The sequence below is a fragment of the Populus alba genome, chromosome 1, assembly GCF_005239225.2.
Source record: "Populus alba chromosome 1, ASM523922v2, whole genome shotgun sequence".
Lineage (NCBI taxonomy): Eukaryota > Viridiplantae > Streptophyta > Magnoliopsida > Malpighiales > Salicaceae > Populus > Populus alba.
In genome coordinates, this window is record NC_133284.1 from 22999647 (window position 1) to 23071735 (window position 72089).

The window sequence follows — 72089 nt, forward strand, 5'->3', positions numbered from 1 at the left end:
TATTATTATTAAGTATTTGCATTCCCTTAAATGTTTTGTACTGCTGCAGGGATGTCACACCAACGAGATGTCTAGGAAACCCGATACACGGGAACCTACTTTTGCAAGGAATTATGTAGATGCATTCTAAATCACAATGTATTTTGTATGGATCAATGTACTGAATGTATAACTTTTATTAGATCCTTTTTGTTTAAAATTGTGATGGCTATTAGTAGGATAGGAATGCAAACTCATGTCTATGTATATATTTTTAATATAAACTTCAAATCATGCAACCTTAATATTACGTGTTTGTGTAAGATTCACTTTTAAATGAAATGTTGATTGCATGGATTGTATTTTGATGATGTGAGGATTCAGGTTCACTGATTACCGGCACCATGTGTATTAAGTATATATATATATAAAAATTTACTTTTGTTTTGGGCTTGGAAAGCCGGGTTATGATTCCTCTGTTAGTGGTGTCATACCAATAACATTTGAATAAAAATACTTTATTCTACTCGCTATGATATTACAATTCGACAACTTTTTTCCAATTTACCATAGTAGTCAACTTCAAACTCATTATAAGTCAATCCCTTAACACAAACACCGTTGTTGTATGTCTTTCTTTCATGCCCGTATAGTTAAGTATGAAACACACATCCATTGACAAAATACTCGTTCTAGCACTTAACTTTTCTTTCAGGGCCTAGGCTTAGTGAAGACAATGAAATAGTAGCACTCATTTCCATTTGATAAACCTTATATATTATGTACAACAATGAACAATAAGCGAGAATTTTGTAATGACATACAGTAACTTTGTAAGAGATAATGAGTTTGTGATAGTACTTACATGTGTTTTAAACCAAGTCGTAAATTGTTCATCTTGTAATTGAAAGATTTGAGATTCGGTTAGTTGTGAGTTATTGGACAGTAAATATTATCGATGTGTTCACAATGTTTTCAAAATTATATGAGTTTATGATATTACAATATATGAATAGTATATTTTTAACAAAGTTTAAGTAGTACATATACTTACTAAATAGAAGGTCTCAGCTCATCACAGTTAAATAGAACATAATTGTGTGTTTGTCTAAACTCTATTTCAGACAAATATCTTTCCCTTACAGTATTTTTAGGTGTGGGACATCCAGAATTGGAGAATATTGACAAGTTTCCACTGGAAGACACTTCACCACCATCATCATGCTGTGGAACGTGATTGATTCTTGTTCTAAAAAAAGGTTCGAAATAGTACAAGATAAATGTTGAGATCTCCTCAACAATATAGGCCTCACATATCGAAGCCTTGACATGCACCTATTCTTAACCTTTTTCTTAAGATTTAACAAGTACCTGCATGGAATTAATCAAATATTTTCAATTAAGAAAAACAATGAAAATAATTTTATATATGAATTACATTGCAACTATAATATCTAACACATTTGAATGGATACATCCATCCAACGTTGTTAAAATCGCGATTTTAACACGGCACGGAAAGCTGTTTACAAACTCGGATCGTAAAAACGGATCGTAAAATCGTAAAATCGTAAAGAATTTTAAAATACATAAAAAAAAATTCATGCTTTAAATAAAAATTCATACATAACAATTCATCTAATTAATTCAGTTCTATAATACTGAAATGGCATTAAATTCAGTCAAATTCAACAATTTTCAGTCTAATTTTCACCTTATTAATTCAATCCAATTAATTCTGAAACCAGAAAACTGAACCAGAAAGGAGAGTAAAAAGACCCTCTGCACTTTGTTGCGCAAACACAGCACAACATCAAGCGAAGTTGTTCCTTATTACTTCTGCTGATGAAGAAGGCACATAGCAAGATTGTTTTAACTTGCCGTCTCTCATCATGATGGATTGATATCAAAATCCAGATAACAAAACTAAAGGCTGATTGATTGATGGGTTTTGATCTTCAAAGAAAGTTAAGGCTTCTACACAATCTATAGCATCATAATCAGAATTAAAATTTAGTGACAACTACAGAAATGGGAAATCAAACAAATTATACTTAGCCGCTTAAGCTTCCATGAGCAGTGAAGACTTGTAGCCCTTGGAAGAATGGCGTGCTCTGCTGCTTTTCGCTGTCGTGTTGCTGTTCTCTTGGTCGTGGACCCAAACAAGGGCTCAACCAGGCCATTGCCGCGAGGGAAAGCAAATCGTGCCCACGAAGCTTTTGCTCTTCTCCTCACTGTCTGATCATCTTGGGGTTTTTTGTTTTTACTCTAATCAATGGGAGCCCGAATCGCCGATGCTCCAAATTCTCTCTCTGCTGGTTCCACTCTCATCTTAAACCTTCAGTCCTCGAATCCTCCGATCTCGGTAAATTCATCAAGCCCCTCTTTTCCTGCTAGTCTCTCTCAGTCTTTTTCTTTCTTTCTTTTTTGGGTGTAAAATGAGGGGTAATAGTCCGTGACCGTGCAAGAATAATCCAATAGGCATCTGACAGCTGTCCAAGAGAGGGGATTTTGTTTCGGGGCTTTATTTTGTCAAAATCGTAAAATCGGTCCTGAAATCGCGATTTTGCGCGATTTCATCCGATTTTTGCGATTTTACTCGATTTCAACCCGATTTTACCCATTTTCGATTTTTTCAAGCGATTCAACCCGTAATGCATGTTTTGACTCGTAAAATCGTACGATTTTACGAGTCAAAACGCGATTTTAACAACCTTGCATCCATCTATACTGGATCGGTCCTCCAATTTTTGCCTCAAATTGTAAATGTATGGGTAGACGCTCCATTGAATCAAAAAATAATGAAGGGAATATCATCTCAAGTTTGCATATTGTCTCAACGATATTTGTTTCAAGCCTTTCAATGTGATTAACATTCAACTTATTGTAGCATATATCTCTAAAGAAATGAATGATCTACGTGAGTGCATCCCATATCTCTTTTGACAACAAATCATGATAAGTTAATGGAATGAGTATTTACATAAACACGGTGTAGTCATGACTCTTTATTCCATACAATCTGCATTCCTCCATAGTAACCAACTTTGATATGTTCGAGGCATGTCCATCGGGAAAATGCAAACTCTTAAGCCATTTGTAGACTAGTAGTTGTGTATTTTTCTCTAACACGAAGCTTGCTCTAGGTTTTGCGACCCGTGACCCATCAAAAACCAACTCCATATTTTTATGGTTACAGAACAATACTATATCCAATCTAGCATTGATGTTGTCCTTTGTCTTCCACTTCACATCCATGATGGTATTGAAAATGTTCTCAAACACGTTCTTTTCTATATGCATGACGTCAAGTTATGGCGGAGGAGATTGGTCTTCCAATAAAGAAGCTCCCAAAAAATAATTTGATTTACCCAATTATGGGTCAAACCAAAATCATGAAACTTTTGCTTACCTGATTGAAAACCAAACACAATGTCACCATACTCTGATACAACATAATGCAATTCTTCACTAGAAAGACGCAAGGGTGCAACATCCTTTTCAACTCTGCCAATAAAAAATCCTTTCTATTCTTTCTATACCTATGATTCATTGGCAAGAAATGATAGTGACAATAAAAAAAAGAAGCTTTACCTTTATTTTTTAGTGTGAATGCCTTGTTGCTTTCCATGCAGTATGAACATGCTAGTTTTTCATGTGTGCTCCAACCAGAAACCGTTCTATAAGCTAGAAAATCATTGATAGTCCATATCAAAGCCGCCCTTATAACAAAATTTTGTTTCCTTCATATATCATAAGTCAAAGCTCCGGAGGACCACAATTGCGTCAACTCATCAATCCACAATCGAAGACAAACATCTATACTATAGCCCGAGTTACTCGGACCAGGTATGACCATAGATAAAAAAAAATGAACTCCAACCTTATACATATCCATGGTGGCAAGTTATAAACCAGGAGTATAATCGACCAATAAGAATAAGGATTAGCAAATGACCTGAATGGGTTGAATCCGTTTGTACACAACCCAAGGCGCACGTTCCTTGATTCAACTAAAAAGTGAGGATACACGCTGTTAAAATGTTTCCATGCTTCGCCATCAAAAGGATGCACCATCACTCTATCAACCACATCATGTGATTGGTGCCATGTCATGTGCTCAACAGTCTTTGGTGACATGAATAACCTCTGCAGTCTAGGTGCTATTGGAAAGTATCTAAGTTTTATATATTCCACGAGAGTCTTTCCCCTACCAGTTTTGAATTATAACACAAATCAGTCCCTGCTACAGTACCTATATTGGAAAAGAGATGCATATTTATGGTTACAAATAGTAAGGCAATTACCAGCACACTTCTCTAGCTATTTAGTTGATAATTTTCATAATGCTACATTAAAGTGATCAAAATTGAAAAGAATATGGCAATTAGTGTTGGTTCTTACCTTAAACTCTTTAAAGAGTTTATCCCTGCATATTGAATCTACTTTTTCCCAAGAGTGCCATGCTCCTTTAAAGTTGGACCTCAAAATATCTCTGATTGCATGTCTACACAATGCGTTATTAAACCTAAAAAATATAATAACAAACTTTTATTAAACAAATAATTACACAATAATAAGTAATGTTTTTCATACCTGAAAATATAACCTTAATAAGTTAGTTTTTAAAAGTTTTAAGTTACTCTATTGTTCCATACAAACAAAGGTTTTTTTTTTTCCTTGTAATTGGATATATTGGCGTGTTAAAACCCTTTCTTTTAACATTTTGATCATAATTGTATGGAGAAGAGGTTGAATCGTGGTTTGATGGAACGCCATCTTGATCCTCATCACATACACCTCTCTCATTTCTACCAGCTCTCATATCACATACACCTCTCTCATTACTACCGTCTCCCTCATTTTCATCTCTAATGTTCGCATCATCATCATCATCACCATCACCATCAACTCTCTCATAACTTCTATATGAATTAGTCCTCTATAAACAAGTTGGTTATCTCGAGAGAAACCTCATTGAGTTTGAAGCAAATCTTGGAAGCGAAAGCCCTCACAATATTGATATGCTTTAACCCTCCATGATCATGTTGAAGAGGATGTGTACTCCTCAAAGTAGGTATATAATACTCATTTGAGTTCTATACATAGGTTGATGAAATGTGGATCCTTTGTTATTACACCTTGATAGAGTTTGAAATGATTTGGATAAAGTGGACCTATGGAGTTTGAAATGATTTGGATGAAGTGGACCTGTCAATCTTAGAATCTAATATGGATCCTTGTCGAGGCATGCTAAAAACCAGAAAAAATATATGCATTATCATATGATAAAGTTCTTCATAACCAAAAATCTTAGTTTAGTGCCATGAGAATGTGTTAATGGAGTTTGTGTGCAACTAGAATGAAAACAAAGTAAGAGAATAAAAGTGAGAGTAATTGCTTCCAATAAGGTCAATAGCTACAGCATAACAATAAATTAGCTCATAGTTAAAGTATTAGGAAAAAATAAATTTCACAGATATTTTCTCAAAAGTGCCATAACTAGAATGAAAACAAACTGTTAAATCTATTTTTTTTTCCCATTCAAATACAAGTCTTTCAATTACTGGTGATCAATTTTTTTAAACTGACTTTATCAAAAAATTCCCCAAGTCCAATTCTGAGATGTATTTTTGTAAGTGTAGCTTAATTACAAACAATATCCAGTTTATGATTTTCAAAATTTAGCAATTCAAATTGAATGGTTGAAGGACATCCTTATGACACTTCGATTGGGGATAGTGTAATGAACAATTTGACAATTGCTAATTAGAACAAGAACCTGTTTGTGCTTCTACATTTTTTAGCATTTTTTTGTTTACTTGCATTAGAAATCCATGGAACTATTCCTTTTTTAGTAGTTTTGAAAGTGGTGAATCCAAAAACAAGAAACAAACCTCATCATATATAAATCCTCTTTCAAAATCAGTATGAATTGTCCACTTAATAGCCATCACTTCCAAAAATATTATACTTTAAATAAAGTAATTATTATAACAAAAAAAAAATATAAATAACATCAAGACCTTAAACAATGTATTTGATTCACTAGGTTGAAAAACAAAACTTACATAGTATGGAGGAAATTATACATAATAGCAATGGAATTTTCACAAGTGATGAAGCATCTAAAGCAAAAGAAACTGATCCCATCATAGCAATGGTATTTTCACAGACATCAATACATAATTCTAATATTTGCAATGTACCAAAAAAGATATTAACAAAAGAAACTGATCCCATCATAGCAATGGTATTTTCGTATTCTAATATTCGAATAATTTTGCTAAGCACATTTATCAGACACATGCCTGATTTCATCAATTGACATACCTCTGTAGATTTTGCTGAACATGCTTTCTTTATTGACGTGAACTCCTTTTATAGGGTAACTTACAAGTTGCATGTAATGTAAATACAATGACTAGAAGTTTGCTTCAGCTGGAGTTGTATGTTGACAAGGAGTCTTCAGAGGATAGGTATACAACATGCGTGGGTGTATTTATATGCAACGGATGATTATCTTTTGTGTTGTGGATAATCCTTAACACGCTCCCTCAAGATAGGCGGGCTAATGATTAAGCCTATCTTGTTAACCATCGCTTGAAACTTGATACGTGGTAGAGGTTTAGTGAGGAAGTTGTCATAACCCAATTCTGGGTTATTCCCCCAAAATAAATTCACCCAAAATAAAAAAAATAATAAAGGCTGGCAACATGGAGAAGGTATGCGGGGAAATCAAATTGCAATTTTTGGAGAAGATTCAAGATCTATTGGCGCCCCATTGTGCCCAAAATTGGAGAAAAAGAATGCAAATTCAAGGTTAAATTAAATGATTATTGGACGAATTTGCATAAAAATTAAGTCCAAGGACATAATTAAATTTTTAATAGGTCAATTTGATTTAATCATGGGCCAAATTGAATTTTAATTATGTTTAAGAATTAATTTGGGTCCAATTGAAGGATTTAATTAAGTGCAAGAACTGAATTATACTTTAAATGGGTCAAATTAATTTTATTTGGGGCTTAATTAGTGAAAAATTAAGTCTAAGGACGTAATTAAATTTTTAATAGGTCAATTTGATTTAATCATGGGCCAAATTGAATTTTAATTATGTTTAAGAATTAATTTGGGTCCAATTGAAGGATTTAATTAAGTGCAAGGACTTAATTATACTTTAAATGGGTCAAATTAATTTTATTTGGGGCTTAATTGGTGAAAAATTAAGTTTGAGAGCTTAATTTGGGCTTTATTGAAAAGATTGGAATTTAAGAGACCAAATTTAATTTTTACCAAGTTAATTGATTGAAATCAGGGGTCAAATTGCAAGAAAATTGATGTTTTGGGGTCAATTAGGGGTTAATTGGCAAAATCCAAAGACAAGGACCAATTTGCAAAAGGCGCCAAACTATAGGGGTCTAATTGACAAAATTCGGGGGTCAAATTGAAAGAAATTGAAAGCTGGAGGGCTAAATTGAAAATCGGCAAAAATCCCTATTTTTTATCCCAAACGGCGCTGTTTTTGTGTTGGGGGGAAGGGACTAGGCGACGCGTTGCCTGGTTACTGTTCATCTTCTTCCTCACAAAGCTGCCCGAGTAGCAGCTTTCCAGGCACATTTTCTCACTCGTGTGGCCCCCAAATCCGACAAAGCGTAAACCAAGATGTCCACCTGAAACCCCTTTATCTCGTAGAGTGGTCTGGTCGGGTCGAAAAGCTTGGAAACAACTCCGTTTATTGGCCCAAAGTGGCACCCTCGGGCGGTCTACAGCCTTGGATTGCCAAATTTGGTAGTTCGAGGTGCACACTTTGAAACAACGGCTTGGATTCCTCGAGTCAAATCAAGGGCTGAGATTTTCCCCCCGTTAAATACCAGATTACCCTCTTTCGATCCCTATAAATAGGAGCTAATTTCATGCTCAGAAAAAGGAGAAAATTGAGCTCAAAGTTGGCAAAAAATCAGCTTTTCCTGCTCGGTTTTCCTGCAACCAGTTCTCTTTTTTTTCTCTCCGCCGTGGCCTCTAGCCGCCACCACTAACCTCGCCACCATCCTTCCCCTGAAACACCGCATCCCATCCATCACCCAGCAACCTCACCGAAGCCTGCAACACCTCTCTCTCTCCCCCTCTCTTCTCTGCAAAACGTTTCTCTCCCTACCACCGCAACCCCAACAGCTCCAACCGTGAGCTTTCCCTCTCCTCTGCAGGGCCTGTTTCCTTCTTCTTCCAGCCGGGACAAGTGCACGCCGCCGGCCTTGCCGCCTCCAGTCACACCGCGCACCACCAGCCAGGCTGCCGACTCTCTCCACGATAGGTAATTCTCTCCTCCCTGCTCCATCCTTTTCTTCTTCGTTCGTTCTTTGTAGCTGCTGCATGCAGAATTTATCTCTGCATGCAGTGGCTAATTATGGCTAAGGTTGCCCACCCATAATCCTCCTAGTCAGTATTATGTAAACAGTTCAAATAATTGCACCCGTTTTTTCCGTTTCCCTACGTATGATGATTGCATTTGTTTCAGTATCATGAAGCTTTGATGGGTTTTTGCAAAAAAAAAAAATTCAAAAAAAGAAAAATAATAAAAAAAATAAATTTCTTTCTTTAAAATATTTTTCTACCAAGTTTGCTTAATATTGGGTTGTATACTTACATTGTGAGATACAAGTCCAGTATTAAAATACCCGGTTTTTTTTGAAATATTAAAAAAAAAATTTCCAAAAGAAAAAAGTATTTTATTGCATACGGCCAAGTCCTAAAAATTTTCCAAGCATGTTTTTTTTTTCAAAAAAAATTGCATCGTTCTCACGTTTTGAAAATCCAAAAAAATGGATATCATAACTAGTTTATGATTATCCATTAGGGTTTGGCCAAAATATCAAAAACCTTTTTTCAATTTTTTTTTTCTAGGATCCAGATGTAGACTTTAATATTTGAAAGGTGTAAAATTACATGATAAAGTACACCCTCAAGCATTAAAGATACAAGGGTAAATAAATGTCATTCAGACTTTAGAATGGTTAGGATTTAACCCAATAAGGTAGAGACTCCCTCACGAAGGGAGATCTGCCTTGAACCTTAGAAAAGACCAGCGAATAGAAACTCGACCTAGAAAAGCAATCAAACAATAATGCAGCTTACCTTAGGTAGGGTGCACTGGGGGTGATGCGTCTTCCCCTTGCATAACTAGTCCCTTACTCAGACTCTCGTAGACCATAGGTTCCTAGTGACCATAATACTAGGTGGCGACTCCAATGAACCAAGCAAAAAAATGAAAAATAAACAAAAAAAATCGCCAACCGATGTCGCGCGGAATTTTTTAACGTGCGACAGAATGGCGACTCCGCTGGGGACGCCTTGTTTGTTCGGACTAAGCTTTGTTTGTTTGATTATCTATTTTGGTCTGTTCAACTTTACTGCTTCAAGACTCTTATTTCTTGTTCATGCATAAATGTTAATGCATTCATGCATTTTTTGCCAAAAAAGACCCAATTCTAGGATAGGAGGGGAGTAGCGGTCTGCCCCATGACTTTCAGTCGGGGTTCAGATTCGTGAAACATCCAACTATGAACTGAGTGTTTACTTGGTGATGGCAATCACATAGTGCCCCAACCATCCCTTGTAAACCCCTATACTGCCTTCACGTGAGGTGGTCACTGGGTAGTTCATAGACTTTTTGAGACCAGTTAGAAAACATATCCCTCATATAATAACCTAGAATTTGTCTGAACTTTACAGGATTTTTTGAGCCAAGACCATGACTTCCCTTACCTTTTCGGAATATGGGGAAAGATCTGAGATGATGTAAGTAGTCGAAGGGGATTGCCCAAGAACCAAGGTTGAGGAATTACCACATATAACCAAAGTGCACTATTTTGTAGACACCATAAAGAAGTTGGCCCCTTTTCTGAGTTATCTTGATGAGAATCTGTTTGAGAAGAAGTACAGAAGAATTGCTCATCTAATAAGAATGCTTGTTCAGATTTTAGCAGTCAAAGCCTTGATGCATTTTTGGGATCCAAGCTACAGATGTTTCACCTTCGGGGATATTGATATGACTCCTACTCTTGAAGAGTATGCTCAGATCTTAAGTTTTTCGAATGACCCCTACAAAGTGTACTTCAGACAAAGGATTGAGAATACAGATACAGCAGTTGCCAAACTTCTACATTTGGATCAAGTTGATCGGTATAAGATACCCAATGGAGGTTTCAAGTGGAAGATGATCGAGAATAAATTGAAGATAGATAAAGAAGAAGGGAAATTAGGTGAAGAAAGATATCAGATAATTGCTTTTGCCATATTTAGGTTGGTTTTTTTTCCTTCAGAAGCTGCCGGAATTATTAGCATTGAAACTGCTAACGCCTTTCTTGAATTTGAAGAGGTAAAGCATAACCCTGCTTTAGCTATCTTAGCTGAAACCTTCCTATCTCTAAACCATTACAGATTACATGGGAAAGGGGCGATGCGATGCTGTATCCCTCTCTTATTTATGTGGATAGTAAGCCATTTGCAAGCATCAAAAGAAGTCTTCAATAATTTTTGGTGGTTTAACATGAGGCCTCTTGAGCTGATGCTGACTGAAGAATGGAATGGTTTGGATGAAAAGGCGTGGGTAGAGAAATACCGAGAACTTCCCCAAACTAATTTCAGATGGATAGCTCCTTGGGTAAGTGGTTCCTCTTACCTCATGAGTTGTGGTGACAAGGCATGGGTTCCATTGATTGTCTTAACTGGATATATCAATTACTCACCCTCATTAGTGGTCAGACAGTTTGGAGGAATACAACACGTGCCAAGAACTCGGGCAGTAGCTGAATACACCGGTCTGTTTAAAGAAGCCAGCTCTTTGGAAATGTTAGATGCCATCAGAAATGACTGGAAGCAACCTGTTTTGGTCTACAAGGAAGAGCATCAAAAAGAGTTCTCGGTCAGCCCTACATATTCAACGTGGAGGAGTGGCAGTTCATCTAAGATACTTCAAGAGGTAAAAAAGAAAAAGAAGAGCTCAAGATAGCTCGTCCGTGACATCGGAGCTAAGAAGAAAAAGGGTCAACAATGAGGAAGATCTCCAAGAAGAGCTGGATAAGCTGAGGATTGGGCTCGGTAATAGCAAAAATCATCAAAAATTCCTGGAAGACCAACTCTTGAAAGAAGAAGAGATGAAGGCCTCTCTGGATCAACAATTAAAGAAGAGCCAACATGAAGCAAATGAGCAATTGAAGAAGGGGAAAGCCAAGAATGACGAGTTGGTAAAAAAGAAGCTAATGGTGGAGCATGAATTGGTACGTCTAAAAAAGACCTCAGAAAGTAGAAAGTCTGCCGATAAAGAAACAATAGCTTCTCTGAAGAAAGAAAGGGACCAGTATAAATTAAAATAGGAGGCTGAAAAAGAAAAGAACAGGTTAGCTGATCTCGCCATTGAAGAAGAAAAAAGGTTAAGGACTCGATATCAGATGCAAGCCAAAGATGAGAGAGAAGCAATGAGGGTAGCCGAGTCAGAGATGAAGGGATACCTGAACAAGATAAATGGTATGAGAAACCGAGTGTCTGTGATACAAACCGAGCTTGAGTCCCAAGAGGAAGAAGCAAAGGAAATGCAAGAGCAATTTGAGGAATGGGAAGACTATATCAGTAATTTTGATGCACAACTAAACACTAAGGTAGCTGAGCTTGATATAGAGAAGGAAGAGTTGTAAAGGGCAAGAAATCAGATTCAGCAATTGGAAAAGATGGTTCAAATTTTGGAGACAAACAATGAATCATTAGCTGCCAGCAATGGAACATTGCTCCAAGATAACACCGTGTTCCATTACAAGAGTGAACAAACTGACAGGCTAATTGACATGGTGGCTAGGAAGGCAAATGAGCTACGAGTGAAGGCTGCCAGGATTGCTAACAACCGCTATAGATACGAGGAATATTTGAATGAAGTTTCCTTTTTCATCAAGAATGTGATCAATAGAGGAATATCATTTGAATGAAGACATTTTATATGAACCACTTTGTATTATGTCTACTTTCGGACTTTCATGATATGTACGGAATTTAATCAATCAAAGGAATTGGGCAAAACCACTTTGTGTATATCAGACTTCGGATGTTACCTGTATTTGGCAAAGGAAGTCATGGATTGGCTCTTTAAATCCATATACGTGCATTTGCATCCATGTTTATACATTCATTCATTGATAATCCTTTCACAAGGCTGAAATATATCATTTGCAGTCCCCTTTTGAGCCTAATAAATTTTTCTTGAAAAATAACCTTGGCTAGGATCACACCGTACACTGGGGGGCAAGTGCAAAAAAATCCATAATGATTGAAAGTGCCCAAATAACTCTTAGGGGCATGAAAAAGTCTTCAACAATGAAAGTGCCCAAACAATACTGGGGAGCATAAAAGAAAATTCTCAATCATCAAAGGTGCCCAATCAAAGCTAGGGGGCATGAAGAAAAATCCAAAGGATCTAAAATTTTGAGCAAAAAAAAAAAAAAAAAGGGCAAATGCAATGATGCTCAAAATCAAATGATGAAAACAAAAACAAAGAGAAAGAGCCCAAGCCCAACACTAGGGGGCACCGTGGACCAATTTACAAATCAATTCCAAGGTCCAGAAATGTATGAACAAAAGAGTTTGAGATATAAGCACCAGTGATCCTTAGTCTTAAAGTCCCTTAAACACCTTTTGAGCTTACAAATACCCTTTTCTTCATAGCCAATAGCCCAAGCCTACCTTACGTGCCTAATCAAGCCCTTTTTGATCAAAGGCAAGCAATCTGGATCGATAGGCAGTGCTTTCTCATGCGAAATAAAATCATTATTCATGCAAATAAAATGAATGCTTTGAAAACGGTTCCCAATAACCCTTAAATTGAAATTTAAACCTTTTGTGACCAACCTGATGTCACTTCCTATTCTTCACATTTTCGTCAAAAGCAAAACAAAAAGTTTTCATCACTTCTGAACACCTCTCCACAGGAATCACTTGAATCTCTTCAGATTAAGTTTGCTTTGAATCAATGTCAAAATGATTTTTGTGTCAAGAATAGCTTTGAAATTCCAAATTTTTTGCATGAAAACAACTCCTTATCAAAAACCAAACCTACCTTCACATAGCCCCATCCTCAAACCTGATCCGAATACTTGGGGGCATGATCAAGCTAGAGGGCAATTCACCAAAACACATAGGGGTGGCTCCATGATTCCCCTTCTAAGAAAATGGAAAATGTTGGGTTGAGATGGAAATCTGTTCAGATAAAGGTTTGAGGGCAAAGTTGTTAAAATCACGATTTTAACACGAAACGGAAAGCTGTTCACAAACTCGGATCGTAAAATCGTAAAAAAATCGTAAGGAATTTTAAAATACATTAAAAAAAATTCATGTTTCAAATAAAAATTTATACATAGTTCAAGCACCTTAAAAACATGTTTCAAATAAAACTTTATACATAGGGTCGTTTAAGATACTTAAAAAGTATTTTTTTTTTATTAGTTTATATCTATATATATATATCTGACGAGTAGAACTTTGAACTTGAAGTTCTTGCTACCTTTTTGAATTCAGAATTTGTTATTCTCGGAGGAGGGGAATGCAATCATGCATGCGAATTTCAGGGGGGAGGTTTTAGTTCAAATTGTGTTTGTAAGCCTGAGACATGGAGCTCGTTTTTCTGAGTTGGTGAAGGTTGGCAAATCAAAATAATAATAAAATATTAATTTAATTTAAAAAAAATGAAAAGAACAGGTGAATTGCAATGCCAAAAGATGTCGTAGAAAGGGATTGGAGAACATTTTGTTGTTATTTTTTTAGGTTTTAAATGATAACAAGCAGCACTATTATGGAAGTTCCTGCCATCCTGTTACAGTAGTTGTCGCATCAGCCACACTTTTGCCATTTGTCCAGGAGAGTTTTGCCTCTCCCTAGGTGAAAAGAGAGAGCTTTAAAAAGAAAAAAAGGAGAAGAAACACTTGGAGGATGCCCATTGCAGGAAGCAGACAGCATAAGGGACATAGGGCCCCACGCTTTTGAAGAGAAAAGGTGCCCACCCCAAGACCAAACCACGTGTGTTCCCTTCTTTCTTTCAAAATCGCAAAATCGATCCTGAAATCGTGATTTTGCGCGATTTCATCCGATTTTTGCGATTTTACCTGATTTTATCCATTTTCGATTTTTTCAAGCGATTCAACTCGTAATGCATGTTTTGACTCTTAAAATCATATGATTTTACGAGTCAAAACGCGATTTTAACAACCATGTTTGAGGGATGAGATGTGTGTTGATATCATATCCTACTCGAGTAAGCAAGAGTGAAAAGAGTCATTAAAGCTTACTATCAGACACTCCAACTTTTGAGAAAAAGAAAGACACCATGAAGAAGAGGGGACCTATATTTATCAGGTAAGTATACATGCGTATTGATCATGATGCATCCTTGACATATCAGTGTCTTACCATTACTTTTTTTGAGTGGGCATTGAGCCCCCATCATTCAAATAGTATGCTTTCTAGCCCTATTGCCTTTCTCTTTGAGTGCGTCTAAGAGTCCTCGACCATCTCGAATAGTGTGTTTTCTAACTCTAACTCCTTTCGAGTGTACTTTTCAGCCCTCGTTCCCCTTCGGGTCCTATCATGCCCATTACAATAAAACCATTTTGAGAAATTCTCGCATTTCTCACCGCCTCTAAAATTTTCACCAGAGAAGGTCACCCAACGCAACAAGACCACTTTGAAAATTTTCGTGTTTTTGAAAACATCTTTGTATTTTTCAAAACCTTTCCGGGGCAGGTTATCCAACACAACAAGACCACTTTGAAAATTTTCGTGTTTTTGAAAACATCTTTGTATTTTTCAAAACCTTTCCTGGGCAGGTCACCCAACGCAACACGACCACTTTGAAAATTTTTGTGTTTTGAAAACACCTTTGTATTTTTCAAAACCTTTCCGGGGCAGGTCACCCAACGCAACAAGACCACTTTGAAAATTTTCGTGTTTTTGAAAACATCTTTGTATTTTTCAAAACCTTTCCTGGGCAGGTCACCTAACGCAACAAGACCACTTTGAAAATTTTCGTGTTTTGAAAACACCTTTGTATTTTTCAAAACCTTTCACGTGGGCAGGTCGCCCAACACAACAAGACCTCTTTGAAAAATCTTGGTATTTTTCATCAAAAAAAAAAAATCATCCAATTTTTACTCTAAGTGTGCTTTCTAGCCCTCAAAAGGATTCATCATTCTATCACCTCGCATTCTTCTTTTTCTTCTTTACAATGCCTACTATCTAAAGTCTCTTACGAGACTTTCTATCGCAAGCCTTGTAAAGAGGGGGGCAACTGTCATAACCCAATTCTGGGTTATTCCCCCAAAATAAATTCACCCAAAATAAAAAAAAAATAAAGGCTGGCAACGTGGAGAAGGTATGCCGGGAAATCAAATTGCAATTTTTGGAGGAGATTCAAGATCTATTGGCGTCCCATTGTGCCCAAAATTGGAGAAAAAGAATGCAAATTCAAGGTTAAATTAAATGATTATCGGATGAATTTGCATGAAAATTAAGTCCAAGGACATGATTAAATTTTTAATAGGTCAATTTGATTTAGCAATTCAAATTGAACGGTTGAAGGACATCCTTAATAGGTCAATTTGATTTAATCATGGGCCAAATTGAATTTTAATTATGTTTAAGAATTAATTTGGGTCCAATTGAAGGATTTAATTAAGTGCAAGAACTGAATTATACTTTAAATGGGTCAAATTAATTTTATTTGGGGCTTAATTAGTGAAAAATTAAGTCTAAGGACGTAATTAAATTTTTAATAGGTCAATTTGATTTAATCATGGGCCAAATTGAATTTTAATTATGTTTAAGAATTAATTTGGGTCCAATTGAAGGATTTAATTAAGTGCAAGGACTTAATTATACTTAAAATGGGTCAAATTAATTTTATTTGGGGCTTAATTGGTGAAAAATTAAGTTTAGGAGCTTAATTTGGGCTTAATTGAGAAGATTGGAATTTTAAGAGACCAAATTTAATTTTTACCAAGTTAATTGATTGAAATCAGGGGTCAAATTGCAAGAAAATTGAAGTTTTGGGGTCAATTAAGGGTTAAATTGGCAAAATCCAAAGACAAGGACCAATTTGCAAAAGGCGCCAAACTATAGGGGTCTAATTGACAAAATTCGGGGGTCAAATTGAAAGCTAGAGGGCTAAATTGAAAATCAGCAAAAATCCCTATTTTTTATCCCAAACGGCGCCGTTTTTGTGTTGGGGGGAAGGGACCAGGCGACGCTTTGCCTGGTTACTGTTCATCTTCTTCCTCACAAAGCTGCCCGAGTGGCTGCTTTCCAGGCACATTTTCTCACTCGTGTGGCCCCCAAATCCGACAAAGCGTGCACCAAGATGCCCACCTGAAACCCCTTTATCTCGTAGAGTGGTCTTGTCGGGTCGAAAAGGTTGGAAACAACTTTGTTTATTGGCCCAAAGTGGCACCCTCGGGCGGTCTGTAGCCTTGGATTGCCAAATTTGGCAGTTCGAGGTGCACACTTTGAAACAACGGCTTGGATTCCTCGAGTCGAATCAAGGGCTGAGATTTTTTCCTCGTTAAATACCAGATTACTCTCTTTCGATCCCTATAAATAGGAGCCAATTTCATGCTCATAAAAAGGAGAAAATTGAGCTCAAAGTTGGCAAAAAATCAGCTTTTCCTGCCCGGTTTTCCTGCAACCAGTTCTCTTTTTTTTCTCTCCGCCGTGGCCTCTAGCCGCCACCACTGACCTCGCCACCATCCTTCCCCTGAAACACCGCATCCCATCCATCTCCCAGCAACCTCACCGAAGCCTTCAACACCTCTCTCTCTCCCCCTCTCTTCTCTGCAAAACATTTCTCTCTCTCTACCACCGTAACCCCAGCAGCAGCAGCAACATCATCCACCCTTTCCAGCGGCTTGCACTCCTATCAGCAGCAGCTTGGGTAGCATTTCCCTCCTCAGCCACACCAACAGCTCCAGCCGTGAGCTTTCCCTCTCCTTTGCAGGGCTTGTTTCCTTCTTCTTCCAACCGGGACCAGTGCACGCCGCCGGCCTCGCCGCCTCCAGTCACACCGCGCACCACCAGCCAGGCTGCCGACTCTCTCCACGCTAGGTAATTCTCTCCACCCTGCTCCATCCTTTTCTTCTTCATTCGTTCTTTGTAGCTGTTGCATGCAGAATTTATCTCTGCATGAAGTGGCTAATTATGGCTAAGGCTGCCCACCCATAATCCTCCCAGTCAATATTATGTAATCTCAACAGTTAAAATAATTGCACCCGTTTTTTCCGTTTCCCTACGTATGATGATTGCATTTGTTTCAGTATCATGAAGCTTTGATGGGTTTTTGCAAAAAAAAAATAAATTCAAAAAAAGAAAAATAATAAAAAAAATAAATTTCTTTCTTTAAAATATTTTTCTACCAAGTTTGCTTAATATTGGGTTGTATACTTACATTGTGAGATACAAGTCCAGTATTAAAATACCCGGTTTTTTTTGAAATATTAAAAAAAAAATTTCCAAAAGAAAAAAGTATTTTATTGCATACGGCCAAGTCCTAAAAATTTTCCAAGCATGTTTTTTTTTTTCAAAAAAAATTGCATCGTTCTCACGTTTTGAAAATCCAAAAAAATGGATATCATAACTAGTTTATGATTATCCATTAGGGTTTGGCCAAAATATCAAAAACCTTTTTTCAATTTTTTTTTTCTAGGATCCAGATGTAGACTTTAATATTTGAAAGGTGTAAAATTACATGATAAAGTACACCCTCAAGCATTAAAGATACAAGGGTAAATAAATGTCATTCAGACTTTAGAATGGTTAGGATTTAACCCAATAAGGTAGAGACTCCCTCACGAAGGGAGATCTGCCTTGAACCTTAGAAAAGACCAGCGAATAGAAACTCGACCTAGAAAAGCAATCAAACAATAATGCAGCTTATCTTAGGTAGGGTGCACTGGGGGTGATGTGTCTTCCCCTTGCACAACCAGTCCCTTACTCAGACTCTTGTAGACCATAGGTTCCTAGTAACCATAAGACTAGGTGATGACTCTAATGAACCAAACAAAAAAAATCGCCAGCCAATGTCGCGCGGAATTTTCCGATGTGCGACAGAAGTCAGCAAGTTGGTCATGTGTACTGACATGGGAGACATCTAAAACACCTTTCTTTACCAGATCGCAAACAAAGTGCAGATCAATGGCAATGTGTTTCATGCGAGAGTGCATGACTGGATTTTGACTCAGTTGAGTAGCACCAATGTTATCACAGAAGATGCTAGGATATTTGGACATCTTGATTCCCAATTTATGGAGTAGACTGCGAATCCATATGAGTTATGAAGTTGCTGAGGCTAGGGCCCTATATTCAGCCTCTGTGGAGGATCTAGCAACTGAATGTTGTTTCCTTGTGCTCCATGAGATTGGACAGTTACCAAAGAATATGAGATAAGCAAAGGTAGAGTGTTTGTTGCCTGGATCAATGCCCCAATCTGCATTTGAGTATTCAGAGAGATGAGGATTGACATAGGGCGTTAATGATATTCTATGAGTGATTGTGCCTTTGAGATACCGAAGCACCCGTTTTGCTAAAGTCTAGTGAAGTTGACTGGGTTGGTGCATGACTTGAGCAAGCTTATTCATAGCAAAAATGATATCTGGTCTGGTGAGGGCTAGGTATTGTAAGGCTCCTATGACACTTCTGTATTGTTTCTAGTCCACAGGAGGATGACCATCATTGAGTTGAAGTGTTGGTTTGGTTGACATTGGAGTGTGAATTGGTCTGGCCCCTTCCATGTTAGTTCTCTTGAGGAGGTCTCTGAATTTGCTGCACTTCGGCCCCAATAAAATAGTGCAGGTCACTAAGATCCTTTAATGAGACTTGGGCACCAAGTTGACATATTATATCTGACATAACTTGGAATCATTACCTGTGAGTAGCACATCATCAACATATACCAGCAGAAATAAGATGATATCCTGCTTTGAGTAGATAAACAAGGAAGAGTCAGACTTTGATTGCTTGAATCCAAATGTCAGAAGAAAGGAGCTGAGTTTGTCAAACCAGGCACATGGTGCCTGTTTTAAGCCATAGATAGATTTGTGTAATTTGCAGATGTGTGTGGGCAATGTGGAGTCGACAAATCCTGGGGGCTGAATCATGTAAACATCTTCTTGTAGGGATCCATGGAGGAAGGTATTATTTACATCTAGTTGTTTCATGCACTAGTGATGCTGTAATTAAGGCCGGGACGTTGATGATATCCTTTAGCTACCAGACGTGCTTTATATCTTGATATTGTGCCATTAACATTGTGTTTGATGTGAAAAAGCCACCTGCAACCAACAAGGATGATGGATGGGTTGGATGGAACCAGTTCCCAGGCGCCATGTTTGACTAGGGCGTTAAACTCTTCAGACATAGCCTGGCGCTATTTGTGATCTTTCAGGGCTTGAGAGACACATGTGGGCTCTATAGGTTATGGGAGGGGGTGTTTTGTGGTGAGGTGGATTTGCTTTGGTTTGTAAATGTTGTTCATGGATCTTGTTATCATGGTGTGTTGTCTGGTGAGGGGTTGTGAGAATGGTGCTGTATAACTGACCTGTTTTCTGATGGTGCAGAGGGTGGAACTAGAATCTATGTTGGTGCTGTAGTTGGAGGAACAACGGGAGCAATAGTTGTCTCTGATGATTGTCTGGATGATGTCTGTCTTAAAGATAGAACTATTGGGATGGTGGAGACAATTGTGGGATTCCCTGCATGTGGTTGTGATGACATACTAGTGGATGTAGTGTAGGGAAAAACAGTTTCATAAAAAAAACTTGTTTTGAGATGTAAAGCTGAGGTGATTGAATGTCCATGCATTTATATGCGTTTTGAGTGCTTGAATAACCAAGGAAAATGCAGGCTTTGGACTTTGGTTGCAGCTTGTTGTGATTGTAAGGTTTTAGCCATGGAAAACACTGGTACCCAAAGGTGCGCAATTTGTAATAATTTGGTTGACGACCAAAAATGCTTTCAAAAGGACTTTTGTTGTTAAGAACTGAAGTTGGCATACGGTTAATTAGATAAACTGTAGTTTGAAAGGCATATGTCCAGTATGACACTGGAAGATGTGCTTGATGAAGCAACGTGAGACCTGTCTCGACAATGTGACGATGTCTTCGTTCAGTTATCCCATTTTGTTGTGGTGTGTGTGGAGTAGTGGTGAGCATGTTTATGGACTAAGCTGATAGAAATTGACGCAAACTCTGATACTCACCGCCATTATCAGAGTATAGATTCTTAATTTGAAAACCAAATTGTTTTTCAACAAATCCTTTTAATTGAATGAATATGGATCAAACATCATTTTTGTGATGAATTGGAAATAACTAGCAGTACTTTGTGAAATGATCCACAAATAAAGCATAATATCGATAACCATCGATGGAGGTTGATGTTGTTGCTCTCTATATATCTGTGTAGATGTATTCTAGAGGATGTGTGCTTGTAAGTGATGTTTTGGAAAACAATAATTGATGACTTTTATTGCATTGACAAGCTGAACACAGAGATGATAAAGTTTGGTTGGAGCCTAAAACTAGAAGCAAAAACTGACTAATTATGGAACGACATATTTTGGTGGAGGGATGACCAAGCCATGTGTGCCAAAGATCAAGGGAGGTTCTTTCACCGACAAGTGCAAGTGCTGGAGGTTTCTTGATTGATGATAGCTGTGGCAGTGGATAGACACCATCCTGGCAGTCACCGTGAAGTATTGTTGTCCCCGTGTTTCGATCTTTCAAACCTGAGCCATCACTAATGACTACTTTGTCTATTCCATCGTATTCAGAGTGAATTGAGAGGTTTGTAAGATTAGAGGCAATGTGATGTGATGCTGCTAAGTCCATGAGCCATTTTTTCTCCTGTGTACCATTTGTAGCTGCATAATTTGCTGTTTTTGGCCGTGATACCTTGTGACATGTTTTAGCTGAGTGCCCTTTAGTGTCACATAGTTGGCAAATTAGTGGAGGCTGACTAGATTTGTCTCTGGGAATGTATCTACGCTACTTAGATCTGTAGTAACCAGCTGGAGGGTTTGAAGATCGTGCTGGTTTGAAGTATCTGCTGTGTTGAGCTGCATTGACAGTGGCTATTAATCTGGAGTTGGAGGCATCAATACGCTTGAGATAGTTTTCATGACTGATTAATACATAATGGAGTTCTTCAAATGTGAGGGATGTTTCTCTAGTTCGTATTTTAGTTGCTATATCACGAAATTCTGCCTCTATCCCATTGAGAATATATAACATAATGTCATCTATATAGATGGGAGTATCAATGACAGTGAGCTCATCAACTAGCCTTTTAACAATGTTGAGATAATTTGAAACTGGCTGGCTTCCTCTTTGTATAAGTGTCAATTCTTCCTTGAGTTGCATGACACGCGTGCATGATCGATTTGCATACAATCATTGTATTTTTACCCATGCATCACGGGCAGTGGTGGAAGAAGTGGCAATCAGTGGCAGAACTGGTTCTAAAACAGATGCAAGGATTGCATGAAGGAGCAAGTTATCTTGCTGAAACCAGCGCTAGAAAGCAGGATTTCAATTACCAGCAGTAGATGATCCAGTAGTTGGATCATGTAATTTTTGTGATGGACAACTAGTGGTTCCATCAATATATCCTTGTAGGTTGTAGCCTACCTATGAGCAAGGACATTAATTGAGCATGCTAAGAAGGAAAATTCGAGGGTGTTAATTTCAGGAGAAGTTGAGAACTAACATTGAAGGTAATGAGATGAGTATCACCATTGCCATGAGTTTCAGAGTTTATGATGACAGCATCTGCATTTGAGGCCATATTAGAGAGTCTCGTGAAAGAAAGGGTTAGCTCTAATACCATATAGATTTTGCTGAACATGCTTTCTTTATGGACGTGAACTCTTTTTATAGGGTGACTTACAAGTTGCATGTACTGTAAATACAATGACTAGAAGTTTGTTTCAGCTAAAGTTGTATGTTGACAAGGAGTCTTCAAAGGATAGGTATACAACATACGTGGGTGTATTTATCTGCAGCGGATGATTATCTTTTGTGTTGTGGATAATCCTTAACAACCTGGCTATGAAGAACTTTATCCTCCAATACGAAAACAATGGTTGCAAACCTTTTAAAATCTTTTATAATATGTATTAATAATCAAAAGTTCAGAATCAACCAAATAATATGTTAAAAAAAATTCCTCTATAACCTATTTCCAGTACAAATATGCTACTCTAAGATCTGGCAGAGTTTGAATTTGAATAATTAATTAAGTTGAATAATTAAAAAATAGTTGGTAAGCTATAATTAAAATTCAATGTTCACCTGTAATCTCATAACTGCATTAACAACCATTTTTGCAAAGTATTCCTTATCCTGTGATAGTAATTTGGAACTCAAAGTAGTCCTTGCAAAGAAACTCTAGGTTTCATTTTGGTCTCATAATTTCCATCAAAAAAGAAACTCAATATCAAATTTAATTAAAGAAAATCATTCAATTACATTTTTTATACAAACTGGCATTGAATAAGAAAGAAAAAGATAGTCATATGCCTAGAAAAGTTAATTGAACATAACTAGTACCATGTTCACATGAACCTCCAAAACTAGGATCTACAACAAAAATAAATTTAAATATGGATTATCTTGTCCCAATGAAAGGCAGAGTTCCAATTAATTGAAAAGATTAGGATAGGCATGCCTAACAGACAAATTCCAAGATACTAGTTTGTCAATGAATACAAAGTTAAACCACCATTTTAATTCACCAAAGTATGATATAATTAAGCAACCATCTAAAAATGGAGCAAAATAGACTTACCTAAGCCCCAAGAATCAATGGCCTAAGGTGAAGATTTTCTTATTGCAGCCCAATCAGACTTAGCCAACTCTATTGGTTTATTTTGTGATCCAATAAGCCATTTATATTGCTGGAAAAAAAAAACATAAATATTATGTTAAACCCATCCAGCTATAAACATTGCTAGTCTTTAAAACAAATCAAAGTTAAACTATCAAAAACAGAAAGAATATCAGCATTGGTAGCTCCTAAATCGACCATCCACCACCATAAAAAATTCTATACTTGATTAATGGAAGAATATGCTAAAAATTTATAACATGATTGAGACATTCCATTCGTGAGAAACATGAGCACATAACAAAACAGGTTGCGTAAGCTTATTCTAAATTACTACAAAAAATTTCTAGAGAACAAGTTTATTCATCAATGTAAATCAATTTACAAAAAACAAACTTCTTAATGCAGTTCTCAAGAACTAATCAGAGTCTATCCTACTTGCAAAAGCTGCTCAATTTTGAAATTTAGGAGTATAGTACAAAATAAATCTACTATAAGAGTAGCAAGAAATTTCCATCAATCGCTTTCTTCCAGACACTTGAATTACCAGCATTGATCCAGTTGCCTAAAATCATTTAATTTATGAATCGTAACCCTACAAATTAAATTGGGGTTTTTGATAAATTTTCAATTAAACATGCATAATTAGGTTATAGATCATGGTAAAAACATTACATAAACCATTATATTATCAAATGAATAGCCTAAAACCATTATTCAAAGTATCGATATAAAAAAAAAATTGTTACTTGTGTTATTGAGTTCTAGGTGAGCGAGATGAATCTACACGACATAATAACACTTGAGATTGAAAAAATTAGGTTAAAATTTTTTAATGTAAGTTAAATTGCAACAGAGAAAAACATAAATCATAAATTAATTACCTGAATTATTAAAGAAAAGAGTGCAAAACCCAACCCGTTTACAAAGAGAAGGGGAAAATTAGGATGTTCGATGGTGATAATGATGGGTCTAGTGGGATGTTGCCATGGGTCTGTGTTTCTGGTGGTTTACAGAGAAAGATTGAATCTATTAAGATGAAGGAGAAGAAGGTGAAGAAAAAAAATTAGGGATGTTGAAGATGAATGAGAAGAAGATGAAAAGTTTGGGACAAAGGAAAATCAAATCGATGAAGAGAGGGTGATTTTTTTACAGTTATGGATCTTATTAGGGACGAAGGAGATCCACTAGAAGTTAATTAATTTCCAGTTGTTGGTTTCTTTGTTCTATGTTTACGTTTCTAAGGGGGGGAGATTACTGCAGGTGTAGAATTAGCAACGACAACGAAATTAAACGGTTGAGATTTTATCATATCAAAAGTAATCAACGGTCTATATAATTTTGGTTTTCTATTAAGATTTAAATTATTATTTTTTCAATTAGCAACAGATAATCCATTGCAAAATTTATGTTGCCTCTAGCAATGGATTTTTTATTGCTAAAGCCTGTTACTAATATATATATATATATATATATATATATATATATATATATATATGTGTGTGTGTGTGATCTGTTGCAAATCTGTTACTAAATTTAGCAACTAAATTATCCGTTGCTAAATTCATATGCAAATAGCCTTGTTTTTAGTAGTGGCCCCAAGGTTCCAACGAAGACCCACCTTCTCCTTCTATTCCAATGCCTCTATTCTAAATTAATCTTATTTGAACTTATAAATATTTAAATTTGTAACAAATATTTGATTTTTATATTAATTCAATTTATTTTTTATTTTTGTTTAATATTTTTAAATTATTATTAACGGGTTACCAACAGTCTAAATCTATCAGTATATTCCAAAGAATTGAAAAATAATTATTGCAAATATCACTGACATTGTTTAATGACTGACAGAATAAAAGACGATATATTTGATGTTTAAAAGTCAAATTACTGAAAGAAATATTGATGGACAAAAAGACTCATCGATTGAATGACATTCAGATTTTTTGTCGGTGATATATTATATTCATTGATGCAAATCCTGATAGAATGAAGCTGATAATTTTATTTTATTTTTTGTATATATTTTGTCTGTCAATAAATATATTAATAAAATTATTACAGATATACCATAAATTACGGACAAGAATTTTTTTAACAGCTATTTTTATTTATGAGCATGTCGGGAAAATTTGTGCCCGTAAACTGTGAGTTTAAATATAGACAAAACAGTCCGTCCATCAATCTAAAAATTTTGATAGTGAGATAGTGCTCTCATCAACAAGCGCACCAAAGTTGAAAACTATTGGCATTTGCTATTAACACGTTTTGTTCAATAGGATATGTTTCACGGCACAACCACTCTATTAATTAGTAAAGATAATTCAGAATAGCAAAAAAGTTAAATGTACTTATTGCACTCTGAAATTCATAGACTTATTAAAGCATGCCATTGAAGGAAGTGATGATCTGTGCATATAGAACTGAAATTCAATATCTGTGCAAGAGTAGAAGAGTACTGTTCAGTATATCAACCATGCAGATGGCCTAACATATTCTGCTTGCTAGCAGTGATATAAGTCAGACATTCGAACACGGTTTTTATGAACAGATATTGTTGGAAAATAAATTTAATTCCAAGTGTAACAGAAATAAGAAATGTTGACTGAATTACAACCCAGTTTGTTGTGCAAGCTTTGCCCATTGTTAGCATACTCGCAGAGTCGACATATATCTGTGTGCATAAATCACTACCGTTAGCGGATAAACTTGTTCTTAAGGAGACAATCGTTAGCATAAATCACCGCAGGACTGCTACCAGTACATGTAAAATTAATACGTGTGCTTAAAAATGGAGTTCAAATATGAACAGAACGATAAAGAGTGGGAAATGCATGCTATTTAGTTCCATTGCCGAAGTCAAATATTATAAGATACTTCAAAGTCAAAAAAGAAAAGGTGGGGATAAAGCTTGTATTCTATTGCATATAGACAGAAACAGACAGTCCTCCACAGCGCCACCACCCCACCACCGACGCCCTCCACTAAAAGAGAAACCCAAAGCACACGTTCCTTTCTATAATATTCAACATCACCAAGCGAGAGGTACTAGGAATTTAAGAAGCATTTCAAAAACCGTGTCTCTTAATTACCTTTACAATTAATGCCTCACTTTTCAAAAACCTTGTCTTGTTACCTTGAAAATGCCTATATATAGGGTTACCACTTCAAGCATTTCCAGTCAACAAAACATACTAGTTTCTCATATAGCGAGTGACACGCATAAACATACAGATACATCGAGCCGTGAGAGTATAATCTGGAAATGGCAAGTCCAAGAGTGTTAGGGACTGCTTTCCTGGTCTTGCTCATTGTAGACCTCACCCTTGCTGCTAGGACACTGCAGGCAATCAGTGGAGGTGGAGGTGGAGGGCAGGGAGGAGGTGGTGGTGGTGGTTCTGGATCAGGACTTGGGTCAGGTTATGGTTCTGGGTCTGGATCCGGGAGCGGTGAAGGATATGGTGCTGGTGGTCGTGGAGGAGGTGGAGGCGGAGGCAGTGGCGGAGGTGGAGGTGGTGGCAGTGGTGGAGGCAATGGGTCAGGTTCTGGCTATGGGTCTGGTAGCGGCTCAGGCTATGGGTCTGGTAGTGGGATAGGTGGTGGTAAAGGTGGCGGCGGCGGCGGCGGCAGTGGAGGTGGCGGCGGCGGCGGTCAAGGCTCTGGATCTGGAAGTGGGTCAGGCTATGGAAGTGGAAGTGGAAGCGGAAGTGGCGGTGGCAAGGGTGGGAAAGGAAGTGGAGGAGGAGGAGGTGGAGGAGGAGGATCCGGCTCTGGCTCAGGTTATGGTAGCGGGTCTGGTTATGGGGAGGGATACGGAGGAGGGAAAGGTAATTAGAAGCTTGCCATGAACACAGAAGTTACCTTGACGTCTTTTGAATTCCGGAATAAAATTATGGGAGCTCGCACATGCGTGCATGTAGTATGTTGACGAGCAATTACAACGGTGCATGCATGTCTACTTAATAAAATCACTTTTTAGAGTACATTTTACTCTAAAAGTATATTTTATAGATAATCTCTCCCCCAAACCTTAATAAAAAGTGAATATATCATTTCCATAAAAAACAGGATTTCATCACAGAAAAGAACTTCAAATAAAATTAAAAGAACTGAGCTTGAGCTTTTGAAAACTGAAAAATTCTCCCAAGCACAACCCAAGACTTGCAGTGTTGACTTTGCATGCAGTAAAAGAACCATGTCTCATGTGAAAATAGCTTACGACGGCCAAAATGTCAGGCAGAGTTTTTGATCCCTCACCAATGGCGGCCAATAGGCCTTTAGAATCCGCAAAGTAAATTTTATATCCAAAGGACCACCAGTAGGTCCGCTCAACAAATATTCTGAAAATATATAATTTCAAGAAAACTATATATTGGCATTAATTTGCTATTAAAATCTTGGGAGAAAAAAAAGAGAGAGGATATGTTTCAAGGCACAACTACTTAACTAGTAATTAGTAAAGATAATTCCGAATACATAGCAGAATATCCCCAATAACCAAAAAAGTTAAATGCACTTATTGCACTCTATATTAAAGTATGGCATCAAATTAAGGAAGTGATAATATGTGCATGCATGGAAATAGAGATCAATGTTGTTAAAATTATGAGTTGATTGGTAAAATTATATGATTTTATAAATTAACATATACTATTCGTATTAAATTGAATTAAAAACTCAGAAAGTAATACAATCTTATTAACTTGTTGAAATCACGTGTCCCCAAAGAGTGTAGTGTGATGGCAAAGGACCTGAAATCTGCACAGCAAGTCTCGAATTCGAGTAAAGGCGTGCACCTCTTGTAAGAATCTGGAACAATTGAGGTTTTACTCACTTATTTGGGCTCATAAAATTCCGGGGGATGGAGTTTTCTTGAATCCAAAAAACAATTGTTGAAATCGCTTTGAACTCGGTTTCACAAGTTTACAAGAAATATATATATTACACTGCAGTTACAGTATCTACACCGAAAAGTTGAAAAACTAGCCATTCACATTCCACAATTCCACATTAACCCTAGTGGGCAAAGCACCAATGGGCCATGACATCCTCTTCATTCTCCAAATCTCCATTGACTTGTACTTGTAGAAGCAAATCAATTAATCTGGTGAGCGATCTGCTTTCTGCAACCTTGAAGTTTATTTTCTATGAGGCTTTTGAATTAGTTTTCTTAGTTGATAATTACTAGGGAAACTAATTAATTTTGGTATGAGAATGTTGGTCATAAACCCCCTTAATGTCATTTCCACTCTGTATCTATTCCAAATGATTTCCGGTTGTCAAGAAGTGCGAAGAAAATATGAGAATGTTGATAAGTACTAGTAGTTAAAGAAGTATGCTTATTTCTAAAAATGCTTATTGATGTTATCATGTTAATTAAATTAATATGGATGATCGATCGTGGATGTATCGTCGTCTTATGGATGGTTGCCTTCATCCTGAATACATTACAGGTGTTAGAAGATTTATCAATTTTGCCTTTTCAATTGATAAAAATATATCTAGGGGAAAAATTAAATGTCCTAGTGTGAAGTGCAAAAATCAAAAGTTTTTATAGGAAAATGATGTTTGTAAGCATCTATTGACAAAAGGTTTTTTACCTTGTTATGAAAATTGGACTGTACATAGGGAGTCTTATGTTGTAGAACCAATATTGGTTGGGCCTTCATCGATTGGAATTAGTCATGTTGTGAATGATGTTTATCTAGAAAATCCATAGAGGAATCTAGTTATTGATGTAATGGGGTTGGTGATGCATACTCTAATGATAATGTGTCTAGTCCTATGGCAGTAGAGGAACTTCCAAATCCAGAGACAACTAATTTTTTTAAGCTTTTGAAAGCTATGAAGGAGCCTTTATGGGATTAGTGTACCAAACAATCCAAATTATCTTCTTGTGTACAATTGCTTAATATGAAGTCAACTTTAAATTTTACTAAAACTGCTTTCAAAAAATTTATTGATTTTACAAAAAGTTGCATGCCTAATAATGAAAATTTGGTATCAAATTTTTATGATGCCAAGAAATTTATGCGGTCACCTGGACTTGGTTATGAGAAATATGATGTATGTCCTAATTATTATATGTTGTACTATGGGGTAGATGCAATAAAAATAAATTGTGATTTTTATGGAAGTTCATGATATAAACCTAAAAATTCGACTAATAAAGGTTCCAATAAGACAGAGAAGCAACTCCGATACTTTCCATTGACACCAAGGCTTCAGAGACTGTTCATGTCTCTATATTATGCCAAATATATGACATGATATCATTTTTATAAGTCAGATAATAGGGTTATGGTGCACCCATCTAATGGGGAGGCATGTAAGGAGTTTAATCATGTCCACTTGAGCTTTGCATCAGATCCAAGAAATATTCGGTTAGGGTTATGCACTGATTGGTTTTGTCCATTTGACATGTCTTCAAATACATACTCTTGTTGGCCAGTAATTACGACTGTTTATAATTTGCCTCCATGGAAGTGCATGACTAGACCATTCATATTTTTAGCAATGATGATTCTTGGACCAAAGAATTCGAGGAAAAAGCTTGATGTTTTCCTAAGACCTTTGATTGATGAGTTAAAGAATTTGTGGTCTGTTGGTGTTGAAACATATGATGTATATAGAAAGGAAAATATTTCAATTAAGGGCAGCTTTGATGTGGACCATTAGTGACTTTCTAGTATATGGCATGTTATCGGGTTGGAGTACTCATGACAATCTGTCTTGTCCTTATTGAATGGAGCATAGCAAGGCTTTTATATTCAAAAATAAAGGGAAAACTACATTTTTTAATTGTCATCGAAGATTCCTTCCCATGAACCACCCATATAAATGTCAATCTGATAAGTTTTTGAAAGGAAAAATTGAAAGGCTCCCTCCTTTACCTAATCCATCTGGTTTGGAAATGCTAAACAAAGTGTCCAAGTTTACTGAGGGACACAATGGAAGTTCATCATATAATGATTAAATTCCTGGCTTTGGTGTTAAACTCAATTGGGTGAAGAAGAGCATTTTCTAGGAGCTTCCATATTGGTATATAAATTTGATTCGTCATAATCTTGATGTCATGCATATTGAGAAAAATGTCTTTGACAATATTTTTTATATAGTAATGGATTGTCCTAATAGAAGCAAGGACAATTTAAAGGCTAGGTTGGATATTCAATTGTATCGTAAGAAGCCAAATTTACATTTGCAACAAGATACGAGTGGTCGGGTTTTCAAACCTAAAGGCACTTATTGTCTACACAAGAAACAACAATAAGAAGTTTTGTCATGAATAAAGGAATTATCATTTCCTAATGGTTATGCTTCAAGCATTTCACGATATGTGAAAGAGGCAAAATGTAAGGTTTTAGGGATGAAGAGTCATGTGTCATGTTTTCATTCAAAGACTTCTTCTAACCGCTTTCCGACCTTACTCACCTAGGCCACTGTGGGAGGCATTTAATGAACTGTTTGTATTGTTTCGAGATATTTGTACAACAAATTTAAATATCTAACACATAGAGTTAATGTAGATGAATATAATTGAAATAATTTGAAAACTTAAAAGGATTTTTCCTCCATCTTTTTTTGACTTCATGGAACATTTGACTATACATCTACCTTACGAGGCAAAAGTTGGTGGACATGTTCAATATCGATGGATCTATCCATTTGAACGGTATGTTTTCATACTATGTTAATTTTATTCCCTTTTTATTTTAAAAAATAAACTAATTGACAAAAATGATATAGTTATACGTTTTCTTTGAAGAAGTGACCAATAAAGCTAAAGTTGAGGGTTCCATATGTGAAGCATACTTGATTGATGAAATTACTAATTTTACATCTCATTATTTTGGTGATGATGTGCAAACAATTTGGAATCGAGTTCCACGGAATGATGATGGTGGCCTTAAGATTCTAGATGGACATCTCTCTATTTTTTCCTATCTAAGGAAAAAATTATCCAAAAGATTTTGTAGAAGTCAGTTGTCACATGCTGAAATGCAAATTTTGTATAACTATGTGATATTCAATTGTCAATAATTGAAGCCTTATTTAGAGTAAGTATGAAATATTATTTTGTACTTAATTTATAATAATTTATTATTAACTTTAACATTTTAAAATTTTAGGCAATGTCATCAAAAGCTAAAGTCACAACAATCACATGCGAGTGATGTTTAAATTGAAAAATTATGCGAAGAGATCTTTACAAATCGGTTAAAAAATAATGTAAGTTTTTTCATAAAATTAATTTATATTTTATGTCAATTAGTTACTTTAAAAAATTTACTAATCTCTTTTAAATCAATATTTCTTATGGAGTTAACTATTATGCTAGGTGGAATATCAATCTAACGGAATTGAAAATTAACACTTCAGAGTTACTATGGGCCTTCAACTTTAGTGAAATGTTATAATGAGTATGTGAATGGTTTTAAATTTCATACTCAAAGTTATGGTCGTTTTAAAAAGACAATGAATAGTAGAGTTTGTGTGAAAGGAAGTTGCTATGATGATAATGAATGCGATTATTATAGAATGCTTAAAGAAGTTGTTCAACGAAAATATTTTGGGAGTAAGTGCAATTTATTTATGTTTAAATGTAATTGATATGATATAAAATGAGGTATTAGAGTGCATTGTTTGAATGGTTTGGTTGAAATGAAGCATACATCTTAACTACATGGAAATGAAGATTTTGTGTTCACATAACAATGTCACAAGTCTACTATACATATCCACCTGATAATAAATTCTATGAATGGTGGATGATTATTAAGACAATTGCTAGAAGTAGTTATAATGTTGACATGGGTGAATTTATTGAAGATGCCAACAATGTGAGATCATTTGATGTTGATCAATCAGATGAGATTTCTCAACCATGCGGTGTCCTTCCTACTCAAACACTTGATGATCCAAATATACTTGTTGAATCATCTTATTATGAAGAAATCAGTCAACATGAATTGCTTCAACTTGACATAAACTGGGGAAAAGAAGATGAAAAGGTTGTGGAAGAAGATGAAAAAGTTGTTGTTGATGATGATGATGAGGATGATGGTTGTGGTGGTGTTGGTGACGAAGACGACAACATAGTTTTGTGTGATGATGATGATATGGTTAGGAGTGATGATAATACTAAGTGGCATAAGTTAATTAGATTTCACATTATATGTAATGAATTATCTTTATTAGATGTATGGATGATTTTTTATTGTTTCCTCATATTACTTGACAAGTTTAGACTTTCAATGTTATTTCTTTATTATTTTATTCAAGTGTGTGTTATGGGTCACATGACATGTATCATTTTCATTGACATTTGAAACCATTTCTAACCTTTCAAGTATCAATCCTTAAATTGTGATTCGAATGTTATAGTTTATTTTATGATTCATCTTCTTACTGATAGATGTTGAGGCATGAATGAAAGGGTTGTTCCTACTCAATGTTTTTATTTATAGGAACAAACATTCAGGTAAGCATACTCATAATTTTGATTTCTAGTTAATTAATTATTCAGATTTTTATTTTTATTTTTATTGTTTGTGTTAATTGGCTTTTGACAATTTAAAATCCATGGTTGACTTGATGAAGATTGCAAGGACTACTTTGAGTTCCAAATTACTATCACAGGATAAGAAATACTTTGCAAAAATGGTTGTTGATGCAGTTATGAGATTACTGATGAACATTGAATTTTAATTATAGCTCATCGGCCATATTTTAATGAACATTTGTTTTTTAATTATTCAGCTTAATTAATTATTCAGATTTTCAAACTCTGCCAGATCTTAGAGTACCATATTTGTATTGGAAATTGGTTATAGAGGAATTTTTTTTAACTTATTATTTGGTTGATTCTGAACTTTTGATTATTAATACATATTATAAAAGAGACAATTCACTACTTGTTGCCACTATTTTCGCATTTATAACAACACTTGGCCATTATACTGCAGCCAAGATTTTAAAAGGTTTGCAGCCATTGTTTTTATATTGGAGGATAAAGTTCTTCATAACCAGGTATGTCAATGGATGGAATCAAGCATGTGTCTGATAAATGTGCTTAGCAAAATTATTCGAATATTAGAATACGAAAATACCATTGCTATGATGAGATCAGTTTCTTTTGTTAACATCTTTTTTGGTACATTGCAAATATTAGAATTATGTATTGATGTCTGCAAAAATATCATTGCTATGATGGGATCAGTTTCTTTTGCTTTAGATGTTTCAACACTTGTGAAAATACCATTGCTATTATGTATAATTTCCTCCACACTAATTTTGAAAGAGGATTTATATGTGATGAGGTTTGTTTCTTGTTTTTGGATTCACCACTTTCAAAATTGCTAAAAAAGGAATAGTTCCATGGATTTCTAATGCAAGTAAACAAAAAAAATGCTAAAAAATGTAGAAGCACAAACAGGTTCTCGTTCTAATTAACAACAGTCAAATTTTTCATTACACTATCCCCAATCGAAGTGTCATAAGGATGTCCTTCAACCATTCAGTTTGAATTGCTAAATTTTGAAAATCATAAACTGGATATTGTTTGTAATTAAGCTACACTTACAAAAATACATCTCAAAATTGGACTTGGGGATTTTTTTGATAAAGTTAGTTTAAAAAATTGATCACTGGTAATTGAAAGACTTGTATTTGAATGGGAAAAAAAAGAGATTTAACAGTTTATTTTCATTCTAGTTATGACACTCTTGGGAAAATATCTGTGAAATTTATTTTTTCCTGGTACTTTAACTATGAGCTAATTTATTGTTATGTTGTAGCTATTAACCTTATTGGAAGCAATTACTCTCACTTTTATTCTCTTACTTTGTTTTCATTCTAGTTGCACACAAACTCCAATAACACATTCTCATGGTACTCTTTGAAACTAAGATTTTTGGTTATGAAGAACTTTATTATATGATAATGCATATATTTTTTCTGGTTTTTAGCATGCCTCAACAAGGATCCATATTAGATTCTAAGAGTGACAAGTCCACTTCATCCAAATCATTTCAAACTCCATCAAGGCGTAATAACAAAGGATCCACATTTCATCAACCTATGTATAGAACTTAAATGAGTATTATACCTACTTTGGGGATTACACATCCTCCTCAACATGATCATGGAGGGTTAAAGCATATCAATATTGTGAGGGCTTTTGCTTCCAAGATTTGCTTCAAACTCAAGGAGGTTTCTCTCGAGATAACCAACTTGTTTATGGAGAACTAATTCATATAGGATTTATGAGAGAGTTGATGGTGATAGTGATGGTGATTCGAACATTAGAGATGAAAATGAGGGAGACGGTAGTAATGAGAGAGGTGCATGTGATGAGAGAGCTGGTAGAAATGAGAGAGGTGTATGTGATGAGGATCAAGATGGCATTCAATCAAACCACGGTTCAACCTCTTCTCCATACAATTATGATCGAAGTGTTAAAAGAAAGGGTTTTAACATACTAATATATCCAATTACAAGAAAAAAAAAAAGCTTTTTTTGTATGGAACAACAGAGTAAGTTGAAACTTTTAAAAACTAACTTATTAAGGTTATATTTTCAGGTATGAAAAAAATCATTTATTATTGTGTAATTATTTGTTTAATAAAAGTTTGCTATTATATATTTTCAGGTTCAATAATGCATCGTGTGTATATGCAATCGAAGATATTTTGAGGTCCAACTTTAAAGGAGCATGACACTCTTGGAAAAAATTAGATTTAATGTGTTGAGATAAACTCTTTAAAGAGTTTAAGGTAAGAACCAACACTAATTGCCATATTCCTTTCAATTTTGATGACTTTAATGTAGCATTATGAAAATTATCAACTGAATAGCTAGAGAAGTGTGTTGGTAATTGCCTTACTATTTGTAACCATAAATATGCATCTCTTGTCCAATACAGGTACTGTAGCAGGGACTGATTTGTGTTATAATTTGTTATTATTTCTTGTTTACTCTTTAATATCAATTAATTACTTTAGTTATTACATCATCTTTCAAATTATGAATAAGATAACATAATATGATTAATCATTTCCATACTTTGAAATTTTATGCACTCTTTTTACTTGGTATATGTATTATTTGGTAGAAAAAATATTCATTTCCTGAGGAAGATGAGTCGATTGTTCATAATATTTGGGAAGATAAGGCTTGGATTGCTTTGAATCAACAATTGACATGAGCTCGCAAGAAAGCCATGTCAAAAGTAAACATTACAAATATTATAGATTGCCTTGATAAAGGTCCTGCTTGGATAAACAATGACGACTGGAATCAAATGATCAAAGATGTTTGGTCCACCCCTGAATTTCAAAGGAGGTCAGAATCTACTAGGAGGAATCGATTAACCAAAATATATGGTAAAATAAGCACTCATTCTGGAGGAACAATGTCATTTGCATCATATCGAGCTAACATGGTAAGGATTTTTTTTTTTATGCTTAAGATAATGATTTAAATTTTTTATATTTGTCTTTTATAATATTTATTAATCTTGAAAGCAAGAGCAAGCTGGTGGAAAAGAACCTCCATGAGATGATGTCTTTTCAGCTTTGCATCAAAGTACTAAGCAGTCTGGTAGCTTCGTTGACAACAAATCTAAAAAAAATGGTTGTGTGTATTTTTATTTGATTATTTATTTATATAACTTAAGTATTATTTAACATTCAAATGAATTTATTATTGCATGTATTTTATTTATAGGAAAATTATAAAATAGAGATGATTTCAAAGTATGGAACTAATCGGGAAAATCATCATTCATTTGATGGAGTAGCTTGGTGTGTGGCTTCAAGAGGAGTTACAAAGGGTAGGATACATGGTGCTCCTTGTATTCCAAAATCTATAGTTAGTATAAGCTCTATATCACATTCTTACTCAGTGGAGTTATCATATCTTAGTTCATCGTATCGAGCATTGCAAACGGAGATAAAGAATAAAGAAGAGGAGATGAAGAAAAAAGATGATTTTATTTTTGAAATGAAATGGCAGATGGATTCCATGAAAGAATATCTTATGAACAATCTTGGATACCATGGTGGGACATCAAATATTAGCCAAGTATGCCACCACCTATGGCCCCATGAATGCCAACACCTATGGCCCCAACAATGCCACCACTTATGGCTCCCCAGATATGACACTTATGGGTCACACATTGATTAGTACTTAAAAGTTCATTTTATCAAGGTTTTATATCATCATTTTGCACTTGAAGTATCAATAACTCCTTAACTAAAGCATGTTTTATAATAACATACCTAATCATATAAGATACCTTTAATTTATGGTAAATGTTCATCTTAAATGCATGCCTATCACATAAATGAAAGGATTGATTGATGAGTTCAAGTATTGAAACTGAAAGGACAAAGAGAGGGCCAAGCTTAGAAAAGAGATGTTGGTACAGTCTAAAATGAAACATTGTTCGGTAATTGAGTCATATCTCGAGTTCTAGATGTTCCGATGATCTCAAATTTTTACACAGATTCAATAAGACTTAGGCCTACAACTTTCATGTGGAGGCCAAGATCTAAGAAGGCAGTTTTAAAGTCCAAATTATAGCAACAACAGAGAAGTCTGAATCTGCCCCACAGCCTAGACACTGTTCAGTGTTTAGCCCATATCTTGAGTTTTAGAAGTCCAAATGACCTCAATTTTTTTTCCTGGAAAGCTAAGACAATTTCCTACAACTTTTATACTTACACGTGGATCCAGTTCTGATGTTAGCAATGATGTTTTATTCAGACAAGAAGATAAGGATTTTCATCAAGTCAAGAGTTGGCCACCCACTCAACAATTAGTCATCAAATAAATAGTTCAAAATTTTAGCCTATAAAAAGAAGCATTTAAAAACATTTAGGGGCTTAGCTGTTCAGATCAAGAACTTGTCCTTCCTCTCTCTCTTTATATTTTTTTTTTTTTGTAATTTTTAAGTTTTGTTTTCATTAATATCTTGTTTATGCTTTTCATTTCCTCTCATTTACTTAGTTAACTTGTATTTTCTTCATGTTCTTGTTTTGTTTATTTATGTTTCTCTTCTTCATTATGTTTAGCTAAGTTTATTATATCAAGGTGAAAAGGTTATGGTAATGGTGTAAGAATAAGTATGGTGTAAACTCAACATGGACCTTAATGTTTAATATTAAGATGTCTTATCTTTTTATCTTACTAATTCTTAATACCTTGCTTGTTAAATGGTTAATCTAGATTTGTGTTGTATAACACTTGGTACAACAAATGCTTGGCACTCTCATAGCCCAACTGTATGGTAGTACCTACACCTGTGCTATGAAAGGAACTTGATTTGTTGTTAACATAAGTTAGCATCATGAATTCCTAACAATATTTAAAAGTTTGGTGTTACTTAAATAAGATAATTAATATGATCATGTTAATGATTTATAATGGGCTATTAATGACAAATCATCCAATTGGAACCTCCTTTGTGTGTGGTTTCCAGTTGAATAATAAGAGTTTATATTATACTTGTTTGAAATACCATTAGTGGATCCTCTAACCTTGACATTTATTTTTATTATTGTTTAATTCTCACATATTAAAATTCCCATCAACTTCTTCCTCTTCCTCTTCTTCTTTATTATTATTATCATTATCATTATCATTATTATTATATTACTATTACTACTATTATTATTAGTATTATTATAACTATTAGTATTATTATTACTATTATTGTTATTATTGTTGTTGTTGTATTATTTTTTTATATATAATTTATACAATTAACCTCCTGTAGTTTGACCTCGATCTTGCCGGGTTATTTATTACTTTGACACTCTTGCACTTGGGAGAAGACATCAATCTTTTGGTCGTGTCAAGTTTTTGGCGCCGTTGCCGGGAAGGTAAATTCTTGTACAAATTATAATGTTTATTTTGTTTTCTCTTTTCACTTTTCTTATATCTAACTTTGTTTCTTTTCTTTTGTTTTCTTCTTCCTTTTATTCTCTTTCTACACGTGCATGAGTGTTTGATCACGTACATTAAGTGGTAGACTTTGTAGGGTATCCTCATCATTTTTAGAAAATATGGCCGAAGAAGATAACTAGTCACTTCATAATGAGAATAACCGTGTTAGTACACTTAGAGACCACATGAATCCCACAAGAACAGGTGCACCCTCATCCATAGTTTTCCCTCCTGATGCATCTCATTTTAATTTTAAGCCAGGAATTATTCAACTTTTACCTTCTTTTCATGGCTTAGATCTAGAAAATACATACTTGCATTTGAGAGAATTTGAAGAAGTTTGTAACACCTATAATGACTTAAATTATAGCATGAATACTATTAGATTAAAGCTTTTTCCTTTTTCAGTAAAAAATAAAGCTAAGACATGACTACAAAATCTTAGGTCAGGATCCATTCGTGCTTGGGATGAATGCAACAACAATTTTTAAAGAATTTTTTTTCATCTCACAGAACCAACTCTTTCAAAAGACAAATCACCACTTTCACTCAAAAATCAGGTGAAATATTTTTCCAATGTTGGTATAGGTATCGAGACTTGCTTAATACTTGCCTTCATCATTGTATTGAAACATGGAGATTGGTTTCAAAATTTTATGAAGGGTTAACACCTAAAGATAGGCAAATTGTTGAATTGATATGCAATGGAACTTTTGAAGATAAAGACCCTAATGAAGCAATGGAGTACCTAGACTTGCTAGTCAAAAATGCTCAAAATTGGGACACCACGGGTATTTATGAGGCACCAAGTAAAACTCAACCTCATACATCTAGTGGAGGTATCCACAACCTTAGGGAAGATCATGACCTCTAAGCCAAGTTTGCATCTTTAGCTAGAAAAGTCGAGGCACTAGAATTGAAAAAGAGTGGTCAATTAAAATATGTTCAAGACATTGTGTGTCAAATCTGTGAAACAAATGAACATGCAACCAATGACTGTCCAACTTTGCCTTCTTTCAAGGAATGCCTCCATGAATAAGCCCATGCTTTAAACAGTTTCCAAAGGCCCAATCATAACCCATACTCATAAACATACAACCCTAGTTGGAGAAATCACCCAAATTTCAGTTGGAATAGCGATAACAATAATGCACAAACTTCACAGCCATCGTTTCAAGCACACTATAATTTCTAAAATTCTCATGGATATACATCTCCTTATACTCCACCTCCTAGAAGAAATCTTATAGAAACATTGCATGAATTCATTGAAAAGCAAGAGACAATCAACACTCGCTCAAAGCATGACAAATTTTAAAGATGCTCTTGCAAAATTCACATCTGCTCTCAGTTTTCAAGAGAAATGTAAGTTTCCATCTCAACCACAGCAAAATCCAAAGGGGCAATACAATGCAAATGCAAGTAGTTCCGAAAGCCAACACATGGATCAAGTCAAATCAGTCATCACTCTTCGCAGTGGTAAGGTTATTGAAAAACCCACTCGTAAACCTTGTGAGAAAGATAATGAGTCAATCTCAGAGGGTAAGGAAGGGGTTGAATCTAAACATTGTAAAGAAAAAACTGATTCTCCACCAGCATTTCCATTTCCTCATGCCATGACCAAACAAAGGAAAGTTAATCACAATTCTAAAATCCTTGAAACTTTCAAACAAGTAAGGATCAATATACCTTTGTTGGATGCTATCAAACAAGTACCTTCCTATGCTAAATTTTTGAAAGATCTGTGCACTGTGAAGAGAAAACTGAATGTGAAAAAGAAAGCATTTTTATCCGAACAAGTAAGTGCTATTCTTCAGAAAAATAATGCTTTGGCTTTGAAATATAAAGACCCTGGTTGTCCTATAATTTCTTGCTTTATTGGAGAACATAAAATTGAAATAGCTTTACTTGATCTTGGAGCTAGTGTGAATTTACTTCCATATTCGATTTTTCAAAGTCTCAATCTAGGTGAGTTAAAACCAACTTCTGTAACTCTTTTACTTGCTGATAGATCTGTAAAAGTGCATAGAGGAATAGTTGAGGATGTGTTAGTACAAGATGATAAATTCATTTACCCTATAGATTTTATTGTCTTGGATACACAACCTGTTGAAGCTTGTAATTCAGTTCCTGTTATTTTAGAACGTCCATTTCTTGTAACTTCTAATGCATTGATTAATTGTAGGAATGGATTGATGAAGCTATCATTTGGAAATATGACATTAGAGATTAATATTTTCAACATTTGCAAGCAACCTCTAGATGATAATGATTTACAAGAAATTGACTTTATTGAAAAATTAGTTCATGAACAATTTCAAACCACTTCTAGTGAAACTGAGATTGATGAACCTGACAAGTTGCAAATGGTTTATTTTCAGAAAGAAGCAAAGGCATGTAATTAGAGACCACAAATTGAAGAATTGCCACCACAATCAATTACGTCTATACCTTCAAGTGTTCAACCACCAAAACCTGATTTGAAGCCGTTACTAGTCAATCTCAAATACTTATTTTTGGGAGAAAATGAAACTTTTTCGGTAATAATCTCTTCCAAACTTAATGCACATCAAGAAGGTAAGTTATTACAAACTTTGAAAATGCATAAAAATGCATTAGGATGGACCATAGCTGACATAAAAGGAATTAGTCCTTTGATTTGCACACACAAGATTTATTTGAAGGAAAATGCTAAACCATCTAGAGAAATGCAATGAAGACTTAATCCTAATATGAAAGAAGTAGAGAAAAATAAAGTCATTAAGCTTCTAGATAATGGAATCATTTATCCTATTTCTGACAGCAAATGGGTAAGTCCTACCCAAGTTGTACTGAAAAAGTCTAGAGTCACTATGATAACAAATGAGAAAAATGAGTTAATTCCAACTTGGACTATTACTGGTTGGTGCATGTACATTGACTATATGAAACTTAATTCAATGACTAGAAAAGATCATTTTCCTTTACCTTTCATGGATCAAATCCTAGAAAGAGTTGCAGGTCATGAATTTTATTGTTTCCTAGATGGCTATTCAGGTTACAATCAAATTGAAATTGCATTGGAAGATCAAGAGAAGACTATTTTCATATGTCCATTTGGTACTTTTACATATCGAAGAATGCCTTTTGGATTATGTAATGCATCAGCCACGTTTCAAAGATGCATGCTTAGCATATTTAGTGATATGATTGAATGTTTTGTTGAGATTTTTATGGATGATTTTTCTGTTTTTGGTGATTCATTTGATGATTGTTTAACTAACTTGGAAAAGGTTTTGAACATGTATGAAGAGAAGAATCTTGTACTAAATTGGGAAAAATGTCATTTTATGGTAACAAACGACATTGTACTTGGTCACATTGTTTCATCGAAAGGAATTGAGGTTGACAAATCTAAAATCGAGTTAATTTCCAACTTACCAACACCAAAATCTGTTAAAGATGTTAGATCATTCTTAGGACATGCTAGTTTTTACAGAAGGTTCATCAAAGATTTTAGTGTAATATCTAAACCATTGTGTAACCTTCTAACAAAGACAATGTTTTTGAATGGACTGACCAATATGAAAAAGCCTTTGTTAAACTTCAAAGCTTGCTTACTTCTGCTCCTGTCATTCAACCTCCAGATTGGTCACTACCTTTTGAAATAATGTGTGACGCTAGTGATTATGTCGTGGGTGTTGTCTTGGGATAAAAAAAAGATAAGAAACCTTATATGATTTACTATGTAAGCAAAACTTTAAATAGTGCTCAAATGAATTACACTACCACTGAAAAAGAATTACTTGCAGTAGTATTTGCATGTGACAAGTTCAGATCTTATCTTGTTGGCTCACCTGTTGTTGTTTTTAGTGATTATGCAGCATTGAAATATCTTCTCTCTAAGAAAGATTCTAAGGCTAGACTAGTGCGGTGGATTTTGTTACTTCAAGAATTTGATATCACAATCAAAGATAAGAAAGGCACCGAAAATGTTGTCACAAATCATTTGTCAAGATTGACAACCAATTCGAGATCTGACATCACACCAATCGATGACTACTTTCCTGATGAATCTTTATTTTTTATCTCTACAATGCCTTTGTTTGCTAATATTGTTATTTTTCTTGTTTCAGGACAATTTCCAGCTTATTGGAGTACCCAAGACAAAAAAAGTTCTTGAACAAAGTGAAGAACTTTTATTGGGATGACTCTTATTTATTCAAATATTGTCCTGATCAAATATTTCGAAGATGCATTCTTGACAATGAGGTAAGTAGTGTCATTAAATTTTGTCGTTCTGAGGCATGTGGGGGTTATTTCTCATCAAGAAAGACAACTGTAAAAATCTTACAAAGTGGATTTTACTGGCCCACCATGTTCAAAGACTCATATGTATTCTGCAAGACTTGTGAAAATTATCAAAAGTTGGGATCTATTTCAAAACATCACATGATGCCTTTAAATCCTATTCTTGTCATTGAGATCTTTGACTGTTGGGGTATAGATTTTCATGGGTTCATTTCCTCCATCATTTGGTTTCTTGTACATATTGGTCGCAGTAGATTATGTTTCAAAATGGATAGAGGCAATTCCAAGTCGAAACAATGATCACAAAACAGTGATAAAGTTTTTGAAAGAAAACATTTTAAGTCGATTTGGAATCCCTCGAGCCATGATAAGTGATGGTGGAACACATTTCTGCAACAAGCCATTTGAGTCTTTAATGAAGAAATATGGAATCACACACAAAGTTGCCACCCCTTATCACCCTCAGACGAGTGGACAAGTAGAACTTGCTAATAGGGAGATCAAACAGATCTTGGAGAAAACGGTGAACCCTAATTGGAAAGACTGGTCTTTAAGACTTAATGATGCACTTTGGGCTTATCGAACTACGTATAAAACATCATTAGGTATGTCACCTTATAGACTAGTCTATGGAAAACCTTGTTACTTGCCTGTGGAAATTGAATATTAAGCTTATTGGGCTATTAAAGCTTTTAATTCAAACATTGATGATGCTAGTCAGCTGCGAAAATTGCAAATAAATAAGCTTCAGGAAATAAGAAATGATGCATATGACAATTCAAGAATTCATAAAGCAAGAATCAAAGAGTTTCATGACAAGAAAATACTAAGAAAAACATTCAATGTTGGTCAAAAAGTCTTGCTTTATAATTCTCAACTCCATTTATTTCCTGGAAAACTAAGGTCGAGATGGAGTGGTCCTTTTATTGTGAAACATTTATATCCATATGGGGCCTGTGATATCCAAAATCCAAAGAATGATAATGTTTTCAAGGTAAATGGCCATCGTTTGAAAGTTTATTTTGATAATTTTTCAGTTGAAAATGACTATATTGAATTGGGTGATCCTGTATATAAAGATTGATTCTTTTTCTCACATTTTTTTTGTGTGACTTTTGTTTTACTAGTCTCTCACCCCGGTCAAATGGTGGATAATAGTACTCTGTGACTCTTAAGTCGGTTTTTTTAGTTTCCCATGATAATTAATAAATGTGTATATATTTATGCAATTCTTTGTTCTTTCTCCTTTCTTTGAATCTCTCCTCCAATTCTCACTTGAAAATGGACACTAGTCTTGAAAAATTGAAAAAGTATTTTCCCGTTCTGCCTCAGAATGCGACAACAAAAATTTATCGTGCTAGATGTGCAAGATTGAGGTTGTTAATGAACCAAGGAATTCCTGAAGATATTTGTTAGCTGACTGAAGCAAATGTCCGATTATCATGTAAGTCCTCCAATTCTTTCATTGCAAACATGCTTGGAACAAGTAAAAGCACTTTTGCAAAGAAACGTTATGCAAAACGACTGAAAGTCTATCACAGATGTGCCAGATGGACTTGTAATGCAGCATGTCATTCTTTAGGAATGGTATCTGTAAATTGTGAAGATAAAATACAATTCATTAAGGATGGCCTGAGTAAGGGGTCTTTAGATAATCTTCTATTGACTCTTGAGACGCACCCTAGTAGAGATGTGCATCGTGCAATTCATGATTTATGGCCAAAATTTCATAAAGAACATGCTCGACTTAGTCTTGGGAATCTGACTAAAAAAGACCATGTTTGCCAGTTTTTAAGAAAACTGGATGGAAAGCCTATCCCCGACCCATAGAGGGTATTTAAGCCGTTCTTGGACGTAAAACCAAGGAAAGATGTAAGCCATAATTACAACTACATGTACATACACATGCTTTTTCAAAAAAAAAAAGAGAGAGAGAGAGAGAGAAAGTGAGACTATAGCTGGCCTACATATAAGTGGTATGATTGCATTTTCAATTTCTCATCTATAAATTCTTCTCTTCCTGCCCTTTATTTCTACTCAACCCCTACATTCATCAAATATAGAAGTGTGTAGAAATGGCAGGTTCCTCAAGTCATCACATAAACAATATTTGTGTTTTCGATGGATCCAGTCCTAGGAAAGAAAAAGAGTTTTTAGAATCAGCAAATTATCTTGGTCAGGTATTAGCTGAGCGAAAGATTCATTTAGTGTATGAAGGAGGCAACCTTGGGTTAATGGGGGGAGTGTCAATGGTTGTATTTTTAGGAGGTAGTCAAGTTTTTAGGGTAGTCCCCAAAGCTTTAGCACAAGGGGACATCATTAGAAAAACAATTGGAGAGGAATTACAGGTCCCTAGAATGTCTGATCGACTGAATGGAATGTTTAACCATACTGATGCCTTCATTGCCTTACCAGGTGGTTTGGGCACATTGGAAGAGATCTTTCATATTTCCTCTTAGGCCCAACTGCACATTCACTATAAACCCATAGGTTTGTTAAATGTTAATGGTTTTTATGATAAGTTGTTGTCTTTTCTTGATCATGTTGTGGAATAGGAATTTCTAATATCTTCGGCATGAAAAATCATAATCTTTGTTGTTACTGCTGAACAATTGATTGACCAACTACAATCTTTCATCCATGTAATTAATCCCTCCATGAGTCGTATAAATTGGTCAACTAAGGAAAGCCGTAAAAAGATTAGATTGGATTTGAGCATGCGTTTGTAAATATTTGCGTCTTTTGGTTTTATTATTGTGTTTTGTTGTTTCTTCTATTTGTTTAAGTGTGTTTCAGGTTTGTTAGTGTTCGCTATTTTAGGTGATGTCTTCTATACTCTATCTTTCTACCTTAAGACATTGAAGACAATGTCTCATTTTGGTTGGGGGGAAAGGGTAATAGTTGATATATATAAAAAAAAAAAAAAAAACTGTGTTTTCTATTTCATAAACTATTTGCGAAACTGTTGTTACTAGGATGACAGAGTAAAAGGAGTTCTTTTGTTAAAGTGACTCTTGAGACGCATCTTAGTAAACATTTTTAATAAGGTCTATTAGAATACTTCTTGAAATATTCAGGTTTACAAACTCTCGTATTGTTATCATTTGATTCTGCTCATATGCTCATTTAACAAGTATTCTTAAATCTTCATTTTCACACACACACTTTAACATATGATTGTGGGTTGCACATTGGATTATTACATTATTTATGTTTTTTTGTTAAAGGTAACAACTAAGGAAAAGTGACAGTATATAATATGCTTTTCAAAAAGGAAAAAGAAAAAAGAAAAAAGAAAAAAAAAGATAATGATAATAAAAACATAGATAAATTTGGTTTCGTAGCCTCCCTAACCTAAGCAATTAAGCCCGAAATGGTGTTTTAACATTTAATACTATAAAGTCAACTGACTTGGGAGCTATTGACCCAATGCTTGTTACATGGGTTGAGGAGAAAAGCTTAAGGGAATCAAATATTGCACTATCTACGTATCAGTATCTGCAACCCGAGTTACTAAGCTCGTAGGGGTGTCTCAACAGCTAATGCCCTAAGACCAACTGGTCTGGGAGTCATTAGTCAAAAGCTCGTTACATGGGTTAAAGATGCATTATGTCTTAAGTTATATGTATATATTAAAAAAAAAAAAAAAAAGATAATAATCTCAACTAGAGGAAGTTAACCTTATATATTAGAACAAAAATTTGTTTTTCTTTCAAGTAAAGCCCCATAACTATATGTTGATATTTTGAGCACAAAAGAAAGGTTTTATTAATACCTTGTTTAAGAGGTATTGAGCAGATATATGAATTTAATGAGAGTTTGTTTATCTGGATAGATTAATAGAAGTTGAATGATGAATGCCTTGCTTCATGGAATTTGCAAATTATTTTTCTATTTTAACACTTTGATTACTAAGGACTAATAATAAGCTAGTTGGGGGGTTGATTAATACTTAAAACTGTATTTTATCAAGGTTTTATATCATCATTTTGCACTTGAAGTATCAATAACTCCTTAACTAAAGCATGTTTTATAATAACATACCTAATAATATAAGATACATTTAATTTATGGTAAATGTTCATCTTAAATGTAGGCCTATCACATAAATAAAAGGATTGATTGATGAGTTCAAGTATTGAAACTGAAACGACAAAGAGAGGGTTAAGCTTAGAAAAGAGATGTTGGTACAGTCCAAACTGGAACACTATTCAGTAATTGAGTCATATCTCGAGTATTAAATGTCCAAATGATCTCACATTTTTACACAAATTCAGTAAGACATAGGCCTATAACTTTCATGCGGAGGCCAAGATCTACGAAGGCCGTTTTAAAGTCCAAATTATAGCAACAATGGAGAAGTCTGAATCTATCCTGCAGCCTAGACACTGTTCAGGTTCAACCCATATCTTGAGTTCTAAAAGTTCAAATGACCTCAATTTTTTTTCCTGAAAAGCTAAGACAATTTCCTACAACTTTTATACGTATATATGGATCCAGTTCTGATGCTAGCAATGATGTTTTATTTAGACAAGAAGATAAGGATTTTCACCAAGTCAAGAGTTAGCCACCCACTCAACAATTAGTCATCAACTCAATAGTTTCAAATTTTGGCCTATAAAAATATGCATTTGCCATGTATTTAGGGGCTTAGTTGTTCAGATCAAGAACTTGTTCTTCCTCTCTCTCTTTATATTTTTTTTGTAATTTTTAAGTTTTGTTTTCATTAATATCTTGTTTATGCTTTTCATTTCCTCTCATGTACTTAGTTAACTTGTATTTTCTTCATGTTCTTGTTTTGTTTATTTATGTTTCTCTTCTTCATTATGTTTAGCTAAGTTTATTATGTCAAGGTGAAAAGGTTACACTAATGGTGTAAGAATAAGTATGGTGTAAACTCAACATGGACCTTAATGTTTAATATTAACATGTCTTATCTTTTTATCTTACTAATTCTTAATACCTTGCTTATTAAATGGTTAATCTAGATTTATGTTGTATAATACTTGGTACAACCAAATACTTGGCACTCTCATAACCCAACTGTATGGTATTACTTACACATGTACTATGAAAAGAACTTGATTTGTTGTTAACATAAGTTAGCATCATGAATTCCTGACAATATTTTAAAAGTTTAGTGTTACTTAAATAAGATAATTAATATGATCATGTTAATAATTTATAATGAGCTATTAATGACAAATCATCCGATTAGAGCCTTCTTTGTGTGTGGTTTCCAGTTGAGTAATAAGAATTTATATTATACTTGTTTGAAATACCATTAGTGGATTCTCTAACCTTGACACTTGTTTTTATTATTGTTTAATTCTCACATTGATCTTCCATATTAAAATTCTCATCAACTTCTTCCTCTTCCTCTTTATTATTATTATTATTATTATTATTATTATTATTACTACTACTACTACTATTATTATTAGTATTATTATAACTATTACTATTACCATTATTACTATTGTTGTTGTTGTATTATTATTTTTTTATAATTTATACAATTAACTTCCTTATAGTTTGACCCTAGTCTTGTTGGTTATCTATTACTTCGACACTCCTGCACTTGGGAGAAGACATCAATTTTTTGGTCGTGTCACACAACTCTACCAATTTATCGACCTACACCTCGACCACTATATCCTGATTCATCTTGCATCGATCCATAATATCATGGTTCTTCTCCATAACAAGCACCATGATGGTATGTTTTGTTGTTTCTTTTTATTGTATTTCGACTTATTTGCATTAATGCAAGTTTAACTAAATTTTTATAATATGAATATTATTTTTATTCCATTTTTTATTGATGATAAAGTCATTTTTAATATTAATTTATGTTTGTTATATATATTCTACAACTTTTAAAATATCCATAAATAATTAATTAAACAAATTAAAAGTGATGTTGATAAAAAAAATTTATTTAATAAAAATAATATAGTTAGCAATCGATTTTTCATTGTTGATTATAAATAATTCATCAATCAAGTTATTCTAAGCAGCCATTCAAAAGCTTAAGTAATTTAACTTAGATTATTCCTCCATAATAAATTAAAGTCATAGTTACAACAATCAAGTTAACTCCTTTGCTTCTTACTCTAGTTCATAACAACAACTACAGATTGAAAGAAGTTGAAAGCATATATATACCATCTCAAAACAATTCAATAAGCATGAACAAAAATCAGTAGCATAATTTTGAAATAAGAAAAAATAAGTGCTTGAATATGACACTACCAGAAATTCATCTAAAACCAATTGAATTACTGATAAAATAATTCTTTTAGTAAATTGCGGTGATAATTATTGATGGATACTAATCCTTTGGTAATTCAGTCGGTATATATTGACGGACTAATGTTGTCGATATATATCTATTGAATTACAAATGGAATATATAGAATTGTTTTTTAAAAAATAACAGTTCAATAATGTAGAAGTTTTTGCAAGAGATTTTACCAATGGAATAACTAAGGGATTCAAACTGGAATCTCCGTACAGTGACGTGACCAATTCACCATCATAATTACCGATGGAAGCACAGGAAAAAGTATTTTGTTGATGATTTCATCAGTAAAAGTTAATATATCACACTAGCAAAAGTTTTTGCAAGGAACAATTTCTGGTTGGAGCACGCATGGAAAACTAGCATGTTCATACTGCATGGAACAAAACAAGGCATTCACACTAAAAACTAAAGTTAAAGCTTCTTTTTTTTATTGCCACTGTCATTTCTTGGCAATGAATCATAGGTACAAAAAGAATAGAAAGGATTTTTTATTGGCAGAGTTGAAAAGGATGTTGCACCCCTGCATCTTTCTGGTGAAGAATTGCATGATGTTGTATTAGAGTATGGTGATATTGTGTTTGGTTTCCAATCAGGTAAGCAAAAGTTTCATGATTTTGGTTTGACCCATAATTGGGTAAATCAAATTATTTTTTGAGAGCTTCTTTATTGGAAGACTAATCTCCTTTACCATAACCTTGACGTCATGCACATAGAAAAGAATGTGTTTGAGAAAATTTTCAACACCATCATGGATGTGGAGTGGAAGACAAAGGACAACATCAAAACTAGATTGGATATAGCATTGTTCTGTAACCGTAAAAATATGGAGTTAGTTTTTGATGGGTCACGGGTCGCAAAACCTAGAGCAAAGCTTCGTGTTAGAGAAAAATACGCAACTACTAGTCTATAAATGGCTTAAGAGTCTGCGTTTTCCCGATGAACATGCCTCGAACATATCAAAGGTGGTTACTATGGAGGAATGTAGATTGTATGGAATGAAGAGTCATGACTGCCCCGTGTTTATGTAAACACTCATTCCATTAGCTTATCATGATTTTTTGTCAAAAGAGATATGGGATGCACTCACGTAGATTGTTCATTTTTTTAGAGATATATGATACAACAAGTTGAATGTTAATCACATTGAAAGACTTGAAACAAATATCGTTCAGACAATATGCAAACTTGAGATGATATTCCCTTCATCATTTTTTGATTCAATGGAGCATCTACGCATACATTTACAATTTGAGGCAAAAGTTGGAGGACTAGTCTAGTATAGATGGATGTATCCATTCAAATGGTTAGATATTGCAATTGCAATGTAATTCATATATAAAAGTATTTTCATTGTTTTTCTTAATTGAAAATATTTGATTAATTCCATACAAGTCCTTGTTAAATCTTAAGAAAAAGGTTAAGAACATGCGCATGTTAAGGTTTTGATATGTGAGGCCTATATTGTAGAGGAGATCTCAACATTTATCTTGTACTATTTTTAACCTTTTTTAAGAACGAGAATCAATCGCGTTCCACAACATGATGGTGGTGGTGAAGTGTCTTCCAGTGGAAACTAGTCCATATTCTCCAATCCTGGATGTCCCATACCTAAAAATACCATAAGGGGAAGATATTTGTCTGAAATATAGTTCAGACAAGCACACCATTATGTTCTATTTAACTTTAATGAGCTAAGACCTTTTATTCTGTAAGTATATGTACTACTAAAACTTTGTTAAAAATATACTATTCATATATTTTAATAACATAAACTTGTATAATTTTGAAAACCTTGTAAACACATCGACAATATTTACTGTCCAATAACTCATAGCTAACCGAATCTCAAATCTTTCGATTACAAGATGAACAATTTGCGACTTGGTTTAAAACACATGTAAGCACTATCACAAACTCATTATCTCTTACAAAGTTATTGTATGTCATTACAAAATTCTTGTTTACTGTTCATTGTTTTACATGATATACAAGGTTTATCAAATGAAAATGAGTGCTGCTATTTCATTGTCTTCACTAAGTCCGGGCCTTGAAAAAAAAGTTAAGTGCTACAACGGGTATTTTGTCAATGGATATGTTTTTCATACTTAAATTTATGAGCATGAAAGAAAGACATACAACAACGGTGTTTGTGTTAAGGGATTAACTTGTAGTGAGTTTGAAGTTGACTACTATGGTAAATTGAAAAAAGGCTATCGAATTGCAATATCATAGCGAGCATAATAAAATATTTTTATTCAAATATTATTGGTATGACACCACTGACAGAGGAGTCAGAGTAGATCCTCACTATAGTTTTGTCAAAATCAACTCAAAAGCTAGACTCCGCAATGTAAATGACTCCATCAGAAAACAGAACTGTTGAGTTCTATATCGTGCAGTTTATAATTATCGATGAACTGTGTAAATTCCAAAGCACATGTATTAATGCATCTCTAACCGAGTATATCTACCAACGAACTTACCGATGAACTGTGAAAATTTTGGAGGGTCATTTAAAAATTTTAATGTGAAATGTAAAATTTATTGGCAAATCTTTGAAAATTCATCGATAGAATTATTAAAAATAATATTATTTAAATAGTCTGTCGGTGATACCGTCGGTAAAACTACTGTATAAATCCCAATGACCGCCCCTTCAGTCCATTTCTCTCCTTTTTCGTTTCATCTCATCCTTTTTCTCTCTCAACTATTGTGAAAATTCAGTTATTTTCTTGTAATCTTCAACAAATTAAAAGGTATGTATTTGCATTTAGTATGCTTAATGATTTTATTTTTCTTTTTTTTTTTTGCTTTATTAATATTTTGTTCAATATATTTTATTAGTAGTATTGCCATAATAATTGAATACTTTGTTGAATTTTAATTGTTATTGTTGAATTTATGTTGTAAATGGTAATTAGATATATAGGATTAAATTTAATTATTTTATCTCAATTTCACTCTATTATTGCATGATATGTATTTAATTATTTCCATTAATTTTAATTGTTATTGATGAACTTCTATAGATGTTAATTGAATATATAAAATTAAATGTTATTTTTTTTTCCTTTATTTTATTGTTAAATTTGTATAGATGTTAGGTTATATATAAGATTTTACAATGGAATCAATTGGTTTGTGGCTATTGTCAATATTTGCAGGTTTGAGGGTAATCTCCAGTATAGGGGAGGTGCTGCTGAATTGCTTTTTAATAATCAAATTTAATTATGTAATTATTCGTATAAATTTGTGTAGATGTGTAGAATGAAATCGACAGTACGTCATGAGCATATGGTTGCATCTAGTTCTTCTAACAACGAGGATGACTTGTCCTTAGGTGCTGATCAAGAAGAGGCACTTACGTCGACTTGTGATGCTGTCTCTTTCAGCGAGGTTTCATAGTGTAGAGTTGGTGTGCCTTCACAGAAGAATCAATTCGCCCGTAAGTACAAGGCACATTGGAAAGATGACCTTTCAATGTAAGTTTGTTTCGGTTTTAGTTGTTGTTTTTTTTTTTTAATTATAACATAATTTATGAACAACTAATTAATATTTCATTATTTTAATTTATTTTTTGGTTTACAAACATTGAGGCCGCCTAAGTAATAACATCGATGTTTAAATCATTGATGGAGATTCCATTATTTCAATGGAGTTAGGTTTCCAAACATCCTGAATGAAGACCTTATATCGATGCATGGATTCATAGATTTCAGGTTGGTGTTAATTTCTAATTTTCAGCTTATTTTTAGTAAATTATTATTTTTATTTTAAAGAACTTATTTATACACGACACAAATTCAAGGGGGACAGTGCGCATGACAATGTTGCGAGGAAGGTGTGAGAAAATTACGGGGCAACTAGGTAACATCGAAAACAATACGATGTATTTTTTTTACGAATTTATGTTTTAAAATCTAAATTCTCACCATGGAAGTAGGCTGCATGATTTTTGGTATGAATCACAAAAAAAGCCATAACAAACGCGAGAGATAATGATCTACAAGGCTGGAATGACGTGGTTGTTTGAAGGAATTTCAAACTACCATACATCTCGGGGGATAAATGGCCACAATATATTCAGCACATGATGTCTGAGCGGTTCACACGATGCTCATAATGCGGTGCCGATAATCAGAACCAATAAATTCATGGTTCGATGACCACGCACACTGGCGACGCCGTTTTGTTTACTGCACATGCGAAATAGATGGTAAGATTAATTTAAATGAAATATATCATTAATTAACTTGTTGTTACTTAGAGACGCACGTGTGAAGTGAAGAATGTCAAAAGGGGGTGCAACAGTTCGTTGACAACCGTGCTCAACACTTCGTGGTATTTTCGTTCAACCATTTTATTTCATAAGTTTTTATTTTCTTGAATTGAATATGATGACTTCTTTTTTAATTTTCAAGAGACCAATAATAGTCGATTGAGGGACAGATATGGGGACGATCATTTGACCTATCTGAATTTCGATTCGGATTTGTGGATGGAGGTATTATCATCTGGTGGACCCGATAAAAATCAGATGTATGGGCTCTCCAACACTATGACCGAGAACTTGCTTATGACCCATAATGTCTTAACCATTGGGAGCTCATCTCATCGACAAATACGAGCAACTCTCGGCGGATTGTGAACATCTCCGCCAAATGATCATGGATATGAGATCACATATAGGTGATGCATGTGCACCCCCTTATTAGCCATTTGGTCTTGGGAACGACCAACCACCTCCTCCTGCTCCGCCATTGTTCTAATTTTTTTTTTTTTTTGGAAACACATTGAATTTGTGATGAATATTTGGATCAATATTATTTAACTTTATTTTTATATTTTTTATGTTTCATACAATTTTATTTGCATAATTGGTTTTTTTACTATTAATTTATATAATTTTTTATTATCTATTCTAAATATTTTTTTTATTTTTTTTTTTAAATCACAACTGACAGATTTCTAGATGGACGTAGTTTGTCGGTATTTTACAAAGAATTGAAAAATATTTACTGCATATGCCAGCATCATCGATGTGTATACTAACAAACATATTCAGTTGGTATTTCATCAAGAGTTGCAAAATATATATTGCATATGCCATGCTCACCAACAGAACTATTATGTTGGTGATTTACCACTGGAAATACAGACATAATTATTATGTCGGTATATTTCTAGCGGGAATTTGTTTTATGCGCATTTTCCGTCTATAAAACCATCCACTACCAGAAAATCGATAAATACAAATGGAAATATTCCCTCGGTAAATATTGAAGGAATTATAGTGGGAAAAAAAATAATTAAAACAAAGAAAAAAAATGATGGCGTGCCATTTTTACCAATGAAATTACCGAAAAAATTTAGTCCATCAGTAAGTCCGTTGGAAATTCCGTCGGTAAAATCGTTGGAAAACTATGAACACTATTCATCATGTTAATTACAAAGGGAATAACCAACAGAACATTCTGTCGGTATTTTACAGAGAGCTCTAGAACTGTTCACTTTCTAATTGCACTATTAATTATTGTTCTTTACAGACAAAATCATCAATGGATTGAAAAGTCATCGGTGTTATTTGGTGGTTTTCTAAAAAAATTTAATTAAATATTACAGACGGAATCACCGATAGATTGAAAAGTCGTCGGTGATACTTGGTGGTTTCTGAAATTTTTTTATTAAATTAAAATTTTAAATTAAATATTATAGACAGAATCATCGATGGAATGATTAAAAATATTAATATTTAATTATCCATCAGTAAAACGCCCCAATAAAAAGCCTAGAATCCCTAATTTCACAACAAACCCGTCTCCTTTCTTCTTCTTCTTCTTCTTCTTCTTCTTCTCTTCTCTCCTCAACTTCTTCTCTTCTCCTCAATGCTCAGGTATGTCATCGTCTTCTTCTTTTTCTTTTCTTCTCTCCTCTCCTCAACTCCTTCTCTTCTTCTCGATGCTCAGGTATGTCTTCTTCTCCTTTCTTATTTTTTCTTCTCAGTTTTTTTAATTAGTAGATTTTATGAAATTATTTGTTTTTTTCTTTTCTTAGCTTCACTTGCAACTACATTAAGGTAAAGAAAACAATTTCTTCTTTTTTCATGTTGTTTTCACTGTATTTGTTTTTTATTTTATTTTTAGTTGTTTTGTTCTTAATAATTGTATGAATGTTATTGTAGGATTTTTTTTATATGAGATCAATTTTTAGTTGATTTGTTGAGTATTATAGAGTATTGATTAATATTAATTTAATTATTTTATATTTTTGTAATATATATATATATATAAATAATTACCGACAAAATTACATACGGTTTGTTTCCGAGGGAATTACCGACGGAATGAAAAAAAACATTTGCTTGCTTTTTACGTCAGTAAATCCATCGGTAATAATTTTTTTTATTACCAATGAACTTACCAACAGACAAAAAATTACCGATGAAAGATTCACTAACGGAGACTTTCCGTCGGTGATTTCGTCAGTAATTTTTTGACTAACGAAATGATAGTGCAAATACCAACGGAAAATTTCGTCGATAAATCTAAAGATTGTGGTAGTGATCAGTTTTTGATTTTTTTTTACTGACAGAATTTGGAATTACCGACAAACGCTACGTCGACGGATGTTTTCCATCAGGGAATTAGCTGGTAAAAATTTTATCGAGGAAATGCTAATCTTACACCGACAGAATAGTTCCATCGTTAGAACTTTTAAGTGTTGTAGTGTGAAAGAATTACAATGATAATGTTACTTCTTACAACTTAATAATATAGATGGTGTCGATTTCCCTTGAACCGAAAGCCAAAGTTTAGTTCATAGATGCTGAAAAATTAACAAAAAACAAAGAGAAAAGAATGTTGTAGAGAAGAAGAAGAGAGTTGTTTCTGTCGTGATTTGCTTGTTTTATTCCCTCCCTCAGCTGCTATCTTTTGTTAGGATTCTTCTCCTAATTGGGAGTCCTTAATATTACTTAATTCTTTTTTCTTTATCTGGTAATTAAGGTTGGTTAGATCCCTCAAAATTTGTGTTGAAAACTGATTATGCTGTTGTCTTAACTTTTTTGTAATTTATACTCTACAACTTAAACTTTTTTTTTTTCTGACTTGGTTTCTTGCAATATTCGATCATTCTAGCTATATTCTATAATTCATAGAATGTTAGAGCCTTGATTTGCACATTTTTTACATTTTAAGGCCCATCATTGCTATGTCAGACTCTCAGCTATAATGGAATGCTTGCCACCATTAGTTTGCTCATCAGATCAGGAGACCAATCTTGTCCTTCAGCTTGTGCCTAAATTTTTGCCTTCAAAATAATTTTATCTGACCTGATATTCTTTATAAAAGTTGTACTTCTGAATGTATAGATTATTTTGGATTTTTGAATCGTATGATTTTGATAACTGAGGCTCAAGATATATTCATTTGAATATGTAGTGTGAAAGCAGAGAATCCTGTTGCAAATAGAATTTCGGCTCAATTTTGCAGGCTTGATCAGAGGTCCAAATGAACTTGGATTTCTACTTATGATACCATCCTTGAAAGCTTTTAAGTGTAGAACAAATGATGCGAAAAGGTTATAAGTTGATTTTTTATGAAGAACAATATGAGATTTATAATAAGAAAACAAATCAAAGAACAACCTTATCAAAATGAGTTCTTATAATATTTTTTTTCTTTAAACAAGAAATCACTCCACATGTTGAAGAATCTCATCTTTGGCCTACACTCAAAAGGCTAGAACATACACAAAACAATCAAAGTTGGGAAAGCAAAGTGACTAGCAGACTTGAATATATAACAAGAGAAGGAAAAGCATTTTTGTTTTGAGCTTTACCTGCTCTAGCCGGGTCACAAACAGCAATTGTAGCCCTCAAAATGTTGTTAGCATCAGCCTCAGATTTCCATGCATATGCACATACTTTAAGAAGTCTATGTAAGAGTGCAATAAGTGCATTTAACTTTTTTGGTTATTGGGGATATTCTGCTATGTATTCGGAATTATCTTTACTAATTACTAGTTAAGTAGTTGTGCCTTGAAACATATCCTCTCTCTTTTTTTTTCCCATGATTTTATAGCAAATTAATGCCAATATATAGTTTTCTTGAAATTATATCTTTTCAGAATATTTGTTGAACGGACCTACTGGTGGTCCTTTGGATATAAAATTCACCTTGCAGATTCTAAAGGCCTTTTGGCCGCCATTGGTGAGGGATCAAAAACTCTGCCTGACATTTTGGCCGTCGTAAGCTATTTTCACATGAGACATGGTTCTTTTACTGCATGCAAAGTCAACACTGCAAGTCTTGGGTTGTGCTTGGGAGAATTTTTCAGTTTTCAAAAGCTCAAGCTCAGTTCTTTTAATTTTATTTGAAGTTCTTTTCTGTGATGAAATCCTGTTTTTATGGAAATGATATATTCACTTTTTATTAAGGTTTGCGGGAGAGATTATCTATAAAATATACTTTTAGAGTAAAATGTACTCTAAAAAGTGATTTTATTAAGTAGACATGCATGCACCGTTGTAATTGCTCGTCAACATACTACATGCACGCATGTGCGAGCTCCCATAATTTTATTCCGGAATTCAAAAGACGTCAAGGTAACTTCTGTGTTCATGGCAAGCTTCTAATTACCTTTCCCTCCTCCGTATCCCTCCCCATAACCAGACCCGCTACCATAACCTGAGCCAGAGCCGGATCCTCCTCCTCCACCTCCTCCTCCTCCTCCTCCTCCTCCACTTCCTTTCCCACCCTTGCCACCGCCACTTCCGCTTCCACTTCCACTTCCATAGCCTGACCCACTTCCAGATCCAGAGCCTTGACCGCCGCCGCCGCCACCTCCACTGCCGCCGCCGCCGCCGCCGCCACCTTTACCACCACCAATCCCACTACCAGACCCATAGCCTGAGCCGCTACCAGACCCATAGCCAGAACCTGACCCATTGCCTCCACCACTGCCACCACCTCCACCTCCGCCACTGCCTCCGCCTCCACCTCCTCCACGACCACCAGCACCATATCCTTCACCGCTCCCGGATCCAGACCCAGAACCATAACCTGACCCAAGTCCTGATCCAGAACCACCACCACCACCTCCTCCCTGCCCTCCACCTCCACCTCCACTGATTGCCTGCAGTGTCCTAGCAGCAAGGGTGAGGTCTACAATGAGCAAGACCAGGAAAGCAGTCCCTAACACTCTTGGACTTGCCATTTCCAGATTATACTCTCACGGCTCGATGTATCTGTATGTTTATGCGTGTCACTCGCTATATGAGAAACTAGTATGTTTTGTTGACTGGAAATGCTTGAAGTGGTAACCCTATATATAGGCATTTTCAAGGTAACAAGACAAGGTTTTTGAAAAGTGAGGCATTAATTGTAAAGGTAATTAAGAGACACGGTTTTTGAAATGCTTCTTAAATTCCTAGTACCTCTCGCTTGGTGATGTTGAATATTATAGAAAGGAACGTGTGCTTTGGGTTTCTCTTTTAGTGGAGGGCGTCGGTGGTGGGGTGGTGGCGCTGTGGAGGACTGTCTGTTTCTGTCTATATGCAATAGAATACAAGCTTTATCCCCACCTTTTCTTTTTTGACTTTGAAGTATCTTATAATATTTGACTTCGGCAATGGAACTAAATAGCATGCATTTCCCACTCTTTATCGTTCTGTTCATATTTGAACTCCATTTTTAAGCACACGTATTAATTTTACATGTACTGGTAGCAGTCCTGCGGTGATTTATGCTAACGATTGTCTCCTTAAGCACAAGTTTATCCGCTAACGGTAGTGATTTATGCACACAGATATATGTCGACTCTGCGAGTATGCTAACAATGGGCAAAGCTTGCACAACAAACTGGGTTGTAATTCAGTCAATTTTTCTTATTTCTGTTACACTTGGAATTAAATTTATTTTCCAACAATATCATAGACACTTCCCATCATTGAGTGTAAATAGATCTGTTCATAAAAACCGTGTTCGAATGTCTGACTTATATTTTAAAACCTTGGAGCCTCTACTTCTGGTCCTTGCATCACTGCTAGCAAGCAGAATATGTTAGGCCATCTGCATGGTTGATATACTGAACAGTACTCTTCTACTGCTGCACAGGTTGAATTTCAGTTCCACATGCACAGATCATCACTTCCTTCAATGGCATGCTTTAATAAGTCTATGTAAGAGTGCAATAAGTACATTTAACTTTTTTGGTTGTCAGGGATCTGCTATTCTGCATTATCTTTACTAATTAATAGAGTGGTTGTGCCTTGAAACATATCCTCTTTTTTTTCTTCCACATTTTTTTCTTCAACAAAACATGTTAATAGCAAATGCCAATAGTTTTCAACTTTGGTGCGCTTGTTGATGGGAGCACTATCTCACTATGAAATTTTTTGATTGATGGACGGAATGTTTTGTCTATATTTAAACTCACAGTTTGTCGGCATGAATTTTCCCGACATGCTCACAAACAAAATTCATCCATTAGAAAATGGTATGTCAGTAATAATTTTATTAATGGATTTCTTGACAGACAAAGTATGCACAAAAAATAAAATAAAATTATCAGTTTCATTCCATCAAGATTTGCATCGATGAATATAATCACCGACAAAAAATCTGTATGTCATTTCATCGATGAGGTCTTTTTGTCTGCCGGTATTTCCTTTAGTGAATTTGAACTTTTAACCATAAAAATAGACCGTCTATCAAACAACCAGTTTTTTATTTCTTTTTTACTCATAAACCTAAAGGTTTTAAGGCAATGCTTCTCGTAACTCAAACATGCTATCTACACACCATGTGTGTTGTGTGTGCATGCATTAATTCATTTGCTTGCATATATTTCTTCATTTTCTCGGGTTGGGTTGCAGGGATTTGGAAACTTTTGATTTGAGGCTTTTAGCCAATCAAGGGTGGAGGATTTTGACAAACCCTTTCAACTGTGTGTTTGGGTTCAAAGAAAATATTTTCCTCGTGCATAATTGTTAATTGCAAATCCTGGACACTTACTAAATATATGTATGCCATTTTAAGGTTCAATTACAAGCATTTGTTTTGCTTTTATCTTCTTTTTTTCCTCGGGGGCTGGTGCAGGGGAATGGGTGGTTTAGAAGAATCAAGTTCGTCTTTCTTCATTTCTCAACGCAGAATTTATAATCCTTCTATAAACACCTCCCTTAGTTGCTTGCATGCAAATAATTAATGGCACACTCCCGTGATTGAAGAAATATCGCAGATAATCTGTGGAACCTCTTCATCAAGTGATTGAAACCATTCCCTGACTCTTGAATGGCGGCATGAGTTCTCTAATTCACTAGTTGAATTTCTTTTTGGGATAGGCTCTTCACACGAGAGGATTGCCTTTCGGGTAGAGGGCAACCCTAAAAGGATTATTACAAATGAATTAATGCAAAAGCTTAATTATGTTACATTATAACAGTCTATATATAATATAATTATTATGACTGAATAAGGAAAGAGCTTAATGAACAAATATACAGTCATAAACAAGACTGCAACTATTAAGGTGCTATACATGGAAGTAAATCACTGATGAGCTGAAGTTATGGTGATTTCCTTATATGATCCCTCAAAATTGACTTTCCATCAACAACATTGATTTTGTCATGCAGCAAAGTGAAACGAGACCAAGCAAGTGGCTTGGTCAGTAAATCAGCAAGTTGGTCATCCGTGTGCACATGAGCAACACGCAGGTTGCCACGATGAACAAAGTCATGGACAAAGTGAAGGTCAATAGCGATATGTTTCATTCTAGAATGCAGAACGGGATTGAGACAAAGCTGAGTGGCCCCAACATTATCACAAAGTAGGAGAGGTGGTTCACGTAACATGAGACCAAGTTCATCAAGGACATATTTTATCCATGCAATATCAGAAGTTGCAGTGGCAAGTGCCCTATACTCAGCTTCTATAGAGGAACGAGCCATAATCTTTTGTTTCCTAGTATGCAAACTAATAGGATTATTACCTAGGAAAAATATACGTCGTGGTGGACTTACGATCATCAAGATTTCCACCCCAGTCAGCATCAGAGAACACTCGAAGTATTGGGTGGGATTGGCAACGCAGCAAAAGACCAAAATGCATGGTCTGTTTGACATAGTGCAAGAGTCGTTTAACATGTTGTCAATGTGTCACCATTGGTTTGTGCATGAACTAAACAAGAAGATTGACTGCAAAACCCAAGTCTGGATGAGTGAGCGAGAGATATTAAAGAGAGCCAATGGTGCGCTTGTATTCAGTGGCATCACAGTTGGCTAAACCATCATCAAGCATAAGCTTCGTAGACCATAGGGGTGTGAACTGTCTTAGCACCAGCCATATTCAACCTGGTAAGGAGATCATGAATATAATGGTTTTGAGAAAGGAACAAACCTTGGTGAACCGGTATAACTTTCACCTCAAGAAAATAATTTAGATCACTAAGTTCCTTTAGAGAAAACATTTCACCTAAAGAGTTGACAACATGCTGCAAAAATGTATTGTTATTGTCTGTGAGAATTAAGTCATCAACGTAGACCAGCACATAAAGCAAAACACCATCTCGATTAAAAATGAATAAGGAGCTGTCAGACTTGGAATTAAAGAAACCTAATGCAAGAATACTAAAGCGTAAGGTAGTATACCAGGCTCTAGACGCCTGCTTGAGACCATAGATAGACTTATGAAGAGAGCAAACATGATGAGGATGGGACTGATCAATGAAGTTAGCAGGTTGATGCATAAACACTTGCTATGTTAACTGACCATGAAGAAATGCATTATTAACATCAAGCTGCTTGAGAGGCCAGTTATTTGACAGGGCAATGGAGAGAATGAGGTGAATGGTGGTCAGTAATGATTGGACTAAAGGTCTCAGTATAATCGACACCCAGTCATTGATTAAATCCCTTAGCCACAAGACGTGCTTTAAAATGATCCAATGTACCATCCAGATTGTGTTTAATCCTAAACACCCATTTACAGCCAATTAAGTTGGAAGCTGAGGGTCGAGGGATCAGACGCCAAGTGTCGTGAGAGACTAAGACAGTAAATTCATCTGCCATGGCTTTACGCCACCTAAGGTCTTTGAGAGCCTGAGAGACGCAGGTGGGTTATAATGGCAATGCAAGGGGATGCCTGGTAGTGACCGAGAGTTGCTTAGGACAGAAGATATTTTTTTAAGCCCGGGTGACCATGGAATGAGTGCGAGTAGGCAATACAGGTTCTATAGGCAGAGGAGATGCAGAGGAGCATGAATGATTAAAAGAAGAAGGAGAAGCCATACCTGGTGTAAGAGACAGAGTCACGGGTGTTGTAGCATCAGGCACGAAAGATGTGAGGGTAGGGTTATCCAATGGAACCATGCAAACAAGAGGAACAGGAGAAGGAGGAGAACGAGCAGGACACGAGGGGGCAATAGGCCGAGGGGCAGAGAATGATGCTTTCATCAAAAGTGACATGACGCGAGAGATAGATTTTACCTATTTTAAGATGTAGACATTGAAATGCATATTGGGTGAGGGAATGCCCAAGATAGATATAAGGATAGGATTTAGATTGAAACTTATTTGCATGATATGGAATAAGCCAAGGATAGCATTGACATCCAAATATGCGCAACTTATGATAATCAGGAACTCGTCCAAATAAAACTTCAAAAGGACTCTAACATGAGTGTAATACAATAGGAAGACGATTAATAAGATAAATTGTCATGGCCAAGGTATATGTTCAATAAGTGGAAGGGGCTGAAGCATGATGTAAAAGAGTCATACCAGTGTCGACAATATGTCAATGGCGATGTTCAACAGTGCCATTTTCCTGGGGAGTATGTGGTGCAGTGGTAAAATGGCTAATACCCCGAGCAGCAAGGATAGGTCGAAGTTTGATAAATTCACCACCGTTGTCAGAATAAAAGTTAATTTTTCTAGAGAATTGATTTTCAATCATGGTTGCAAATTAAACAAATAAAGTAGACACATTTGACTTGTTATGCATAGGATAGAACCAGCAATACTTGGTAAAATGATTGACAAAGAGTACATAATAGCGATAGCCATCAATAGAAGGAACCGGAGATGGACCCCAAACATCAGCATACAAATATTCAAATGGAGCATGACTTGTAAGGGACGTGACACTAAAGGACAATTTATGTGACTTATTGCACTGACATGAAACACAAGACAGTAAAGACTGAGAGGAAGACGTAAGTAAATTGTAATTATGAAGAAGAGAGGACAAAAGTTTGGAATTGGGATGTCTTAACCTGTGATGCCAACGATCAAGGGAGGCACGTGTGCCAGCTATAGTGACAACATTAGCTTGAGACAAGGGAGGACATAGTTCCACAGGATAAACACAATCTTCACACCTGCCGCTCATGAACACCGCTCCCATTATCGGATCCTTCACAAGATAAAAGAAAGGGTGAAATTCAACAACTACATTGTTATCATGAGTGAACTTATGAACTAATATCAAGTTTTTATGAATGAAGGGCACATGTAAAGTTTCTTTTAAATGAAAAGAGCAGGAAGGGGAGGAGATAGTAGTGGAACCAATATTAGCAATATGCAAACATGTACCATCACCAAGGACCACCTCATCCTAACCATCATACTCATAATGGATGGAAAGATTAGCCAAATCAGACGTAATATTATATGAAGATGCGAAATCAAGAAGCCATTTGCCTTTCGATAGAGTAGAAGAAGTGGTGTAATTTGCAGAAGATGAAGACTGTAGTTTAACATAGTTCTTGACAGTGTGACCAAGATGATCACATATTTGGCAAACAGCAGATGGCCTCTTGGAAGAAGCTATATTGAAACAATTGAAATGATTTTTATTATGTTTGAAACGAGGATTTGATGACCTCCTTTGAGAGGTGTTAGCTGTGACAACCAGATTTGAAGAAGGTTGTCCATCCATGCGTTTAAGATAATGTTCATGACCAATTAACAGATCATGTAATTCTGCAAAATATAAGGCAATTTCTCTCATGTGTATGGGAGCCACCATATCTTTAAATTCTGAGCCAAGACCATTAAGCACATATAATGTCAAATCATCATCTGAAACAGGTGCATCAATCAACGAGAGTTCATCTGAAATCATCATGACTGCATGAAGAAACTCAAACACCATGCGAGATCCCTTTTGAATAAAGGTGAGATCTTTTCTCAACTGCATAATTCTGGCCCAAGATTTGATTGCAAACAAGCGAGCGAGATGTTGCCAAGCATCACAGCTTGTAGTGGTCATAGCAATAAGGGACATAACTGCTTCACAAATAGAAGCAAAAATGGCATTCAACAACAATTGGTCCTTCCTATTCCAGTGTGCATGGAGTGCCACATCAGAGGTAGAAGAGTTTGCATCAAGTGTAGGAGGGCATTGTAGAGTGTCATCCAAATATGTTATTAGATCATATCTAATGAGAATGGTGAGAAAAGTTGCACACCAGGAGAGATAATTTGAGGATGTGAGTTTGTAAGATAATTGGCTGGAAGTGTTGATAGTGATGAGAGAGAGTGAAGACGCAGAGTATGAGAGAGGAGTAAGGTTGCCATTAGTTGACATGGAGAACGTTTCTAATCTCGTGGTAGAATGAAGCTCTGATACCATAAAAGGATTATTACAAATGAATTGATACAGAAGCTTAATTATATTACATTACAGCACTGTTTATATATAATACAATTACTATGATTGTGTAAGGAAAGAGCTTAATGAACGAATATACAGTCATAAACAAGACTGCAACTATTAAAGTGCTATACATGGAAGTAAATCACTAATGAGCTGAAGTTATGGTAATTTTCTTATAAACCCTTGCTTTAGTTTGCCCTTTTCAACATGCATATTCCATATCAAACATGATGAACTAATTTAAGCCTTATTGTTTCTTTAATGTTTGTTTGTTAATAGTTTGTTAGTTAATGAAAAATCACTTAAACTATTGTATATTGAGATTTTATACAATGTTCGTATATTGTTGGTCTCTGCTTCTGCGCTGTTTTCTGGCATAAAAAGAGAGCTTGATGCCAAGTTTGACATTCTCGAATGAACTGATCTAGAGATGAGGGGCTGCGTTGTGAACTTTGCTTGCCTTCTTTATAGCAGTAGAAGACTGTTCAATATATCAACCATGCAGATGACCTAACATTCTGCTAGCAGTGATGCAAGGACGGTGTGCTTCATACACCGGAACAGGCTCCAAGGTTTTAAAATATAAGTCAGACATTCGAGCACGGTTTTCAAGCACAGATCTATTTATACTCAATGCTGGAAAGTGTCTATGGTATTGTGGGAAAATAAATTTAATTCCAAGTGTAACAGAAATAAGAAATGTTGATTGAATTACAACCCAGTTTGGTGTGCAAGCTTTGCCCCTTGTTAGTATACTCGCAGAGTCGACAGATATCTGTGTGCATAAATCACTACCGTTAGCGGATAAATCACCGCAGGACTGCTACCAGTACATGGAAAATTAATACGTGTGCTAAAAAGTGGAGTTCAAATATGAGTAGCTAGGTGCCACCATTAACAGAAACGTAAGATACAGGCATCCATTCACGATGTGTGATGCTAACATGTCGAGAGGAGTTTTTCACAGCAGGATTCATTTACCCAGCAATTCTATTTTGTTGATTCGCATACGAAGTTGATGTTAAAAAATTTTATTTTTATTATTAGGTTGATATCTGTTGACTTTGTTTTTGAAAAATTGGATTTGAGGACTAGAACCCTACATAAATCTTAGGAAACCAATCACCCTTTGTTTGAGTTGTGCTTTGATGATGTTGACCAACCCAGGAAGCTTACTTTATATGAGAAAAGCATGTTTAACTACCATTGAACTCCTACGATGTATACAAGCCACCTATTTAACATGTTGGCATCTAACATGCAAGTAAGGTTGTTGAAATCGTGCAAAATAATCTTATTAAGAACCTGAAAACTGATAAAATCAGACTGAAAACATAAACTTGGTACTAAAATCGATAATATCATGATTTTAGTACCAAGTTTACGTTTTCATTTGAAATATAAATGCTGCAGCAGACCCGTAAGCTCTCTTTCTCTTCGTTGTTCCATAACCAATCGCCACACATCTCTTCACCAAAACCAGAAACCGATCTCCTCCTAGACACCAAACATAGCATTCTGAAAGACCCTCATAAATAAGCTGCTGTTTTCACTGGCGACGCGCTGGCAAGTTCAAAGGATGCCCTCATTTTCGTCAGTTTTATTATTAGATTGAATTTTTTTGAGATAACAATATGGAGGTGAGAATTTTTGTGGCTTGGGAGATTCCTTATCCTCTTTTCATTAAAGAGAGCTATGAAGTAATTATTAGCTTCATGAGAATAGCTTCTTTCTGGTTTACTAAGAAGAACAAGAAGCAAGTGTGCATGGTGATGAACTCATTGCCACGACCAGTAGTCTATATGAGCAAAGCTGCATTTGGTTCTTAAACAGATTGGCGTGTCAGAGCTATATCTGCTACAAATCTCTATCTCCGAGTCAATCATGTATATGTGAATCCTGAGGATATCAAGGTACAAATCCATGCTATTTTTTTCTGATCATTTACATGAAATTATTTCCACTTGTTTTTTTATTTTGTGCAATGAGTTTACAGGAAACAGGGTACACTTGTATCATGACCAAGAATATTTGAAGAAGTTGCACTTGAGGTCTTGCTCAGCGGTTGAAGGGACTTGTTCCCTTCCTCTGCATCCTGGTTCAAACCTCACCGTGGACGCTTATCACCCCCGCAGTGTTTTACATGTTCACTGGGTTTGCAGGATGTTCAGTGAGCCGTGGGATTAGTCGTGGTCCGCGCAAGCTGGCCCGAACATCCATGTAAATAAAAAAAAAAAAGAATATTTGAAGAAGTTCATCTGTATAGCAGATCTGCGAACTCAGATGACTGGCCCCCAGGACGATCCTCAGGTCAAGGAAATTCGGCCAGCTTTATTTAGGTTCCTGATAATGGGCCATGGAACCACAACTTTATGGGAGTGAAGCTTACAGTGAGCATGAAGTATGGAATCAAGCTACAAACCTTTTTAAAAAAAATAACAAATTAATTTGAAAAATAAAAATTATAAAATAAATTACATGTTGTCAACAAAAAATACAAATGATCCGTTGTTTGCAAATCTAGCTTTCAATGACTACAGAGATAGATAAATTTAGTTAAGGTTTTTCCTGAAAATTTATTTTTCATTCTATTTTTATCTAAAACAAATAATAAGCATCCTTATGTTTTCTTACCACAATCTTTTAATTTTTTTTCACAAGTAAGAACGAAAGTGAAGCTTTTCAGCTTCCTCCATTCCCGATAACTGTTCCCTGCCTTCGAGATGAAATCGGGCAGGCACCTCTGTCTCAAATGAAACTCCAAGATAAATCGATCCATCCCAGTTCAATAAACGCACTTTCATCTCGAACAAATTTGAATAAAATACACAACGAGAGGAATGCATCAGCTCCAGCACTTCTAAAACAAAAAATCTGGGCACACTTACGAGACAGATACCAAAGGCAGACACCAAGGCCACTTGGTGTACTCGAGGATACAAACACAACAATTTCGGTAGTCAAAAATCAACGCTTTCACAACAGCTAGGAACGTCATTCCTGACAACTCTAATAAACGGATTGCCAGTGCTACTGGTGTTCAACTAGAAACTCAGCTCAAACCAAATTTTACATGTGCAAATACTTCAGCTATTATGAGTATTTTCCTGTACAATCTCTTTCACTTCCCTGTTCACGTCCTTCTCCTCCGAGATGAAGTCTGAGCTGTTTTCGGAAATCGATATTTCTTCACCATCGAAATCAGCGGCCTGAGGGGCCTTGAACATTTCATCATTTTCTAGTTCGGATAATTTCTCCTTGGACTCTCCCTTCAGCAGCTCTACCACATCAAGCATTGTGGGTCTTCTCTCCGGCTGAGTGTGAGCACAAACAAGAGAGACAAAGACAACCCTTTTCAACTCTTCCTCGTCATACTTCCCCTTCAGCTTGGGATCTGCCAGTTCACTGAACTTCCTCTCACAAGCCAATGGCAGAGCCCAATCTGTAATTGTTCTTTTAACTGTGGGACTCGTCTTCTCAAGTGGTCTCTTGCCAGTAGCAAGCTCTAGCAAGAGAATGCCAAAGCTGTATACATCACAGCTCTCTGATGCTTTCCCAAGCATAGCATATTCAGGGGCAAGGTAGCCAAGTGTACCTTTAACTCTTGTTGTTACATGTGTTGCACCATCAGGGATAAGCTTTGCAAATCCAAAATCAGCAACCTGTGCCTGGAAATCTGAATCTAGCAACACATTGCTAGCTTTGATGTCTCTGTGGATGATATGGGGGGTTGCATGGTGGTGAAGATAACTTGAATAATCAAACAATGAAGTTAGCTATATGTCAGCGGGACGGCATTGGAAGGAGTTGAGTTTCATTGGAAGGAGTTGAGTTTGATATACTTACGTTATTCCCGCAGCAGATCCTATTGCAATATTCATCCGTCTCTTCCAGTCAAGAAGACATTCTGCAGAGTGCTGCCCGTGAAGGTGAGAGAGCAAGCTCAAATTTGGCATGTAGTCAAATACAATCAGGCGCTCTTGCCCTTCAGCACAATAACCGCGTAGGCTCAGCAGATTCTTGTGCCTAACACGTGCTAATATCTCCACCTCAACAGAAAATTCCATATCTCCTTTGTTGCTCCAGACCTTTAACCTTTTAACTGCAATCTGCATTAATCTCTGTTTCAGAATTGGATCTAATTTATGGGAAAGTCTATAACGAGGCATAGAGGCACATAAACAATCAGAATGATGAGAATCAACAAGCACAACAAAAAGATTCATTACATATGCTGATTGGATCAAGGGCTAAGAAAATAAAATTAAAGCGGCTTTCAATGAACCAATTCAAGATATTTAGTGCAATTCAAGCTTTAAGATTTCAACAAGGGGTGATCCATGCAAAGGTTGGACAAGGAGAGGCAGTTTTGAACGTTCTTCCTATACTTCCAATTTATGATTCATTATAATCATAGGGTGAGGGTGTTTTTCATCCTATAACTTTGGTTACTTTGGTTCCTTGATTCAAGTAATTATTGTGTCGAGTTTTTTATCGTAATATAATTTTAGTTTTTTAGGTTGTTTTCTATCTTGATTTTACTCTCTAAGTTCACATCAATTAGTATCAGAGTAAGGCTCTAAAATCAAATTCTATCTATCTTTAAATTTTTCATGTTTTTTGTTCATTGTTTTTAGTTTTGATTTTTGCAGCAAAATTATAAAAGAGAGAGAGAGAGAGAGAGAAACAAAAAAAAAAGTTTCTATTAAAAAAGGCGACACCCAAATCAGCATAGTAAAAAAAAAAAAAGTTTATATCACAAGTTGTTTATTCTACCACAACTTGAGTTTACAGAAAAAAATAAAAATGAATTTCAGACTTAAAAAAAACACTTTAATCCATATCAGATTGTGGTTATTGTTAATTTGGTATTGATTCTGGGTTATTTGAGTATACTTGATTATTTGAGAAAATTGTGAATTAGTGTCTATCGAAACAGTGTGCATCATCAATAGATTTTGTTTGTGTGTTGCTATTAATTTTAGGTTAGTTAAAAGTCTAACGTGGTTTCAGGTTATATAGTCTTTCTTGAATTCAGTTTCGTTTTAGTATTCATTTTTGTGTTTTTTTTTGTATTCATTTTTGTTTTCATTTTCTCTATCGATTTGTTTTCATAATTCATCTTTGTTTTCATTTTCTTGATTGCTAGTGTCTTCAAAACTTTAGTTGGATGTTACAAGACTGAGAATTTTGGTTGTTTTTTTATTAGTTCCCTAAAGAACCGAAGAAAAGAGCATAAAAGGTAAAAGGCGAAAGGGTGAGTATATAATGAAAAGCCAAAATTTGAGTGAAACATGAGTGGAGTTGCATCTTATTAAGTGTAAGAAGATGAGGGAGTGTGTGAGAATATATTTTGTTACTACTAACATGAGATTTCAGATTTCAACGATGTCTTTCAAAGACGGATCATCACCTACAAAGAAGAAGGAAAACCCGTTCATGTTACGGGCTATGCAATATCAATTTGAGAGGATGAACGTAATTTTTGGTGAGGTGTAGGATAGAATGGAGAGACAAGAGATCGGGATTGCTAGTTTGCGAGAGGAATCATTCCGAAGAGGTCCTAATGTTAGAAGACCAGAAAGATACGCTACCCCACATTTAGATGAGATTGTTAACGAGAATGAAAATGAAGAAGCCAAAGACCTTGACCATCCATCATTTAGCCAAGGTGACAGATTTCGATAGCCTAAAAGCCGTGGAGATGGGGGATTTCAAAAACATGAAAATTTCAGCCATAAAAGAGTAGGAAGAGATTTTGGGATTTGTGACAGCTTGGACAAAAATGAAGCAAAAGTTGCTAATTTGCAAGAGAGACAATCTCAAAAGGCTCCTAATGCAAGGAGGCAAGAGAAACTGACACTCCAAGCCGTGAATGCTGACGATAAAAGTACTTCTATGAGATACATCAAGGCGAGCAAGGATGAACAACTTACAATGCTTATTAATAAAAACAAATAAACTACTTGATGAATGAGAAGCTACAGACCAACGCCAAAAAGATACAAAACGATTAGATGGTGATTCAAAGATGTCAAATTTTAAAACTAAAAGTGGTAAGGCTAAAAACTTGTTGGGTTCTTATGACTTGTTGGAAAAGAGAATGTCAAAGAGTTCAGAGAAAACGATTAATACGGCAACAATTTCATGTCAAAACCTAGATCATTCACCAGAGGATAAAAGGAAAATCAAACGTGAACTTCAGGAGGAGAGTAACAGTAATGTTTATGAAGTTGAAGATTGCAATTCAAAACAAGAGATACATTCTAAGATTTATGATTATTATGAAGTTCTTTCACTAGAAAATAAATGTGAAATAACCAATGACCTTTAAGAACAACTCAGTCATTATTCCATGAAGCAGTTTGAGGCTTATTTTTTCTAATGCACATTTTTATATTAATAAGCATAACTCTTTATCCTATTGTTGAATCAGATTGAAATTTTTCCGAAAAATTTCTAAAGGCCTTGTTTTCTATAGAATCAAAATTTTATAGCAATCGGACACTGAGAAGGCTTTGTGATAAAGCCGAGAAACTATTATGCGAGAATTGCATTATTTTCCTAGTTGGTTGAGGTTTTTTTTTCTTATCTTAGTTAGAACTCTTTTATTATTTTTCCAACATTGTTCATAACGTTTTACATAATATAAATAAGGCTATTTAGCTTGTATTTAGTTTTTTTTTTTTTTTTTTGAGTGATTGCTTATTATTCAAAAATAATAGTGTGCGTCCAAGTTTGGTCATACTCTTGGTTTTTAGTGAATTCTTCAGGATTTTTCAAAGATTAATGGTATTCCTAGTGATGATTTGGTTTGGGTGCATACAAGGAAGAAAAATTTCCAACCTATAAGAGATCTAAGTTGCAATATAGAGAAGATGTTCATTCCAAGTTCTTGAACAAATTAACGACAACACATACAAGGTGGATCTTTCAGGTGACTATGGTATTAGTGTTATTTTTAATGTTTTTGATCATCCTCTGTTTGATGTAGGTGATGATTTGAGATCGAATCCTTTTGAGGAGAGGAGTATTGATGAGAAATTGTACACAACATGCCCTACCAAACCGTCCACATATTTTTAGTTTCACTTCCACCATAGTTGCACTAAGAAAAATGCACTTGGTGAAATAATCTAAGGACCACTTATTCTGTAAAATGTGATATATAAAATAATTGAAGGACAACAAATTGCCATGAAATGGGAAAAAAACATCGGATAAGTTCAACTACATCCTAATAAAACCTTGGTGCTAATGACAGTTGCAAGAGACCACCCCCAATACAAGCACCCTTTTCCCCCTGCAGGAATAGTATTAGTAACACTAGTTCAGTGACAATTCAATAATCATAAGAACATCCTACTTGTCATACTACACAGAAGACAGAACTCTCAATCTGCCCCCTCTCTCTCCCAGCCCATTTGTTATTGCTCTTTATTAGCACAATTTCTCAAAAGTAATTAGTTCAAAAAGAAATTCCTTAAATTGAAAAAGAAATTCTTAATTGCTGAACCAAAACTTAAATATCTGTGATTTGTTATTTCAATCAGTTATGATTTCCAAATCTTGTCCTCTAATGTCATGAACCTCAACACTGTCTCTGCTAGATATGAACATCCACTCACATCGGCACACCAAATGGACCTGCTTATGCAATCTTCATAAAAAGATCTGATTTGGATCCAGTATAAAAATAGGACACAGAGAATCAAGCTAAAATAGATAATATCAAACTATCAATTGACATATTGTCCAAAAAATAGTGACAATCTGAACCTCAACAATCTTGAGCAATTAACTGAGGTTCCAATGCATATAAAAACTGGAAAGATGACAACAGCCTTTAGGTTGCATCTTTTTTTCTTTGGTTCTAAATAGACTTTGAAGTTAAATCAATGACAAAAGCAGCCCAATGAAGTTGCTATATAGATTTATTTCATGTGATGAACTACTATATACCTTTCAATAATGGACATAAGAGC

The 72089-nt window shown here is 35.0% G+C and overlaps 4 protein-coding genes and 2 pseudogenes across 4 annotated transcripts in view; 2 read left to right on the forward strand and 4 right to left on the reverse strand.

Moving 5' to 3' along the window:
* Window positions 1-1032: 1032 nt before the first annotated feature.
* On the reverse strand, window positions 1033-4056 carry LOC140954680 (uncharacterized; annotated as a pseudogene).
* Window positions 4057-25835: 21779 nt separating this feature from the next.
* Window positions 25836-26905, forward strand: LOC118040908 (uncharacterized). The gene is made up of 2 exons (XM_073412360.1): window positions 25836-26540; window positions 26637-26905. The coding sequence occupies exons 1-2, from the start codon at window positions 26156-26158 to the stop codon at window positions 26723-26725; spliced, it is 474 nt and encodes a 157-aa protein (XP_073268461.1). The 5' UTR covers window positions 25836-26155; the 3' UTR covers window positions 26726-26905.
* A 4702-nt stretch (window positions 26906-31607) lies between these two features.
* Window positions 31608-51847, forward strand: LOC140954682 (uncharacterized; annotated as a pseudogene).
* A 4997-nt stretch (window positions 51848-56844) lies between these two features.
* Window positions 56845-58031, reverse strand: LOC118040910 (uncharacterized). Its single transcript, XM_035047991.2, has one exon. It carries the CDS (start codon window positions 57656-57658, stop codon window positions 57074-57076), a length of 585 nt encoding a protein of 194 aa, XP_034903882.1. The 5' UTR covers window positions 57659-58031; the 3' UTR covers window positions 56845-57073.
* A 1980-nt stretch (window positions 58032-60011) lies between these two features.
* LOC140954696 (uncharacterized) lies at window positions 60012-64035 on the reverse strand. The gene is made up of 8 exons (XM_073405198.1): window positions 63066-64035; window positions 62720-62894; window positions 62494-62590; window positions 61644-61931; window positions 61397-61544; window positions 60758-60960; window positions 60468-60558; window positions 60012-60376 (listed from the first exon to the last, which is right to left on the reverse strand). Exons 1-8 carry the CDS (start codon window positions 64033-64035, stop codon window positions 60012-60014), a joined length of 2337 nt encoding a protein of 778 aa, XP_073261299.1.
* Window positions 64036-66888: 2853 nt separating this feature from the next.
* The window catches only part of LOC118040911 (PTI1-like tyrosine-protein kinase At3g15890), a 6341-nt gene continuing 1140 nt past the window's right edge, over window positions 66889-72089 (reverse strand). Inside the window, exons 3-4 of the mRNA XM_035047993.2 lie at window positions 67951-68213; window positions 66889-67854 (exon numbers count right to left, since the gene is read on the reverse strand). Coding sequence (XP_034903884.1) covers window positions 67191-67854; window positions 67951-68213 — 927 coding nt within the window. The 3' untranslated portion in view covers window positions 66889-67190. The remainder of the gene's footprint in view (window positions 67855-67950; window positions 68214-72089) is intronic.

Bases quoted from the DNA above. Each gene is read 5' to 3' on its own strand.
- LOC140954696 (XM_073405198.1), bottom strand. From the start codon at position 64,035: ATGTCAACTAATGGCAACCTTACTCCTCTCTCATACTCTGCGTCTTCA. The intron at 61,545-61,643 runs GTCACCCGGGCT...TGCGTCTCTCAG, and splicing joins CTACTCGCACTCATTCCATG to GCTCTCAAAGACCTTAGGTG. The intron at 60,559-60,757 runs GTCTACGAAGCT...TATGTCAAACAG, and splicing joins AGACAGTTCACACCCCTATG to ACCATGCATTTTGGTCTTTT.
- LOC118040908 (XM_073412360.1), top strand. From the start codon at position 26,156: ATGGCAAGTCCAAGAGTGTTAGGGACTGCTTTCCTGGTCTTGCTCATT. The intron at 26,541-26,636 runs GTCAAGGCTCTG...GTGGAGGAGGAG, and splicing joins TGGAGGTGGCGGCGGCGGCG to GAGGTGGAGGAGGAGGATCC.
- LOC118040910 (XM_035047991.2), bottom strand. From the start codon at position 57,658: ATGGCAAGTCCAAGAGTGTTAGGGACTGCTTTCCTGGTCTTGCTCATT.